The sequence below is a fragment of the Bombina bombina genome, unplaced genomic scaffold, assembly GCF_027579735.1.
Source record: "Bombina bombina isolate aBomBom1 unplaced genomic scaffold, aBomBom1.pri scaffold_1452, whole genome shotgun sequence".
Taxonomy (NCBI): domain Eukaryota; kingdom Metazoa; phylum Chordata; class Amphibia; order Anura; family Bombinatoridae; genus Bombina; species Bombina bombina.
This window is the reverse complement of record NW_026511366.1, coordinates 1-60,227: the sequence shown is the minus strand read 5'-3', so window position 1 is coordinate 60,227 and position 60,227 is coordinate 1. Positions and strand designations below refer to the sequence as shown.

Genomic DNA, 60,227 nt, shown 5'->3' with positions numbered 1-60,227 from the left:
GATTTTTAACTGCCTCCTATCCGATAGCTTTCCAATGTCACACTGACCTCCGTGAGAGCAGCTTTCTCATAGCATATTGCGTTGTGCGGTATTGCGACCGAGTGCCCGATATTTCATCTCGCTCTTCTCCTCAGATGTGATCTTAGCCTCCTAAAAGTTATAGGTCTGTGTCTGAACCTTCCAGACTTGTATTTTGTCGCATTGGGCCGATGCTCCGGAGCTCACTTAATGTGCGGCCATCTCCTGTGAGTGCCGGCTCCGCTCCCAGAAGAATGATTTTTTTTATGTACATTTTATTTAAAATACAATCAATTTTAATACTATTGACATTGATGTATTTTAGATTATTACCACTATTAATAATATTGGTTGTCCATCTTATATTTTTGGGTGCCATTTATGGATTGCCATATGACTAGACCTGAGAAAATGTTTAAAGGGACACTGAATTCAATTTTTTTCTACCATGATTCAGATAGAGCATGCAATTTTAAGCAACTTTCTAATTTACTCCTATTATCAAATTATTTTCATTCTCTTGGTATCTTTATTTGAAATGCAAGAATGTAAGTTTAGATGCCGGCCCATTTTTGGTGAACACACTGTGTTGTTCTTGCTGATTGGTGTGTTAATTCACCTACCAATAAACAAGTGCTTTCCATGGTTCTGAACCAAAAAAATAGCTTAGATGTCTTATTTTTCAAATAAAGAAAGCAAGAGAACGAAGAAAAATTGATAATAGGAGTAAATTAGAAAGTTGTTTAAAATTGCATGCTCTATCTGAATCACAAAATATTTTTTTTTGGGTTAGTGTCCCTTTAATAAAGTTTTTTAACAAAGTGATCCCCTAAATAGAAAGGGCCTCTTCATATCTAAAACTAGAGGAACTAATAAAGGACAAGTTTTATCAAATTTGTCAAATTGTAAAAAAAAGTTTGCCATTATTATGTATGAAATCAATTAAGGGATTGAATGTAGTGAAGGTTGTCATTTTGTTTATTACAAAAAATCTTACTTTGAGATACATGGTTTCCCCTAGTATACTACCTTAACTAATTCATGGCTTATATTTAGTGGAACTTTTAAATATGGCAATAAACCTTGTAGGGCATGTGAATTTCTATGGGTCAGAATCAGTTTTCATCCCATGTGACTGGTGAAGGTTCCCAGACCAAGCGTTGTGTTAACTGTTTCATGTGGTTTGTAACATATTTGATAGAATGTACCCTCTGTTTGAAACAGTATGTATGTATGGCCACAAGGGATATATGCACACATATATGCAAGCATTTGGGATATATTACTGCCAATAAACCTTGCTCTGCACTTTTTCAACATATGAATGCTCATGAACAAAAGTTGGACACGTTCAGGTGGAATGTAATAGAAGTGGTCCTGTGTCCCCTAGGGGGGGCAGAAGTCAAAGTATCAGATAATTTTTAGCATTTTTGTTATCACAAAAATCTAAATAGAAATAGAGCCTTGTTTTTTTTTTATTGTTTTTTTTTTTTAACTACATATATTTTGAAGGTAGACAACCCAAGGTATTGATCTAGGCCCATTTTGGTATATTTGATGCCACTATTTGGCTGGCAAATACAATCATACGAATAAAAAAAAAGTTAAGTGTGGGTTTCTCACTGAAAAGATTTACACGCCGCATATGCAGTCATAACACAAAAGGTTGTAAAAGCTTTTCTGGAGTCCCCTTTGCTCAGGAACAGCAGACATACATGGCTTTGCAATTAGTTTTTGCAGCTGTGCACCACACTTGAAAGGTTATTTTTTGCTGTAGTGTAGAGATTACCCTCCCACCTGATACCTCCCACTCCCTGATCCCTTTCTAATCCCTTCCAAACAGCTCTCTTCCCTCCTCTCCCCCACTGGTCACCACCATCTTAGGTACTAGCAGACAGTCAACCAGTATGCAGTTTAGGGCTTTTTTATTTTTTATATGTACATTTATGTATTTCTGAAGTGTAGGTGTCCCTCTTCAAGCATCCCACCTCCCTGATCCCCAAAATAGCTCTCTTCCCCTCCCCCTCTCGCTGCCTGCAGCCATATTTGTTACTGGCAGCTAGTCCGCAACTTGACAGCTGGGCCGCAACTTGTACTACATCAAAACAGTATGCTGGGCAAAATACTGTGTGACATAGTACCTACGTCCATTTGGTTTAAGAGGTTTAAACAGAAGACCCTCAGATATTTAAGTCTACATATGACATTACTCATTGTGAGTAATTACTATATAATCAATTGATCTTTAATGGTATTTTGTAACATTTGTCTTCAGGAAAGCATAGGAGCAGTTGGACAACAGATTAAAATTAAATAAACATATTTATCTTTAAATTATACATATCATATTATATATATATATTATTTTTTTTTTTAAAAAAGGCTTTATTGAAATAAATTCAAACATTTACAAGCAGAGAATCAAAACATTCACAGTGTGTCTCTTTTGATGATAAATTATATTTTTTATTGGTGACAGGACTGGTTAAGAACAAGTGAATCTTACATATTGGCTGACACCAGAATCAATCAACTGACAATGACATGGTAAATTGTCTTACATAGTGTAAAATTGTATCTTGTTCAAACCTTTCCTAACTTTAAAATAATGGTTTTAACCATGTGAACAAGTCATTTTATTTTTCGTATACATTCATTTGTTTGTCTTTTGTTTAAGGACCATTCATTTATCATTTTTTTTAGCGGAAATCAATGAACAATACAAATTCAGTGTTCAAATCCAAATAAACAACTTAAAGGCAAAAATGAAAGCTTTATGAACTGGTGTATATTATCCATAAGCTAGGAGTATAAGTTGTACTATATTGACGTAAGTGCCGGTACTTGCAATGATGTCTTTTCTGTAGTCAGTAAATAGATCATTGTGAACAGATGGTTAAAGTGATTCTAAACCCAATTTTTTTATTTTATGATTCGATTGGAGCATGCAATTTTAAGCCACTTTCTAATTTACTACTATTATGATTTTTTTCTTTGTTCTTTTGGTATCAGAAATGAAAGCTTAGTAGCCGGCCCATTTTGGGTTCAGAACCCTGGATAGTGCATGCTGATTGGTGGCTACTTTTAGCATTATTTATTTTGTCAACTTTTCCAGTTGTTTTTCTTCGAAAATGATGTATTTTGCAAGAATTAGAATATGACCCTGCAACAACACATAATAGTAATTGCTTAATAAGATCAGGAGCCCGGTTATGTCTCTCCCTAATTGTAATATACGTAAATGGCCACAACAAAGGAGATATGATTACCATACTCATAAAGCTACAAAGCAATGTAAACTGTATTAAAAATTACAGTAATAAATGCTTTTAAATAATTTATTTTGTATGCACTTTATGATATCTTTAAGGGATATGAAAGTACAAAAATGCAGAGCCCTTTCTCAAGACAAGTATAAATGCATGTGTGTGTGTGTGTATGTAATGTTCTTGCCAGACTAAAATTGTTAAAAACATTTATCAGACTTTAAAGATGGTATCTATTGATAAAAGTGACCTTTACATCAAGCAACTGAATACTTTATCAACAGATGACATCAGCTCCATTTGTGTCATATCAATAAACTTTATTGAGCAATGACCAGTTGTTTGCTTAAGTGATTTTAACAAGCAAACTGATGAGAAAAAGAACACATACTGATTTAGGGCTAGATTATAGGTTGAGCGCAAAATATTTTTTTCTACAAAAGCGATATTTGTACTCCACTTAGTGACCTTGCGTTTGCATTGCACGGAAGCTTTGCGCTCACAAGAGCACACTATTATAGGCTCCAATGGGAGCCTTGTTCTCATGCCGTCAGGCATGGCATGAGAACTAGCACAACAAAGGGGGTAAGTTGCTTATATACATATACAGTGTATTTATGTGCTATCATGTGTATATACACATATTAACACATAAATATATACAGTATGTATATAGCATATACATATATATTTACAGGGAACACACAGTTCCCATAGACCGCTATGTAAAGGAACTTTTCAGTGCCGTTTTTTTCCTGACACCCGCCAACTTTAACCCATCATATAACAACTTTTTGCAGTTTTTTTAATTAAAAAAAAAAAAAAAAAAAAAGCTACATCTTTTTAATAAAAAAAATAATATTCTTTATTTTGGGGGCAATTGGGGGTTATTTTAAAAAATAACCAGAGGTCTGGTTATTTATCGTGCGCCCGTAATTTACGGACGCACCATAATTTAGGGCACCACTTGTAATCTAGCCCTTAATTTGTAATATTTATAGAGTGAGTTTACTTCCAATGTATTTTGTTATTTTGTAGCTCCGTGTGTTGCAGGCCTTAATCACAGCTCATGATTATAAACTAAAGGAAGTTCTTGGCATGGTCTGTTCACTGTTAGCGCCTGTAAACAGCCTGGTTAAAAACAAAAAACGCTGGCATTTCTGCAGACAGGAGAGTCAATGATGTAATTTACTGGTAGTACTTTTTCTTTTGGTCATTACAGAAGAAAGGGAAGAGAATAACAAACTGCCATCACCCTTTTTAACTACTGTCCAATCCTTTAGATTGCTCTTGCTGAGTTATATCTGTGAGTCGCACAATTAACCAATTGGGGCAGCTGCCAGAGTCCATCTCTACAGTAGCGGTGCCTAAAACTGATCTCAGGGAGAGCTCAGCCATTGGATGGAGGTGAAACAGTAGCAAAACTGTCTGGGAGAAACTTTTAATAGTATTTCTTTTTTTATTTGTAGGGTGAACTTATCCTGAGGTGACTCCAGCACTATTCACAAGTTTGGCTTTTAACTTGGGAGTCAAATTTATGACTTCCTTAGCTTTCTTGTTTTTAATAGCGTTAGCCACACTCTTAATCGGGCAAAGCTTTGTAAGACCTAAGTTTAGTACGACCAGAAATCTGCCCTCTATTGAATAATGTGATTAGCAACCTTAGATCAACTCTGCCCTGTGACTTCAGACTTCCATTTATTCCCCATCCTTCTATTAGCTTTTTTACTTTTTCTTCCTCCCTCCACTCTCCTCACTGTCCCTCTATTTCTCTGCTTTCTAATTTAAAGACTTTAAAAATATATATATATAGTCCTACTGTAATAAAATGGGATAACATTCAGTGTTTCTAATGTTTTGGAAAGTTGTCCTGAAAATCTGACAATTAATGCAGCTTACAAATATGAAACCAGTTAGGTACTACTGGCTATTATACTATGAGGAAAGACACAGATTCAGTGCATACTGGGTAAAAATCCTTATATTAAATATAATTATACAGTCGTTCTCAAAAAGTAACTTAAAGGTACATATGTTTTATAATTGTACAAAGGTTTGCATGTAGCTATATGTTACACTTAAGCCCGGCAAAGCTATTAAACACATAGTTGATGGGACTGTCTACTTGAAAATTGTTATTGTTTAAAAAGATAGATAATCCTTTTATTACCCATTCCTCAGTTTTGCATAACCAACACGATTATATTAATACACGTATTACCTCTGTTATTATCTTGTATCTAAGCCTCTGCAGACTGCCCCCTTATCTCAGTTCTTATGACAGGCTTGCATTTTAGCCAATCAGTGCTGACTCATAAATAACTTCACGGGAGTGAGCACAATGGTTTCTATATGGCACACATGAACTAGCTGTGAAATGCTAATAAAATGCACTGAGATAAGAGGTGGACTTCAAGTGCTTAAAACATAGCAGTTTAAAAGAGCAGAAATGCACTACTGTGAGCTAGCTAAGCACATCTTTTAAGCCAATGACATAAGGCATATGTGTGTAGCCACCAATCACCAGCAAGCTCCCAGTTGTACATTGCTACTGCAAAGCTTACCTTACCTATCTATGCTTTTAAACTATGGATACCAAGAATACAATCCAAATTTGATAATAGACATCAATTGTAAATTATTTTAAAGAATAATGCTCCATTTGAATCATTAAAGTTGAATCTTTACTTTCATGTCCCTACTGATTTGAGTGACTCACTAGTATGTTTGGGAGCTGCAATGCTTGCAGATTCTGGGCTGTACTTTACCTATGTGTTTAACAACTCTGAATGGGATAATTAAACACATATTCAACTTGCATCATTAATGTAAAAATAAGATGCTCTAATGCTCTAACGAATTAGATCATGTTATTTTTAAATGGAAAAAGATCAATCTTCCAGGTCTAACACACATTACAAAGCACATTTGCCTCTAGTTAGCGGCAGAAAAGTGTGTGAAAACCATTTCTAACTAGGTGTGTGTACGCTACACAGCAAATTACTGCTACATAACTGCTAATTTACTATCCAGACATTATAATTAGTGGTCACGCAGTAATATATTGTTTTAGCAGACTTTTTACAATTATAGTGTTGATCAGAATCTTTTAGAGAAATCAAATGATTTATCTATAAAAAAGAAAAAAAAATAGCTGTTACAGTCACATAGGCCTAGATTTGGAGTTTGGCGGTAGCCGTGAAAACCAGCGTTAGAGGCTCCTAACGCTGGTTTTAGGCTACCTCCGGTATTTGGAGTCACTCAAAAAAGGGTCTAACGCTCACTTTTCAGCCGTGACTTTTCCATACCGCAGATCCCCTTACGTAAATTGCGTATCCTATCTTTTCAATGGGATTTTTCTAACTCCGGTATTTAGAGTCGTGTCTGAAGTGAGCGTTAGAAATCTAACGACAAAAGTCCAGCCGCAGAAAAAAGTCAGTAGTTAAGAGCTTTCTGGGCTAACACCGGTTCATAAAGCTCTTAACTACTGTATTCTAAAGTACACTAACACCCATAAACTACCTATGTACCCCTAAACCGAGGTCCCCCCACATCGCCGCAACTCGATTAAATTTTTTTTAACCCCTAATCTGCCGACCGCCACCTACGTTATCCTTATGTACCCCTAATCTGCTGCCCCTAACACCGCCGACCCCTATATTATATTTATTAACCCCTAATCTGCCCCCCACAACATCGCCGCCAGCTACCTACACTTATTAACCCCTAATCTGCCGTCCGCACGCCGCCGCCAGCTACATTATCCCTATGTACCCCTAATCTGCTGCCCTAACATCGCCGACCCCTATATTATATTTATTAACCCCTAACCTGCCCCCCACAACGTTGCCGCCACCTACCTACAATAATTAACCCCTAATCTGCCGACCGCAAAGAGCCGCCAGCTACATTATAGCTATGTACCCCTAATCTGCTGCCCCTAACACCGCCGACCCCTATATTATATTTATTAACCCCTAACCTGCCCTCCCTAACATCGCCGACACCTAACTTCAATTATTAACCCCTAATCTGCTGACCAAATCTCGCAGCTATTCTAATAAATGTATTAACCCCTAAAGCTAAGTCTAACCCTAACACTAACACCCCCCTAAGTTAAATATAATTTTAATCTAACGAAATTAATTAACTCTTATTAAATAAATTATTCCTATTTAAAGCTAAATACTTACCTGTAAAATAAATCCTAATATAGCTACAACATAAATTATAATTATATTATAGCTATTTTAGGATTTATATTTATTTTACAGGTAACTTTGTATTTATTTTAACCGGGTACAATAGCTATTAAATAGTTAAGAACTATTTAATAGCTAAAATAGTTAAAATAATTACAAATTTACCTGTAAAATAAATCCTAACCTAAGTTACAATTAAACCTAACACTACACTATCAATAAATTAATTAAATAAAATACCTACAATTACCTACAATTAAACCTAACACTACACTATCAATAAATAAATTAAATACAATACCTACAAATAACTACAATGAAATAAACTAACTAAAGTACAAAAAATAAAAAAGAACTAAGTTACAAAAAATAAAAAAATATTTACAAACATAAGAAAAATATTACAACAATTTTAAACTAATTACACCTACTCTAAGCCCCCTAATAAAATAACAAAGCCCCCCAAAATAAAAAAATGCCCTACCCTATTCTAAATTACTAAAGTTCAAAGCTCTTTTACCTTACCAGCCCTGAACAGGGCCCTTTGCGGGGCATGCCCCAAGAAGTTCAGCTCTTTTGCTTGTAAAAAAAAACATACAATACCCCCCCAACATTACAACCCACCACCCACATACCCCTAATCTAACCCAAACCCCCCTTAAATAAACCTAACACTAAGCCCCTGAAGATCATCCTACCTTGTCTTCACCATACCAGGTTCACCGATCCGTCCTGGCTCCAAAATCTTCATCCAACCCAAGCGGGGGCTGGCGATCCATCTTCCGGCGGCTGAAGAGGTCCAGAAGAGGCTCCAAAGTCTTCATCCTATCCGGGAAGAAGAGTAGATCTGGACCGGCAACCATCATCTTCCAAGTGGCATCTTCTATCTTCATCCGATGAGGACCGGCTCCATCCTGAAGACCTCCACCGCGGACCCATCTTCATCCGGCGACGTCCAACTGAAGAATGACGGTTCCTTTAAGGGACGTCATCCAAGATGGCGTTCCTCGAATTCCGATTGGCTGATAGGATTCTATCATCCAATCGGAATTAAGGTAGGAATATTATGATTGGCTGATGGAATCTGCCAATCAAAATCAAGATCAATCCGATTGGCTGATCCAATCAGCCAATCAGATTGAGCTTGCATTCTATTGGCTGATCGGAACAGCCAATAGAATGCAAGCTCAATCTGATTGGCTGATTGGATCAGCCAATCGGATTGAACTTGATTCTGATTGGCTGATTCCATAGATAGAATCCTAATCAGCCAATCGGAATTCGAGGGACGCCATCTTGGATGACGTCCCTTAAAGGAACCGTCATTCTTCAGTTGGACGTCGCCGGATGAAGATGGGTCCGCGGTGGAGGTCTTCAGGATGGAGCCGGTCCTCATCGGATGAAGATAGAAGATGCCGCTTGGAAGATGATGGTTGCCGGTCCAGGTCTACTCTTCTTCCCGGATAGGATGAAGACTTTGGAGCCTCTTCTGGACCTCTTCAGCCACCGGAAGATGGATCGCCAGCCCCCGCTTGGGTTGGATGAAGATTTTGGAGCCAGGACGGATCGGTGAACCTGGTATGGTGAAGACAAGGTAGGATGATCTTCAGGGGCTTAGTGTTAGGTTTATTTAAGGGGGTTTTTGGTTAGATCAGGGGTATGTGGGTGGTGGGTTGTAATGTTGGGGGGGGGTATTGTATGTTTTTTTTTACAGGCAAAAGAGCTGAACTTCTTGGGGCATGCCCCGCAAAGGGCCCTGTTCAGGGCTGGTAAGGTAAAAGAGCTTTGAACTTTAGTAATTTAGAAAAGGGTAGGGCATTTTTTATTTTGGGGGGCTTTGTTATTTTATTAGGGGGCTTAGAGTAGGTGTAATTAGTTTAAAATTGTTGTAAGATTTTCCTTATGTTTGTAAATATTTTTTTATTTTTTGTAACTTAGTTCTTTTTTATTTTTTGTACTTTAGTTAGTTTATTTCATTGTAGTTATTTGTAGATATTGTATTTAATTAATGTATTGATAGTGTAGTGTTAGGTTTAATTGTAGGTAATTGTAGATATTTTATTTAATTAATTTAATGATAGTGTAGTGTTAGGTTTAATTGTAACTTAGGTTAGGATTTATTTTACAGGTAATTTTGTTATTATTTTAACTAGGTAACTATTAAATAGTTATTAACTATTTAATAGCTATTGTACCTGGTTAAAATAATTACAAAGTAACCTGTAAAATAAATATTAATCCTAAAATAGCTATAATATAATTATAATTTATAGTGTAGCTATATTAGGATTTATTTTACAGGTAAGTATTTAGCTTTAAATAGGAATAATTTATTTAATAAGAGATAATTAATTTCGTTAGATGTAAATTATATTTAACTTAGGGGGGTGTTAGTGTTAGGGTTAGACTTAGCTTTAGGGGTTAATACATTTATTAGAATAGCGGTGAGCTCCAGTCGGCAGATTAGGGGTTAATAATTGAAGTTAGGTGTCGGCGATGTTAGGGAGGGCAGATTAGGGGTTAATACTATTTATTATAGGGTTAGTGAGGCGGATTAGGGGTTAATAACTTTATAATAATAGCGGTGCGGTCCGCTCGGCAGATTAGGTGTTAATAAGTGTAGGCAGGTGGAGGCGACGTTGTGGGGGGCAGATTAGGGGTTAATAAATATAATATAGGGGTCGGCGATGTTAGGGCAGCAGATTAGGGGTACATAGGGATAATGTAAGTAGCGGCGGTTTACGGAGCGGCAGATTAGGGGTTAATAATAATATGCAGGGGTCAGCGATAGCGGGGGCGGCAGATTAGGGGTTAATAAGTGTAAGGTTAGGGGTGTTTAGACTCTGGGTTCATGTTAGAGTGTTAGGTGCAGACGTAGGAAGTGTTTCCGCATAGCAAACAATGGGGCTGCGTTAGGAGCTGAACGCGGCTTTTTTGCTCAACTCAAACAGCCCCATTGTTTCCAATGGGGGAATCGTGCACAAGCACGTTTTTGAGGCTGGCCGCGTCCGTAAGCAACTCTGGTATCGAGAGTTGAAGCTACGTTAAATATGCTCTACGCTCCTTTTTTGGAGCCTAACGCAGCCTTTATGTGGACTCTCAATACCAGAGTTATTTTTATGGTGCGGCCAGAAAAAAGCCGGCGTTAGCTACGCGGGTCCTTACCGACAAAACTCTAAATCTAGCCGATAGAGACCCCATTACTACAAATTGTGTGTGTGTTTTTTATATATATATATATATATATATATATATATATATATATATATATATTTATTTCTCTTACTTGGTGTATTCAGTCCACGGATTCATCCTTACTTGTGGGATATTCTCAATCCCTACAGGAAGTGGCAAAGAGAGCACACAGCAAAGCTGTCCATATAGCTCCCCTCAGGCTCCGCCCCCCCCGTCATTCTCTTTGCCGCTCTAACAAGTAGCATCTCCACGGGAGGGTAAAGAGTATGTGGTGTTAGATTTGTAGTTTTTATTTCTTCAATCAGGAGTCTGTTATTTTAAAATAGTGCCGGTTTGTACTATTTACTCTGAGGCAGAAAGTGATGAAGAGGAAAAAGATTTTAGCATGTTGTAACTAAAATCCATTGCTGTTCCCACACAGGACTGTTGAGTACAGGAGAACTTCAGTTGGGGGGAACAGTTTGCAGGCTTATACTGCTTAAGGTATGTTCATCATTTTTTCTAACAAGACCTGGTAGTGCTAGAAGACTGACAGATATCCCATGAGGGACACAGTATAGAATGATGGCTTCAGTTAAGGGCTTTAATACTGACAGACACTGTGATGGGCCTGGCATTTAATAAGACAGCTAATCTGACTCAGAAAGGCCCCATAACTCTGGAGTAAGGAAGGAGGGGGCCTCATTTTCGCGCCTCAATTGCGCAGTTGATTTGCAGCACAGCTCCACGCAGCTTCATGTGCAGAGCCTTTAGAGTTCAGGAGGACTTCAGGGAGGCTTCATTTACACCTGCAAATAACCCAAAAGGAAGGTAAAGCCACAGCAAATACTGTGGCATAGTACTGTAGTGGGTTAAACCGGGTATTTACTTCATTTTGCTCCGGTTTGGGCATTAAGGGGTTAAACCATTTGAAAACTTGTGTGCAATCATTTCAAGGCATTAGGATCATGTGGTGAAAATTTCATTAAGATCGGATGTTTTTTTTGATGATTTGGTAAAAAGTGTGTGCCTTTTTATTATTTAAAGAGACAGTAACGTTTTTTCAAAAAGTATTTTTTTCAATATTTTAGTGTTGTCTGAGTCTGTCAAACATGTCTGAGCCTTCAGATAGACCTTGTTCTTTATGTTCAAAAGCCATGGCAGTACCCCCATTGCATTTATGTTTAAAGTGTGCAAAAACATCTAAGCATTTTAAAGATCATCCAGTGACAACTAAAAATGCTGCCCAAGATGATTCCTTAACGGAGGGTAATGAGGATAGTCCTTCTTCCTCCCCCCATGTGTCTACACCAGTTACGCCCGCGGAAGCGATGCCTAGTACCTCTAGCGCATTGGCCCCTATTACTTTACAGCAATTAGCAGCAGTAATGGATAATTCCCTTGCAGCATTTTTATCCAAACTGCCAGTTTTTCCAAGAAAGCGCGATAGCTCAGTTTTAAATACAGAGGATGAGCAATCTGAAGCTTTGGATAATTTATCTGTAGTACCCTCACAAAACTCAGAGGAAGCAGTGAGGGAAGGGCTGTCTGAGGGAGAAATTTCTGACACAGGAAAAGTTTCTCAGCAGGCAGATTCAGATTCCTTAGCGTTTAAATTTAAGCTGGAACACCTCCGTGTCCTGCTTAAGGAGGTTTTAGCTATGCTGGATGATTGTGACCCCATGGTGGTCCCTGAAAAATTGTGTAAAATGGACAGATATTTAGAGGTCCCTGTATACACTGAGGCATTTCCGATCCCAAAGAGGGTGGCGGATATTGTGACTAGGGAGTGGGAGAGACCAGGTGTAGCCTTTGTTCCCCCACCTATCTTTAAGAAAATGTTCCCCATAAACGACCCTAGGCGGGACGCGTGGCAGACGGTCCCTAAGGTAGAGGGGGCTGTTTCAACACTGGCTAAGCGTACAACTATACCAATAGAGGACAGTTGTGCTTTCAAACATCCTATGGATAAAAAATTGGAAGGATTGCTGAAGAAAATTTTTGTTCAGCAAGGTTTTCTGCTTCAACCAATTGCCTGCATTATCCCGGTAACTGCTGCAGCGGCTTTTTGGTTCGAGGCCCTGGAGGAGTCGCTCCAGAGGGAGACTTCATACGATGAGGTCATGGATAGAATTCATGCTTTAAAGCTGGCTAATTCTTTTATCACTGATGCCACTTTCCAATTAGCTAAACTAGCAGCGAAAAACTCAGGTTTTGCCATCATGGCGCGACGAGCGATTTGGCTCAAATCGTGGTCGACGGATGTGTTGTCCAAAACAAAACTGTTAAATATTCCCTTCAAGGGGAATACCCTTTTCGGCCCAGAGCTGAAAGAAATTATTTCAGATATCACTGGAAGCAAGGGCCATGCCCTTCCACAAGATAGGCCGTTTAAGGCCAAGAACAAGGCTAATTTTCGCTCCTTTCGCAAATTCAGGAGCGGACCTGCTGCAACCTCTGCTGCCGCAAAGCAAGATAACGCTTCCCAGCCCAAGGCAACCTGGAAACCCTTGCAGGGCTGGAATAAGGGTAAACAGGCCAAGAAGCCTGCTCCTGCTACCAAGACAGCATGAAGAGGTAGCACTCGATCCGGGATCGGATCTGGTAGGGGGCAGACTTTCTCTCTTTGCTCAGGCTTGGGCAAGAGATGTTCCGGACCCCTGGGCATTAGAAATAGTTGCTCAGGGGTATCTTCTAGAATTCAAGGACTCTCCCCCAAGGGGAAGGTTCCACATTTCTCGTTTGTCTTCAGACCAAAGAAACAGGCGTTCTTACTCTGTGTAGAAGATCTACTAAAAATGGGAGTGATACACCCAGTTCCAATTGCAGAACAAGGACTGGGCTTTTACTCAAACCTATTCGTTGTTCCCAAAAAGGAAGGAACTTTCAGGCCAATCCTGGATCTAAAAATTCTAAACAAATTCCTCAGAGTTCCGTCTTTCAAGATGGAAACCATTCGGACAATCTTGCCGATGATCCAGGAAGGTCAATATATGACTACCGTGGATCTAAAGGATGCGTACCTACATATACCTATCCACAAAGATCACCATCAGTTCCTAAGGTTCGCCTTTCTGGACAAACATTACCAGTTCGTGGCCCTTCCTTTCGGGTTGGCCACCGCTCCCAGAATTTTCACAAAGGTGCTAGGGTCCCTTCTGGCGGTACTAAGACCGCGGGGCATTGCAGTAGCACCTTACCTAGACGACATATTAATACAGGCGTCGTCCTTTCACAGAGCCAGGGCTCATACGGACATCGTTCTGGCCTTTCTAAGGTCTCATGGGTGGAAGGTGAACGTAGAAAAGAGTTCTCTGTCCCCGCTCACAAGGGTTCCCTTTCTGGGAACATTAATAGACTCGGTAGAAATGAAAATCTTTCTGACAGAGGTCAGAAAGTCAAAACTGTTGATTACTTGCAGAGTTCTTCATTCCATTCCTCGGCCTTCCGTGGCTCAGTGCATGGAAGTAATTGGTTTAATGGTTGCGGCAATGGACGTAGTCCCTTTCACCCGAATCCATCTCAGACCACTGCAACTGTGCATGCTCAAACAGTGGAATGGAGATTACGCAGATTTATCTCCTCAAATTCAAATGGACCAAAAAACCAGAGACTCTCTTCTCTGGTGGTTGTCTCAAGATCACCTGTCTCAGGGAATGAGTTTCCGCAGACCGGAGTGGATCATTGTCACGACCGATGCCAGTCTGGTAGGCTGGGGTGCGGTCTGGAACTCCCTGAAGGCTCAGGGACTATGGTCTCGGGAAGAATCTCTTCTCCCGATAAACATTTTAGAGCTGAGAGCGATATTCAACACGCTCCAGGCGTGGCCTCAACTAGCAGAGGCCAAATTCATCAGATTTCAGTCGGACAACATCACGACTGTAGCGTACATCAATCATCAGCGGGGAACAAAGAGTTCCCTAGCGATGAAGGAAGTATCCAAGATTATCAAATGGGCGGAGGATCACTCCTGCCATCTATCTGCAATTCACATCCCAGGAGTAGACAACTGGGAGGCGGATTTTCTAAGTCGTCAGACTTTCATTCCGGGGGAGTGGGAACTCCATCCGGAGGTTTTTGCCCAGCTAACTCAGCTTTGGGGCATTCCAGAGTTGGATCTGATGGCGTCCCGTCAGAACACCAAACTTCCCCTTTACGGATCCAGATCCAGGGATCCCAAGGCGGCATTGATAGATGCATTAATAGCGCCTTGGTCATTCAGTCTAGCTTATGTCTTTCCACTGTTTCCTCTTCTCCCTCGGCTAATAGCCAGAATCAAACAGGAGAAGGCTTCGGTAATTCTGATAGCGCCTGCGTGGCCACGCAGGACTTGGTATGCAGACCTAGTGGGCATGTCATCTGTCCCACCATGGAAACTGCCATCGAGACAGGATCTTCTAATCCAAGGTCCTTTCAAGCATCCAAATCTAGTTTCTCTGCAACTGACTGCTTGGAGATTGAACGCTTAATCCTAGCTAAGCGGGGGTTCTCTGAATCAGTTATAGATACTCTGATACAGGCCAGAAAGCCTGTCACCAGGAAAATTTACCATAAGATATGGCGGAAATATCTTTGTTGGTGTCAATCCAAGGGTTACTCGTGGAGTAAAGTTAGGATTCCAAGGATATTGTCTTTTCTCCAAGAAGGTTTGGAGAAAGGTCTGTCAGCTAGTTCCTTAAAGGGACAGATATCTGCTCTGTCTATTCTGTTACACAAGCGTCTGGCAGCTGTACCAGACGTTCAGGCATTTGCACAGGCCTTAGTTAGAATCAAGCCTGTCTACAGACCTGTGACTCCTCCATGGAGTCTAAATTTAGTTCTTTCAGTTCTTCAAGGGGTTCCGTTTGAACCTTTGCATTCCATAGATATCAAGTTATTATCTTGGAAAGTTTTGTTTTTAGTAGCTATTTCTTCTGCTCGAAGAGTTTCAGAATTATCTGTTTTACAGTGTGATTCACCCTATCTGGTGTTCCATGCAGATAAGGTTGTTTTACGTACTAAACCTGGTTTCCTTCAAAAGGTGGTTTCTAATAAGAATATTAACCAGGAAATCATTGTTCCTTCTCTGTGCCCTAATCCAGTTTCTAAGACGGAACGACTGTTGCACAATCTTGATGTGGTTCGTGCTTTAAAGTTCTATTTAAAAGCAACTAAAGATTTCAGACAAACATCATCCTTGTTTGTTGTGTATTCTGGTAAGAGGAGAGGTCAGAAAGCGACTGCTACCTCTCTTTCATTCTGGCTGAAAAGCATCATCCGATTGGCTTATGAGACTGCTGGTAAGCAGCCTCCTGAACGAATTACAGCTCATTCCACCAGAGCTGTGGCTTCCACATGGGCTTTCAAGAATGAAGCTTCTGTTGAACAGATTTGTAAGGCAGCGACTTGGTCTTCACTGCATACATTCACCAAATTTTACAAATTCGATACTTTTGCTTCTTCGGAGGCTATTTTTGGGAGAAAGGTTTTGCAAGCAGTGGTGCCTTCTGTTTAGGTTACCTGACTTGTTTCCTCCCTTCATCCGTGTCCTATTGCTTTGGTATTGGTATGCCACAAGTAAGGATGAATCCGTGGACTGAATACACCAAGTAAGAGAAAACAGAATTTATGCTTACCTGATAAATTACTTTCTCTTACAGGTGTATTCAGTCCACTGCCCGCCCTGATATTTAAGTCAGGTTCAAATTTAATTTCTATAACTACAGTCACCACTGCACCCTATGGTTCTCCTTTTTCTCCTAACCATCGGTCGAATGACTGGGGGGCGGAGCCTGAGGGGAGCTATATGGACAGCTTTGCTGTGTGCTCTCTTTGCCACTTCCTGTAGGGATTGAGAATATCCCACAAGTAAGGATGAATCCATGGACTGAATACACCTGTAAGAGAAAGTAATTTATCAGGTAAGCATAAATTCTGTTTTTTTTTAATAAAATTGTGCCTAAACAATATGCCCTCAAGACACACTGTTGAAATAGCAGGTGATTGCCTTTCAAATGGGAGTTTCTAGGGCTTCATGGAGCTGTAATTAGGGGTTTGAATACTTAACGACCATCCAGCTCGCTTAAGCTCAGTTTAGCTGCCTGGCACTTCCGGGTTACCAGGGCTTGGCGACTTCACCATGCCAAACCACTTGGCCACCAGGGATGCAGGGCTTAGTGCAGGGGGCATGCAAACAGGTGTATAATATGTGTTAATACTTTCCCCTTCTGGTGAACCGCAGCCTTCTCACAGTCTCTCCCAAGGTCTGTGTGAATAGATCAGGTGTGCTAGCTGGAGGCGCTGGTTCAGCTTAGTGCAAACTTGTATCAGTCGTTGGTGTCTTCCTTTCCTTCCTCGGTTGTATAACTCTAGGTGCAAAATAGTGGTGCTGAAATATCAGGCAATACACCATACAAAGGTGAATATCTACTCACAGTGTATATTGCAGGTTACCGGCTCCTTCCCAATATGAAAAGACAATATCACAGATTCAGTAAAAAAGTGTGTCTTTATTTGGCTCAACGCGTTTCAACGGTCCCAGCCGTCTTTCTCAAGAGCAATAAAAGTGCTTTACAAACCAAAGCATACCTTTCCGCTGCACAGGCGCCCTTTAAATACATATCAGTAACGCTACCTGCTTCCCCATTGGAGGAGAGCAGGTTTACACCCGATTCAATTGTAAGTTTAAAATAAACATCTAAAAGAACATAAAAAACAATATTAATTATATTAGAAACTATAGGTTTGTTTTACAATATAAAATTTCTGTAGATATCATCAGCTCGCTTAAGCTCAGTTTAGCTGCCTGGCACTTCCGGGTTACCAGGGCTTGGCGACTTCCCCATGCCAAACCACTTGGCCACCAGGGATGCAGGGCTGAAGACACGTGGTTATCATCACCTGCACTAAATACATTGGGGCCGAATTATCAAGCCCCTTGTTTCCGGTGAGTGAAACAGAGGTTATGAAGCAGCGGTCTAAAGACCGCAGCTCCATAACTTGTCCGCCTGCTCTGAGGCGGCGGACACAAATCAACCATATTGAATACGATTGGGTTGATTGAAACCCCCTGCTAGCGAATCTGCAGGGGGCGGTATTGCACAAGCAGTTCTAATGAACTGCTTCTGCAATGATAAATGTAGACAGCGTATGCTGTCGGCATTTATCGATGTGCAGCGGACATGATACGCTACATCGTATCATGTCCGCTCGCACTTTGATAAATATGCCCCATTGTACGGATGCAATGGGTTAACTATTAAGGGGTACTGGAGGGGAACTCATTTTATACTACCTATTTCTAACTTTATTTATTTATTTATTTTAACTCCCTCCCTGAACATGTGAAAAAATAATTGCGCTGTAAATTTAGGCCAGTTGTCGCATTTGAAGTTAGTGAGTGCTAAAGTATTGAATGGGTGCCTAGCACCTACAAGCACCCTCTCTAGAATCACCACTAATCCAAGAAAAATATTAATCAACAGTATTTATTCTTTTAGGTACCAAACATATAAACCTCCCCATCCAACTACCGCCCTATTTCGCTACTCCCTCTTGCTTCAAAGCTTCTTGACCCACTGCAATTTGGATTTTGTCCCTCCACTCCACAGCAACTGTTAAGGTTACCAACTACCTACTTACAGTAAAATTCAAAGGCCACTTCTCTCTACTTATCCTCCTTGATCTATCTGCAGCCTTTGATACTGTCGACCACCCTCTTTTGCTCCAAACCCTCCATTCCTTCGACATCTGCGACACAGCCCTCTCATGGTTCTCTTCCTATCTGTCTAACCGTACCTTTAGTGCAGCCTTCTCTGGGGTATCCTCTGCCCCATTACCTCTTTCTGTTGGGGTACCGCAAGGCTCTGTCCTCTGCCCTCTCCTCTTCTCAATCTACACGTCCTCATTAGGTTCCTTAATAAAGTCCCACAAGTTTCATTATCATTTGTATGCCCATGACACCCAAATCTACCTCTCTGCACCAGAACTATCTCCTTCCTTGCTAACCCGTGACACTGTCTCTCTCATATCTCATCTTGGATGTCCTCTCACTACCTCAAGCTAAATCTCTCCAAAACTGAGCTCCTTATTTCCCCCCCCTTCTTCCAAAATATCCACCCCCCATTTCTCTATAACTGTTGATAACTCCATCATTACCCCAACCCTACATGCTCAATGTCTTGGGGTCACACTTGACTCAGATCTATCTTTCACTCCTCATATTCAGTCCTTGGCTAAATTATGTTGCTTCCACCTTAAAAACATCTCTAAAATTAGACATTTCCTTACACAAGACACAACTAAAATTTTAATCCACTCTCTCATCCTTTCCTGCCTCAACTACTGCAACTCCATCCTCTCTGGTCTCCCTAGTTGCCTCCTAGCTCCTTTGCAATCCATAATGAACGCCTCTACTCCCACCTACATCTTAAACCTTGTCTCCAGATACTCTCCCTCGTGTCCCCTTTGCTCCACTCATGATCTCCTACTATCCTCCTCTCTTGTTACCTCCTCACATTCCCATTTACAAGATTTTTCCAGACTGGCTCCCATCTTATGGAACTCTCTGCCTCGCTCCACAAGACTCTCCCCTAGTTTTGAAAGCTTCAAGCGCTCCCTGAAGACTCTACTATTCAGGGATGCATACAACCTACACTAACCTTCCTATCTCCACTGCTATCCCCTTAAACCCCATAGCATGTAAGCCTACGAGCCCAGCTGTTTGTAGTTCACATTCATAAGAGCCGACTACAACAGCGCAACTCTCGGCAGGGCCTTGTACCCACTTGACCCCTGTAAATATTATTTTGTATACCACCAATGTTCATAGCGCTGAAGAATCTGTTGGCCCTCTACAAATACCTGATGATAATAATAATCTAAACTAATAATATCTAAGTGTATTTATGTTTAATGTTTGCTTTCTGCCCAAATGAGTAAACCTATTTTTTACTCTATAACTAATATTATTTGCAATTATTTACCTTGGCAGATTACAGGGATATGAAACACATTTTTTTTAATAGTTTGCAAGATTCTAATGGGCCAGATTACGAGTGGTGCGCTAACAGTTATGGACGAGCTATATTGGGCAAAATGCGACTGTTTGATCGCGTTGGATGTAGCGCTCGTATTACAAGTTGAAAGTAAATGCAAACGCATCGCGATTTATACTAGATTGATTACCCTATCCTTAGAGCTCTGGTTAACGGTTTCACAAAACAAAAATGTGTCACAAAACACATCAAAAATATACGACAAAGCATAGTTACACTCATAATAACACTATCTAATAAAAACTATTAAAAAATAAATATTGCACAAAAAAAGTTGTAAGAGTTCAAAGATATAAGATCTAAAAAAAAAAAAGGCAGGCAAAGGGCTTTAACATACATACAGTATACGTGTCTAAAAATGTATATGTATGTACAGTATCTCACAAAAGTGAGTACACGCCTCACATTTTTGGAAATATTTTATTATATCTTTTCATGTGACAAGACTAAAGAAATTACACTTTGCTACAATGTAAAGTAGTGAGTGTACAGTCTGTATAACAGTGTACATTTTCTGTCCCCTCAAAATAACTCAACACACAGCCATTAATGTCTAAACCGTTGGCAAACAAAAGTGAGTACACCCCTAAGTGGAAATGTCCTAATTGGGCCCAAAGTGTCAATATTTTGTGTGTCCACCATTATTTTCCAGCACTGCCTTAACCCTCTTGGGCATGGAGTTCACCGGAGATTCACAGGTTGCCACTGGAGTCCTCTTCCACTCCTCCATGACAACATTACAGAGCTGGTGGATGTAAGAGACCTTGCGCTCCCCTACCTTCCATTTGAGGATGCCCCACAGATGCTCAATAGGGTTTAGGTCTGGATACATACTTGGCCAGTCCATCACCTTTACCCTCAGCTTCTTTAGCAAGGCAGTGGTCGTCTTTGAGGTGTGTTTGGGTCATTATCATGTTGGAATACTGCCCTGCAGCCCAGTCTCCGAAAGGGAGGGTATCATGCTCTGCTTCAATATGTCACAGTACATGTTGGCATTCATGGTTCCCTCAATGAACTGTACCTCCCAAGTGCCAGCAGCACTCATGCAGGCCCAGACCATGACACTCCCACCACCATACTTGACTGTAGGTAAGACACACTTGTCTTTGTAATCCTCACCTGGTTACCACAACACACGCGTGACACCATCTGAACCAAATAATTTATCTTGGTCTCATCAGACCACAGGACATGGTTCCAGTAATCCATGTCTTAGTCTGCTTGTCTTCAAAAAACTGTTTGCAGGCTTTCTTGGGCATCATCTTTAGAAGAGGCTTCCTTCTGGGACGACAGCCATGCAGACCAGTTTTATGCAGTGTGCGGCGTATGGTCTGAGCACTGACAGGCCGACCGCCCAGCCCTTAAACCTCTGCAGCAATGCTGGCAGCACTCATACGTCTATTTCCCAAAGACAACGTCTAGATATGACGCTGAGCATGTGCCCTCAACTTCTTTGGTCGACCATGAAGAGGCCTATTCTGAGTGGAACCTGTCCTGTGAAACTGTTGTATGGTCTTGCCCACCGTGCTGCAGCTCAGTTTCAGGGTCTTGGCAATCTTCTTATAGCCTAGACTATCTTTATGTAGAGCAACAATTCTTTTTTTCAGATCCTCAGAGAGTTTTTTGCCATGAGGTGCCATGTTGAACTTCCAGTAACCAGTATGAGAGAGTGTGAGAGCGATAACACCAAATTTAACACACCCATTCACACCTGAGACCTTGTAACACTAACGAGTCACATGACACCGGGGAGGGAATATGGCTAATTGGGCCCAATTTAGACATTTTCACTTAGGGGTGTACTCACTTTTGTTGCCAACGGTTTAGACATTAAAGGCTGTGTTTTGAGTTATTTTGAGAGTACAGCAAATTTACCCTGTTATACAGGCTGTACGCTCACTACTTTACATTGTAGCAAAGTGTAATTTCTTAAGTGTTGTCACATGAAAAGATATAATCAAATATTTACAAAAATGTGAGGGGTGTACTTACTTTTGTGAGATACTGTATATAGTTTCTATTTGTGTGTATTTACAGACATATATACACATATAAGCACATAAATACATATGTATACATATATAGACATTTATATAAGTGCATGGGAGCCCTTTGTAATTAAGTAGATGAAAACATGTAAAATCATATTTATACAATATTCATATCTAATAGTCCCATACCGGCACCAGAGCATAGATTAAAATCTGGCCATGCAGTCATTCTTTATTGGGTCTTTTCATGTAATACAATTTTTGTATGTTTTTCAAAATACTTAACCGTGCTAATGCATCTGCATATTGCTATATCTGAGGTTCAGTGCATTGGTTGCTGCCAATTTTTCTAATATCTGATTTGCTGTCTTTAGCACTATATGCCTGTAACAATGGTTGTAGCGATGTTATACATGGTTGTAGGCACTGCTGCCATAGTCTGATTTGGGTTTGAAGATAATTTTAGCCAGTACAATACTACTTGAATTTGACAATCTTCCCTTCTCTAGTTTGTGAATTACATTAGTTCACAAATTTCTATTGATTGCTTTCCTTTATAGTCCTAAATGGATGAGAAACTTCAATTTGTTGTGTGATTCAGATAGCTAATACAATTTCAATCAACTTTCCAATTTACTTCTATTATCAAATTGGCTTTATTCCTTTGTTATCATTTGCTGAAGGAGCAGCATTGCACTACTGGCAGCTAGCTGAGCACATCCAGTCAGCCAATCACAAAAGACAAATATGTGCAGGCACCAATCAGCAGCTAGCCCTTACTAGTGTAGGATATGTATTATTTTTCAACAAGGGATACAAAGAGAACAAAGCACATTTAAAAATAGAAGTGAATTAAAAGTGTCTTAAAATGACATGCTCTATCTAAATTGTGCAAGTTTAATTTTGACTTTCCTATCCCTTTAAGTATATGAGAGATGGTATATACAGTCATTTATTTTGGCTGTTCATTGGTGGGGAAAATAAAAGCCATAAATTAAAAAGCCATAAATGATGTTTTAGGTAACTAATCCATATACTTAAGTAAATTATGGCTTTTTTAAAGGGACACTGAACCCAAATTTTTTCTTTCGTGATTCAGATAGAGCAATTTTAAGCAACTTTCTAATTTCCTCCTATTATCCATTTTTATTCATTCTCTTGGTATCTTTATTTGAAAAGCAAGAATGTGAATTTAGAAGCCGGCCCATATTTGGTGAACAACCTGGGTTGTTCTTGCTGATTGGTGGATAAATTCACCCACCAATAAACAAGTGCTGTCCAGGGGCTGAACCAAACATTGTCTGACTCCTTAGCTTAGAGGCCTTCTTTTTCAAATAAAGATAGCAAAAGAACGAAGAAAAATTAATAATAGGGGTAAATTAGAAAGTTGCTTAAAATTGTATGCTCTATCTGAATCACAAAAGAAAAAATGTGGGTTCAGTGTCGCTTTAAGGCTATTATTTAATATTTTTAATGTAAAAATGAGAACTGTCTCATTCAGTTGTACTGCAACTGATATTCTGTTTAATCCCCCTACCTACTTGCATTTGTTGATTCCATTAACGCATTGTTAGTTCTGTCTCCGAGGGACAAGTAGATTGGGCTCCCACTTTAGTCCCTTGGACAAGTAGTTTTTTTTCTTCAATTTTCACACCCCTTTTATATATATATATATATATATATATATATATATATATATATATATATATATATATACAGGTAGCCCTCAGTTTACGCCTGGGTTAGGTTCCAGAAGGAATGGTTGTAAATCTAAACAGTTGTAAATTGAAACTCAATTTATAATGTAAGTCAATGAGAAGTGAGAGAGTTAGGTTCCAGGCCCCTCTCAAAATTGTCATAAGTAACACCTAATACATTATTTTTAAACTTTTGAAATGAAGACTTTAAATGCTAAACAGCATTATAAACCTAATAAAATAATCACACAACACAGACATTACTTGCATTTTTCTGCAAACAGTTCTTTATTTGCATTCCAATATGGACTGATTTATAAACAGGAAGATCTTGTTCCTTTGGAAGCTGCTCAATCTGGTTAAACTGATTAATTTCAGCTTGCTTGGCTTGCATATCTTTGCTACAACACAAGCGGACAGCTCCACCTACTGGCTTTTTTATTCAATGCACTGCTTCTCAATCCTTTTCAATAGCAGTCACATGACTGAAAAAAAGGTTGTTATTCTGAAACGGCACAAATTGAACCGTCGTAAAGCGAGGGCCACCTGTACATATATATATATATATATATTTTTATATATATATATATATATATATATATATATATATATATATATATATATATACTGTATCAAAATTCCATCAGATATATGTAAAAATATGTATTTATGAATAAACAGAATATATGCTGCCATGTGAAGTACATTGGTATGTGAAATATTCATATTTTCATGTCAGGTTTTCTCGTAAGTAGGGTATTAGAGTTTTTTTACACTTTATCTGATCCGTTGACTTTGAAGGGGGAATATGTTAATGCAATCGCAATATTCAAACTTCGGCTTTTTGCGCGTGGACAAAAACTTTTTGCCTTTTTTGTATCATATAAAAAGCACAGTAAGCAGTGGAAGTGAAGAGTAATGTCGCACAGCGACAGGATCATCAGCTGTAATTGTGGATGTGGAGCGCACTATGGCTTCATGAATATTATAATTAGCTTTAGAATACGGCTTCAGGGTTGGTTGATGGTTATTAAAGGGATAGAAAAGTCAAAATTAAACTTGTATGATTCACATAGAGCATGCACTTTTAAGACATTTTTAAATTCACTTCTATTTTCATATGTGCTTCGTTCTCTTAGTATCCCTTGTTAAAAATGAATATGCACATATCCTACACTAGTGGGAGCTGCTGGTGATTGGTGCCTGTACACATTTGTCTACCTGCCAGTAGTGCAATGCTGTCCCTTCAGCAATGGATAACAAGAGAATTAAGCAAATTTGATAATAGAAGTAAATTGGAAAGTTCTTTAAAATTGTATGTTCTATGTTAATTATAAAATATTTTTTGGGGGGTTTACTATCCCTTTAAGGATGTTCTGCCTACTTTTCTGGGCAGTCATTGACACAATTTTATGAGAAATAAATATTATGTTTTTCTAATATTTAGAAACTTCATTTTTAAGCTCAAGTAAGTTAAATTAGCATTATTTTTTTCAATGATTTTCAACATGGTCTTATAACTATAAAATTGTTTGTATATTAAAGGGACAGTAAAGTCAAAATTAAATGTTCATGATTCAGATAGAGCATGCAATTAAAAAAAAAACTGTGAGCTAGCTGGTATTTTGGAGGTTAAAATAATTTCAGGAAAATGTTAATACTTTTTTAGAAGATAACTTTTAATTCCATTCTAGTTTTAGAACGCCTACTCTTTAAATATTATTAAATTATTGTGAAAATTGAAATTCATTTGGTATGTTGGAAAAACTATTTTGAATTTGAATATTTATTATTTCGACAACACTAACAGGCCCCTTTAACAAAGGGCTCTCCGCATTTAACATTGCACCAGCAGCTCACAAGAGCTGCTGGTGCAACGCCGCCCCCTGCTGACTCGCGGCCAATCGGCCGCCAGCAGGGAGGTGTCAATCAACCCGATCGTATTCGATCGGGTTGATTTCCGGCGATTCCTGTCCGCCTGCTCAGAGCAGGTGGACAGGGTTATGGAGCAGCAGTCTTTGTGACCGCTGCTTCATAAGTTGTGTTTCTGGCGAGTCTGAAGACTCTCCAGCAACACGGCCCTTCAAGCTCTGTACGGAGCTTGATAAATGGGCCTGTAAGAATTACCTTTAGGAAATTTAAGCTTGTTGTTGAAGTATGAGCCTGGGGATAGGGTTGCCTGGTGTCCAGTATTCAACGGGACAGTCCAGTATTTTAGCAGACTGCCCAGTAAACTCTTCACAAAGATACAGAACACTTAAATGTCCATTTTTAAAAAACAAAATTTAGAGTCCTTGAATGTTAACTAAATATAAAAAGCCTCCTATGCCTCAAAACATTAAAAATATGTAGCAGAAAGAAGTGAAGGCCAGTCAAGGGGGCCACATCACTTCTGTTTACATGTAGCTAAAGAGGTACAATGATATTTGATTTGTATGTTACTGGCAGCCAAGAGGTAAAATTACTGTTCAATTGTGAAAGATATACATGTAGGGCCAAGAATGGGGACTAAGATAGAGCTTTAGGGCTCATTGTGTGTCCAGTAACCTACCATCATGCCCACTGACAGATTGTACAATATTTTTGTGGAGAACAGCTGGCAACCCTAACTGGGGATCACACAAGAAGTAACTATATTTTTTATTATTTTAGTGTGATTTTACTGATCAGTTGTGAGATCTGGAGAACATACCTCAGGTAGCGTGTCACACAGTAGAGGACCTACTCAAAAGAGAACTACTCAACATAGGGCCCTGGTGCAAAATTATTTTGGGCCTCCTAAAAGGTATCTTTAAAGAAGTAAGCAATAGTAATAGTATATATGCTGCTCTCTATAATGATTTTTAGGATAGATAGATGTACCTGCAACCTGTACTAATACTCCCCTGCATTAGTATTGTACACATTCTGCACACACCTATGTATAGACTGGCTGCTGTTGGTCCCCCCAAGCACTTGGGTCTGGTACCACCGCCACTGCTTCATCCCCGGTGTCACATCATCTTATACTGTGACTTGACAACTCTGTAGAAACCAGGTGGCCCGTGTAATTTTCCCATTATCTAAAACATAGGTTTAGTCAATCCCTAGAAAAGATTATGGATATATTATGGGTATAATCTGAAATTCCTTTACTGTATTTGTACTTAGTATTCAGCTATAATGATAATCCCTGTATCTAGTAAAAGGGACATTGTACACTAGATTTTTTTTTTCATAAATATTTTGTAGATGATCCATTTATTTAGCCCATCTGGGAGTGTTTTTGTAACAATGTATAGTTTTGCTTATTTTTAGACTCCTAACTAAGCCCCACAGTGTCAGATGTATAAACGCATTTACAGACTCCTGCTGGCTCCTGTTTATGTTATGTCTTTTCATATGCAGGGGAGGGGGGGTGTGTCTGCTCTTCTTGTTTTCCTAGCCCCTTTCACTGGGTGTCCCAGTCTAAACTCATCACAGTGCTAAACTGTGAGCTTCTAAGTGAGGTTTTTTTTTTACTGGATTTTTAGATCAGCTTCTGTGCAAATTCTTCTTTATAGTATTGTCTATTACATGCAGTTATATGAAAATTGGTGTATACTGCCCCTTAGACACTGCTGAAACCTTTTAGCACGCCCTGTAGTTTTAAAGGCACATTAAACACGTTGAAATTGTAATATAAAATAATAAATCAGATATATTAAAAAAAACTGTAATATACTTTCATTATCTATTTTGTCCCCTTTTCCTATAATTCCATTCTGAAATTGTGAGCTTTTCAGTTCCTGTTAGAAATGGAAGTGCAGAACACTGTTAAATTCCACACAGCCATTGGCTGCACACTCTAGTGACCTATTTATAACTATCTCTAATTGGCCGCAGCAGAGAAGGTAATATAAGTTACAACATGGCAGCTCCCATTGTTTTATAGACTAAAACTTTACACTTATTTTGTCACTATACAAACAACTGATGGAACTTTAAAAAAATACATCTAGATGTTATTCTCAGACTAATCTTTTCTTCAAATGCATCATTCTATCTAGCATTTATTTAGTGTTTAGTGTCCCTTTAATGAATAGTGCAGGGAGCGCTATTATTACACATATAATACGTGGTAAATCAAATGTTACATTTAAGCACAATCCAAAATACCACTGTAAAACTGAGCAATACTTAACTATTAATAATAATAGTATAGTACAGTACTACACGACAAATTCCACTACTGTGCGCCCCCACAAAAGTCTAATAGCTGTGGAATTTAGCGCACCCACGCTATCCTACATACAGATGTTATAGCACCCTAGGCTATCGCTTGAACAATAAAAAATAACTTTGGACTCGAGCGATGCGCTAATATGTTTGCACTCCACTTGTAATCTAGGCCATACTTATTTTTTATTAGACTATTATATGTACAAATATATTTTAACATTCAATATTAACAAGATTTACTAGTTAGTGAAAGCAGATATAAGTAATCCCTAATTAGAAACCTATGGCAAGAGCAAATTGTATGTTCTCTAACAGGAGACTAATATGTAAAATGTTTAATGACTCCAAATAATTAAAGAAATGTAATTGCAGTGCAAATTACCTTGGTTAGATGTTATCATAGTGGGGATATTCTTTGTTTTCATTTGCATTTAGGAGATTATAGTTCATGTAGGGATTAAAGGGAAAGTCAACACCAGAAGAAAGATAATCCCTTTATTACCCATTCCCCAGTTTTGCATAACCAACACAGTTATAATAATACACGTTTTACCTCTGTAATTACCTTGTATCTAAGCCTCTGTTGACTGCCCCTTTATTTCAGTTCTTTTGACAGACTTGCATTTAAGCCAATCAGTGCTCACTCCTAGGTCACTTCACGTACATGAGCACAATGTTATCTATATGAAACACATGAACTAATGCCCTCTAGTGGTCAACATGCATTCAGATTAGAGGCAGACTTCAAAGTCTAGCTTTCAACTAAGAATACCAAGGGAACAAAGCAAAATTAGTGATAAAAGTAAATTGGGAAGTTGTTTAAAATTACATTCTTTATTTAAATCATGAATTTTTTTTTGGACTTGACTGTCCCTTTAAGGTTGTGGTTTCTGCAAATTGCTTTTCTTGTTTGGGGGGGGGGAAATGTCGTCTGATGTAGTTGTTATTGTACTTCTATAATGGTGGCTATAAAAGTAAAAGTTTTTAGTATTGTCTTATAAGAGCATAGACTCTGCAGAGTTTGTTTGTTTAAGTGTCTGCGTTTATGATTTAGCTAGAAGATTGCTTAAGCAGGGACATCATAAACTCTTGTTCAGCTTGTGTATGTTAACCTTATTTGTAATGCCTTTGTTAGCTAGCTGTAGAACATAAAGGGACAGTCAACTCCAAATGTTTTATTGTTTAAAGAAGATAGATAGTCCCTTTATTACCCATTCCTCAGTTTTGCACAACCAACAAGACTACCTTGTATTACCTTGTATCTAAGGGGCCGATTTATCATATGTCTGTCCGACATGATCCGCTCATAGGATCATGTCCGACAGACATCGCTGAATGCCGATAGCATACACTGTTGGCATTTAACATTGCACAAGCATTTCTGGTGAACTGCTTGTGCAATGCCACCCCCTGCAGATTCGCGTCCAGGGGGAGTAAATCAACTGATCGTATGAGATTGGGTGGATTGATGTCCGCAGCATCAGAGGAGGCGGACTAGTTACGGAGCAGCGGTCTTAAGACCACTGCTTCATAACTGCTGTTTCCGGCGAGCCTGAAGGCTTGCGTAGAAACAGGGGCCATTCGGCCCTTGATATATCGGCCCCTAAGCCTCTTCTGACAGCCATCTTATCACATGGCTATTTATTTATTATCTATTAACTTGCATTTTAGCCAGTTAGTGCATTTATCATTGCACCAGCAGTTCTTGTGAACTGCTTGTGCAATGCCGCCCCCTGCAGATTTGCAGCCCCTAGCAGGGGGTGTCAATCAGCTTGATCATATAGGATTGGGCGGATTGATGTCCGCAGCCTCAGAGCAGGTGGACAAGTTATGGAGCAGCGGTCTTTAGACCGCTGCTTCATAACTGCTGTTTCCGGCGAGCCTGAAGGCTCGCACGGAAACAGGGACATCAAGCTCCATTCGGAGCTTGATAATTCGGCCCCGCTGTCTGTAGTGGCTTAGAAACAGGCAGAAATTTAGAGGTTTGAATGTTATAAAGTATATTAATATAACATTTTTTGTTGTGCAAAGCTAGGGAATGGGTAGTAAAAAATCTATCTTTTTAAACAATAACAATTTTGTTGTTGTCTGTCCCTTATTATTATTGGTTATTTGTAGAGCGCCAACAGATTCCGCAGCGCTAACCTTTAAGAATTGAGGTACAGAATAAATAATCAATAAGGAAAGGTCCTGAGGAGGACACTGGTGTGTATATATATATATATATACATACACATACAACAGAAGTAAGTACACCCCCCAGGTACATATATATACAACAGAAGTGAGTAAACCCTTGTGCAATATCACTTAAATGTCAAATGATTCAAAATTGTATCACCTTACTTCTATGTTTTACAGTAGGGTATTTACTCTTATGCAATATTAAAAAAACTAACAGGTTAGATTTACTATATTAAAAACACAGTAGGAACTCAATGCAACAAAAGTCAGTACATCTTTCATTACTGAGATTCCTTTTATTTTTTTCAATACTTCGTATGTCCACCTTTATTTTTGGTGACAGATTCAATCCTCCTCGGCATGGAGGATACCAGCGTTGCACACATTTCTCGAGAGATGTTCTGCCATTCTTCCGAGACAATTATTTTTCAGCTGCTCTTGTCTGCAGGGGTTGTGTTGCTCTACCTTTCTCTTTAAAATAGCCCAAAGGTGTTCTATTGGATTCAAGTCAGGTAACATACTTAGCCAGGTCCTAGTTTATTACTTTATTCTTCTTTGGAAACTCTTTTGTGATTTTTGCAGTGCTCTTTGAATTGTTTTCATGCTGTAGTATTCCTCTTCTGATAAACTTCTGGGAGTTATGTTGTCAGACAGTATGTTGGTGATATTCATCACGCTTAATTTCATGCTGTTTAGCAAAGTTTAATCTTGCAGTTTTGTGCTGAAGAGCAAGCTGTCCTTAGAGGGTTGACATTATGCAATATCCTTCACACTGACTTCAAGGAATTTGTTCCCATGGCCATGCAGCTGTACCTAAGAGTGACATCAACAATGTCAACTGGGGTGGCGTAAAGCATTATACGTTCTCTGGAGTGATGAATCATGCTTCTCTATCTGGCAGTTTAATGGAAGAATTTGGTTGTGGCAGATGCCAGGAGAACGCTACCTAGTCGAATGTATAGTGCCTACTGGAAAGTTTGGTGGAGGAGGGATAATAGTCTGGGTCTGTCCTAATGCTATAGGATGCTAAGACATTTTAGAAAATTGGGTGCTTCCAACTCTATCAAAAGGCCCTTTCCAGTTCCAGTATGACATATATATCTCAATTCCTGTTATATGTTCTCACCACCTAATGTAACTTTTCTCCACTTTCCCAGGTGTTCCGTTAAATGCATATATATTTATGTATGAAAACACATCAAGTTAATTGCTCAATCGGGAATAAACAATGCTTCTATAGGTTGATTCCCCCTAACCACCTAAGAATAGTCTCTTTTTGCCCAGTTATATATGCCAGACCCTGCCTATTTATTTATATATATATATATATATATATATATATATATATATATATATATATATATATATATATATATATATATATATATATATATATATATATATATACTGTATGTATATATATATATATATATATATATATATATATGCTGGTACTTCCTTTTATATATATATATATATATATATATATATATATATATATATATATATACGCACACATATATATATATATATGTGTGCGTATATATATATATATATATGCTGGTACTTCCTTTTATATATATATATATATATATATATATATACGCACATATATATATATATATATATATATATATATATATATATACATATACACACACACACATATATATATATATATATATATATATACACACACACATACATACATATACACACACACACACATTATATATAGTTTATTCCTGAATATCAAGGTATCCTCCTCTGAAAAAGAGACATGGCAACTTCAGACGATTGCTTCAGCCTTGGGCCTGTTGTCAACAGGGTGCAGCCATTTCCCTCTAGGCTTACTGGATATGAGTAGTCCATGTCTGGTTTTTACTATTACCTTCCCCAAGGGTCATAATTAACATATTTAGAGAGAAGAGTTAGTAGAGTAAACTCCCTCACAAAACATAGACACACAATACATATACTTGAACTCCAGAGTGTACATAGATGCAGACATTTGCATTACACTTTCTTCTATATCATATGCACATGCACAGTACATTAAGAATCTATTGTGAAAGAAATTTGGGATTGATGGCACCACTCAATTGCAATATAGGGGTCTATTACCATTCATATAAGGCTACGTTAGGCCTTGTAATATAATATACAGTGTGGTGTAGGTGCTAAGTATCAAAACAACAACATTTACTCATTGTCAGTTAAAGAAACTAGACCAAAGTAGTGATACTATGTAAGCACTCAAATAAGACCCAAAAGATAGTTTGAGACTGGAAAAATGTCAAACAATATTAAAACATAAAACTTTATTAGAATGTGATCAAAACAATGGGACAAGTTAAAAGTAAAATGCTTTGCCTTTTTATTTTTGTACAATATTTTTTTCTCTGTGTTTGGCTTTGTTTATGCTACAGTTGCTGTAACCTCTTATTTTGTTGACAGCAGTGTCGCTATTCAATGAGCAAATATTGTCATTAATGAATGCTCATTTATAGATCGTTTATAACCAATAGCAATATAAGAATTACTTTATGAGCAGTAACAGTGAACATATTGTGTGAACAGGGTGATTTTTATGGAAAATGACTATTCTTTATCTGAGTTATAGCACTATAGCAAGCAAGTGGGCAGTAGTAATTTATTAGTTGATATCATTAATTTATCGAAATTTAGCGATCAGCAGTACTATATGGATTAATTTTATAATATTTCCTTACAGTGGGTAAGGGTATGATGGTACAACCTAACTTTTTCCCCAAATGGAATATAAATATAAATCACCCTAGGATAGTGTATAGTACCTTGGTTTCGCTACATACATCTAATTATGTTTTTGGAATCAATTCCATATAAACCTATACCACTCATTAGCTGTTTGTATGGTGGTTCCACAAGAGGTAATAAATCTGCAAACTCAAGTATAAATCACACCACTACAAACAGCCTGTCCTTACTCAGCAATATTACCAACAATGAGTGGTGTAAACCTTTTTTTCTAAATAAGTTGGGAGGTACTTTTATTCAGGGCCACACTCCTGAATATATTCCAACTAATATTTAGTAATTTTATCATTACTACCATTGTCTCTTGTACATAATTTTAGCCCAGCTCCTTATTTAACTGATTGACACTATAGTAGTTACCTGTGACTTTCCGAATATAACCGGTATCTACAACCACATTTTTTGCTGCTAGCATTTTAGTTTTAACTCGTCCCATTGTTTTAATCACGTTCTAATAAAGTTTTATGTTTTAATATTGTTTTAAATTTTTCCAGTAACTGACAATGAGTAAACATTAAGAATCTACTCTACTGCCAGGTTTACCTTCTCATCTACTCCAGAAACAGTCTATGGGGTACATTTATTAAAGGGACATAATACTCATATGCTAAATCACTTAAAACTGATGCAGTATAACTGTAAAAACCTGACAGGAAAATGTCACCTGAGCATCTCTATGTAAAGAAGGAAGATATTTTACCTCACAATTTCCTCAGCTCAGCAGAGTAAGTTCTGTGTAAAAAGTTATACTCAGTTGCTCCCAGCTGCAGGTAAAAAAAAAATAAAAAAAAAATGAAGAAATGAACAGCAGCCAATCAGCATCAACAGTGCTGAGGTCATGAACTCTTTTACTGTGATCTCATGAAATTTCACTTAACTCTCATAAGATTTCATTGTAAACTTCCTTACACTGAATAGGGAAATAAGATGAGAGTGCAAGAGGCTCAATCTTTCCGCTGTCCTGGGACAGACATAATTATTTGCTGCTTTAGTCCTTTACAATGGGATGTGTACTCCTTTACAATGGGATGTGGCTACTGAGAAACTTTTGAGGTAAAATATCTTTCTTTTTTACATAGATATGTTCAGGTGATATTTTCTAGTCAGCTTTTTACAGCTATACTGCATCACTTTCAAGTGTTTAAATATTTGGGTATTATGGCCCTTTAAGCAGTGGATGCTGCTTATTCCGTGCAAGCCTTCTGGCTCGCCGGAAACAGGAGTTAAGAAGCAACGGTCTTAAGAACGCTGCTCCTTCACTCATCCGCCACCTCTGAGGTGGCAGACTGCAATCATCGCGATCAGATACGATTGGGATGATTGACAATGTGCAGGGGGCGGCAGCATATGCTGTCGGCATTTAGCAATGCAGGGTGGACATGATTCGCTATAGTGAATCATGTCCGCCTGGGGTATGATAAATCTACCCCTATGGTTTCTTCACTCAACATACTAAAAAATATAATTTAATATTTCTTTATATTCTGCATCATATTCTCTGCTAAGTTTATCATTCATCATACGAAGAGCATGTTTGTACACAACTCAATCAAAAAGAGGGATTGCTCATTGACTAAGGACACTTATTAGCCAAAAAAACAAACAAATATAATTTTCTCTTTTAAATGCACCAAAGCAAAATAGACTTCAGCATTCAATTAATTTACAAAGGTCGTACAATAATTGTATGCTCATTAATCTAATTTACCTTTTAAGCAAGTGTGTTAGGAAACTGACTTTCATTTTCCATCACTTAATTCCGCTCTTAATTGCAGGAAATACCATTAAATACAGTAGAATTACATAATTAACAAATACATAAAAGAAGCAATACAATTTTTTTTTTTGAATTTCAAAGGTGTAGTAGTTTTTTTTTTTTAACCAATTTCTAATTTCCTTTAATTTCACTTCATCATGTGACAGTTATCAGCCAATCACAGTATATGCTCTGAACCCTTGCACATGCCCAGTAGAAGAAGGTGCCTCAGAAAGTGAGGATATTAAAAGACTGTGCGCTATTTTGATAATGGAAATATATTGGAATTTTTTTTCTTAAATTGCATGTTCTGTATGAATCATTAAAAAAATATTTTTTTGACTTTAGTGTCCATTTAACTACAAGCTTCATAATATTTCATATCTTATTTGCTACTCTGCTTGTTTCAATAACTAAGACACTTTTGAAAAACTGGTTTGACATGAGTTTTACCCTTGGCTACAGTGTTACCCATGACATTGAAGAGTCAAAGGGGATTGTGGAGAAGTGGGAGTTAGGAAGGTGGGTAAAAGGTGAACTTATGGGCATTAGGATATGAAGGGCAGTACTTAGGGTATTTGGGCGGACCAGTGAACATGTAGGAATGAGGAAAGATATGAGGTTTGAAGTGATGGAAGTGAGGGCATTCTGTTGCCCAGGGTGAAGGCAGTAGGTAGAATACAAGGTGTTGGGGTGGAATAGCTGTAGGTAAGGATATTAGGATAGAAAGAGTGCAGGAGAGGGCATGAGGAAGGAGGACAGATGTGATGTCATTAGGTAGTCTGTGGGTCCCAAATGGTACTTCTACTGTGTGTTTAACCCACTTGCGGGTCAATAGAGTATGTCATATTTTGACTGTTATGGCCCTTTAATAATCTCAAATTGCAGGGTAGTAAACTACTTTACCCATGAAAAGATATTTCATTTTTCAAAAGATTTAAGGGACACTGAACCCAAATTTTTTCTTTCGTGATTCATATAGAGCATGCAATTTTAAACAACTTTCTAATTTACTCCTATTATCAATTTTTCTTCGTTCTCTTGCTTTCTTTATTTGAAAAAGAAGGCATCTAAGCTATTTTTTTGGTTCAGAACCATGGAATTTACCCACCAATCAGCAAGAACAACACAGTGTGTTCACCAAAAATGGGCCGGCATCTAAACTTACATTCTTGCATTTCAAATAAAGATACCAAGAGAATGAAAATAATTTGATAGTAGGAGTAAATTAGAAAGTTGCTTAAAATTGCATGTTCTATCTGAATCACAATAGAAAATTTTTGGGTTCAGTGTCACTTTAAATAAATACATTATGATGCTGCATAGGAATGTATTAACCATCTTACCAATTTTATTGTCAAATTTACAATATTTTTTATTCTTTACACTCCCTCACAGTGGCTCATTATACAAAGCCAACCATGGAGGTCTCTACATATAGACCTTGTGTTTTTCCCACAATTCTTTGCCCAACTGACTTCACCTCTCTGGGTACGACAATTGGGTACACGTTGTCTTCACACAGAGCGGTTCCCTTTGGTATCCTTATGTGCATGCGTTGACAGTTTCTGGCATTGCGCATGCGTTCGAGTGTGCATTGTTCTATTAATTATACATTTAGCTCATTAATATATGTGCTAGGATTGGTGAATTTGTCTTCCTCATTATAAGAACTACAGGAAGAGGCTGTCTAGCTGAATAACACGGCTAGGTGAAATGGAATAAAAGTTAAGTATTTTTTCTATAAGGAGTAACTGTTTAAAAAAAAATAAAACATGTAAAGGTTTTTTACATTAAAATAAGCGATTTACCCAAATCTAATTACAGTTAGTTGTATGACCCTTTAATTTACAGAAAGGATGTTGATTCAAAGAATAAACTTCCAATAGAAAGGGAATGCAAGAATACCTCGGTAATGCATAAAGCTGTCCTGATGCTGTTGTTTCAGATGAAAATATTGGCATACTAGAAAAGCCTTATAGTTCTTATTTGCAATCAAAATCTGTTTCTATGCTTGCTATCTTGTATAAGCCTCATGTTACAGTTAATATTAACTATAACAATAAAAAAATGATGCAGATTTAACAAATTTTACTTTCATGGTTCAGCTAGAGCGTGGAATTTTAAGACTTTTGTTTGACTAGTATCGCATTTTCTTTGTTCTCTTGGTATCCATTGTTGAAAAAAATAGTCTCAAAAGCAGCAATGCACTACTGGATATGTTCAGCTAGTTCCAAGTAGTGCATTATTACTCTGGACCTGACTTTAACTATGTGTTAAAACCTATATCTGGGGTTAAGCACGTGGATATATGCAAACAATACTGCAATAATAAAATGCTTGAACCAAATAGAGTATTTTGTTTTGCACATTTATGTCCCTTTTAATAACAATATTTTTAGGTTAAAGGGATAGAAAGGGCAAAATTTAAATGTGCATGGTGTGGCGCATGTGCACTCGCAGCATATGTGCATATGCCTCTGAAAAACAGCAATAACTTTTACTAGAAGCATTTTTGCTAATAGAAGTACATTGCCAAACTGCTTCTATTTCAAATTGAAAGGCACAGTTCAGTATTAAACTTTCTATCCCTTTAAGGAGAATATTAGTCTAAAGAATATATAATACCAACATTTAAAGCTATCTGAAAGAAAAAACAATTGTAGAATGCTTTTATTTTTGTGTCCACATTTATTGCAAATTACCTCTGAAACTTGAGGGGTTTTTTTTATACTGGTGCAGGAGTTGATTTATTTCTTTACCTGACGGTCAACAAACGACAGATAAGATAAATGGGCAGTCTGCAAAACAATGCAACATTTGACAAATTTTTTTTTTTTTTTTTAAATGTTTTAAAATCTTCATTTTGAATGCAGGTCAAATCCCTGTAAAATGACTTTAAACTGATCATGTTGGGTCTAAGAACAGAAAAAAAAAGTCAAGTGATAATGCCTGGAGAATATCACAGATAAAAAATAAATAATCAAAAGTCTGATAACACCTGTCAGGTAAAAGAAAATACATAAATACTTGTCATGAAACAACATGACTAGGTATGTAAGACTATGAAAGAAAGAAGAGGTTAATTATAGTTCAAAATGTTTACATAGTTTATCCTCTTGGCTATCATTATTATCATCATTTATTTGTAAAATTCTACTGTATTCTGTGGTGCTGAATACGTAATCATTAGTGTACAGTACATTTGAAGTTTACCTGAAAAAGCAAATTGATACAGGAGAAGGGTCCTTTTCTGAAGTGCTTACAGTCTGTATTTATAAAATAAAATAATTTAAATGCATTTACAACATTCTACTTAGGTTGAGATATTTTTTTAAGGCAGTGATTAATTCCAGTTGAATACATAAAAATACTTTAAATGGACATAGTAGTGCAAGAAAATACATGACTGGATTTGTTAGAGCATGTCATTTTAGCACTACTGACCTTGCAAGTCGATGTGTTGAATTGTGTTGAAGTTAAACACATAGTTAAAGTCCTGCTCAGAAGAGAACTGCTGATTCCAAGCAAAAAGGGCCAGCAGTGAGCCACTCAAAAGTGACAGCCACATGATCCCACCAATCACTGGCTGTGCCTGCTTGGGACCTGCAACTCTTGAATGTGATTTTAACTGTGTGTTTAACCATTTTGCAAGCATTAAAGGGACAGGCTACCATAGAATTGTTATTGTTTTAAAAAAATAGATAATCCCTTTATTACCCATTCCCCAGTTTTGCATAACCAACATCGTTATATTAATGTACTTTTTACCTCTGTGATTACCTTGTATCTAAGAACCTTCTTCCACCTCCCTGATCACATGACTGTGACTGTTTATTATCTATTGTCTTAAATTTAGCATTGTTTTGTGCTAAATCTTAAATAACCCCCCAGTGCCTGAACACACTGTTATCTATATGGCCCACGTGTACTTTCTGTCTCTTTGTGTTGAAAAGAGATTTAAAAGCATGTGATAAGAGGCAGCCCTCATATGCTTAGAAATTAGCATTTGAGCCTACCTATGTTTAGTTTAATCCAAGAATACCAAGAGAAAAGAGCACATTTGATGATAAAAGTAAATTGGAAAGTTGATTAAAATTAAAAGTCCTATCTGAATAATGAAAGTTTAATTTATATTAGACTGTCCCTTTAAACTCCTAGACTTGCTAGTCAGTGGTGTTAAAGTTAAATGCTATAATGATTTAGAGCATGTCAATTTTGATCTAAAGTGTCCATATAATGTCCTTTTAAAATTAATAGAAATTAATTTACAGTACACACCAAAACATTGTTATTATTTATGATACAATTATAGTACTTGCTGGTCCCCACAATATTCAATATTCAAATACCTGTACATTTAGATATATCATTATTTTTATCTATGATGGAGGATTTATTTAGTTTTAACAAGTGTGCATCATGCAGAAATATAAAAATTGAGCTATCTGCAGTTTTAGTGTTACATAGTACATTTGATCCTACTGCATTATTTTGCAGGAATAAATATAAAGGAACTGTTTGCTAGTTCCTTGAACATAGCAAATAATAAACCAGCGTCTTACTGCAATGACAAGCTAAATAAAAAAAATACTTCTCATCAGTTTAACACCAAAGTCTCCCACACTGTAACCTGATCTGTTAAATCTATTTGTATTGGAGCCTCTATGAGCCCCCATTGTTTATTTTTCTTCTTAACTTGTGAACATCTTGATATGAACTTTTTACCTCCCAGATTCATAGAAGCAACTAGAAAGCTGCAGATGTACAGTAAATTACAATTTCCTAGAGATTATGATTTTTGTTGTTGTTGTTATATAACAGTAGTAATCCATCAGGGTTTTGCTGCTATGTTTCTGGATGAAAATAATGTGTATAATGAGGAGGAAAGGGGGAGGGAAATCCTTGACTTTTGAGAGCCAGAATCCATTTTCAAACTTTGTAGGGCCTGCATCTCCATTGTAATGTAAATGTGGTTTTCTGAGACTCACAACCAATGAGGGAGACGCTTGCTTGTGGGATTACCTGGGTTTGGTAAAATGATGTGGTAAAGGAGGAGGGGGAAGGAGGAGGAGAGATCACTCACTTGTGACACAGTTCTGTGTTTTACTGTGCAGTTAGCAATGTAAGAGCAGAGTTTAGAGGCGGCTGCTTGTGAAATGCATGCCCAGGCTCACTGTACAAGCCTGCCAGATAGTCCAGGTTAGTGGCCGCTTTGGAAAAAAACGCTTCTGCTGTAGCAAGTTTAACAAATGTACTGTGCACAGAATCCTTCCTGCTTCACTGCTATCGATTACAAACTCGTGGGCTTTTGAATGGAATATTTTGTACAGTGGAATGTGTCCTTAATTTCTTCATATACATTTAATGTGAGAACGGTAAGATGCATTTTTTTGTACTTTTTTTTTCATATGAAGAGCGACTTCATGCAATTTGATCAGTGAAGTTATATGAGACATCTGTCTAATGTCTTGTCATATATTATGACAGCAAAATAACACTGTGCAGGATACTTGCCTCTGGCCAGTGTGTTTATATTGAGCTTTATGATGAATACTTTTAAATATAAAGTAGTACACATCAATCAGTAAGCAGCTAAATGAGCTGTAATGAAATAGGGTGCTTGAAAAAGTATATATGTGGTTTTTTTCTATTATTGTTAGGTAGAGGGATTATTAGTACATGCATTGTAGTTGCATAATTATTTTGGGGATTTAGTATGCATTTATGTTGTTCTATAAAAGGGACATACATGTATTAATATAAATTAGGTTGTTTGACCTTAGTGTAGTAGGTATTAAAAAAAATTAAAACCATATAATTGACCTAAATATTGGCAACATTTACATGTTTCTGACATGCTGACTTGTGCACATGCACTGTGCATGCGCTTGATTGATAGTCAAGTATGAGCATGGCACCTCTCTATTCTCTGTATGCTCCAAGGGTGCACAAAAGGAGCAATCTTGGAGCTAATGAATACATTTCAAAGATGTAAAAATCATTACTCTGGGCCAAGTGTTTAATTTATGCTGACTATATCCCTTTAAAATTTAGTTTAAAAACGAAATCCCGTTTTTAAGTGGAATAGATGGTCATGATTGCTCTTTTTCAGTTTTTTTGTAAGGTACATGGCTGAAGTGACTTGCCTGGTTAAAGGGATAGGAAACCCCAAAATGTTCTTTCATGATTTGGATAGAACATACAATTTTAAACAACTTTCCAATTTACTTCTATTATCAAATTTGCTTCATTCTCTTGTTATCCTTTGCTGAAGGGACAGCATTGTACTACTGACAGCAAGCTGAACACATCTAGTTATCCAATCACAAGAGACAAATGTGTGCAGGCACCAATTAGCAGCTAGCTCCCACTAGTGTAGGATATGTGGGTATTCTTTTTCAACAATGGATACCAAGAGAATGAAGCACATTTGAAAATAGAAGTTAATTTAAAAGTGTCTTAAAATGACATGCTCTATCTGAATCATGCATGTTTAATTCTGACTTTCCTATCCCTTTAAATACAATAAGAAATGAGAATTATCCATGTTAGTTACTCAATCCTATGTTGTATTATTCTGGAAAATGTATGGTACATAACTTTTCATCTATATCTATCTATCTATCTATCTATCTATCTATCTATCTATCTATCTAGTGAATTAACCACTTGATTGTCACGCACAAATATTCAAAGTATCTAACTCTTGATTGCATAAACACGAGGCAGTGAATTAACCACTTGATTGTCACACACACGCACTGTAAGTTTTTTATTTCTATCTACACACACAAATATTCAAAGTATCTAACTCTTGATTGCATAAACACGAGGCAGTGAATTAACCACTTGATTGTCACGCACACACACTAAGTTTTAATTCCCTGACTCATAACACACACCAGTGTTTTAACCCCTTTATGTCCTAAAACACACATGGAGCAGTACATTGACTCACAGATTGCCAAAGACGCACAAAGCTAATCAAGCTTTTTTTAGTTCACTGATGCATAACACACACACTGCAGGGATTTAACCCCTTGATTGCCATAAGCACTCATGGAATAGTGAATTGACTCTTTAGTTGCAATGGGCACATATAAGCAATCAAGGGATTAAATGCGGTCCCCTAATATACTCATTTAACTACCTTAGATGTAATGTGGTGCAGCGGCCCCACAATCCTTATCATGCTTTTGCAGAATTTAAAGGGCCACCAAAGAGTAACCCACATTTTTCTATCCATTATAAGTTTCCTATTGTTTGGAATCAAACCGAATATTTAAAGGAATACGAAACCTATTTTTTTTTCTTTCAGGATTCAGAGAGAGCATGCAGTTTTAAGCAACTTTCTAATTTACTTCTATTATCAATTTTTCTTCGTTCTTTATTTGAAAAGCAGGAATTTAAGCTTAGGAGCCGGCCCATTTTTGGTTCAACACCCTGGGCAGCGCTTGTTGGTTGGTGGCGTGCTACCCAGGCGCTGAACCAAAAAATAGGCAGGATTCTAAACTTTACATTCCTGCTTTTCAAATAAAGATACCAAGAGAACGAAAAAATTGATAATAGCAGTAAATTAGAGCATGCAATTTTAAGCAACTTTCTATCTGAATCCTGAAAGAACAAAATTGGGTTTCATATCCCTTTAACACGCGAGTTCACAAATGTGCTACAAAAATAAATATAAATGGAAGCATAACCAAATACTGTGTGCTATTGCTACTTCCTAGTTCATTGCTCTCAGAATCAAAGGAATTTCAGTTTGGTCAAACATTGGTGTTAGAACAACTTACTTTCTATTGCTTCGCTGTCTCGCAGAGATAACAGGTGGAGAGCTCTCTGCTTGCCGCTGCTTATAACTCCTCGAGAGAATTAGCCCCAAGTGCTATTGATTGAGATGCAAAAATAGTCTTTTCTAGAATGACACATCGTAAATTTATTCTGTGATGCTGTCAACCCCAGTGGGGCTTGGATAAGTGACGATGTTGGTGAAATTTAATTTTGTCTTTCAGAAATACTTTCATGAAATTAACTTTTTTTATTTATTTATTGCTAAGTTAAGGTTTTTAAAAGTGAAGCTGAATATAAAATAGTTTAGGTGAAAATTCTTTTTTACTTTTTTAATCAAATTAAAGGGAAATAAAAGTCTAGTAATACAATGCTCTAGTCTAATGTGTTATAGCATTTTATTATTGCACCATTGTTTGCATGTAACTATGTGTTTAACAACTGCAATGGATTAAACAGTTACTGAACTGGGAGCTAGCTAACCTCATCTGGTGAACCAATTACAAGAGACATATGTGTTTAGCTAGCTCCCTATAGTGCATTGCTGCGTCTGAGCCTACCTATGTTTTTCAACAAAGGATACCAAGAGGAAAAGTACATTTGATAATAGAAGAACATTTAATATAAAGATTCTGTGTGGGGAGTGAGGGTGCTAAGAGAAGCTGAAGGAATCTTTAGTGAAATATTATTTTCCAACTGGAAATGGTGTATACCAAAGATCTATTAAAAATGTTTATAGGTGCTATAGAAATAACTACTGAGATATTAAATAATTGACTCAAAGAATTCCAAAGAAGTGCAGTAAGTGTTGGAGATATATACAAGTGTAATAAAGGACTAATTTGATTATTTTTTATTACACTTGTATATATCTCCAACACTTACGGCACTTCTTTGGAATTCTTTGAGTCAATTATTTAATATCTCAGTAGTTAAATACTAATTTGACATATAACTGAATATTCTATAGCACCTATATTCATTTTTAATAGATCTTTGGTATACACCATTTCCAGTTGGAAAATAAATATTTCACTAAAGATTCCTTCAGCTTCTCTTAGCGCCCTCACTCCCCACACAGAATCTTTATCCTAAACTGAAAAGATTGAAGGATCTTTTTTCCCTAAGTGAGGTGTTTGGAATCCTTTTTCCAGCGCTCTACTTATCCGCACACATATCAAAGAACATTCAATACTCTTGTTGAACCCCTTTAATGAATGAACATAACTTCCTCTCTTCTGACTCACATTTCCGATAGCACCTATGCCAATCTTAAAGGGACATGAATGTCAAAATTAAACTTTCATGGTCAGACAGAGCATACAATTTTATGTTTACTTGTTATCAAATGTACTTATTTGTTGAAAAGCATACCCAGGTAGGTTAAGGGGAGCAGCAATGCAGTACTGGGAGCTAGCTGGTGATTGGTAGCTACACACACAAAGCATCTTGATATTGACTCCCCAGCTCTTTTCAGCTAGATCCTAGAAGTGCATTGATGCTCTTTTGAACTGACTTTATGTGTTTAACCTATTTGCAGGGTTTAAAGACATAGTGATATATGCAAGCAATAATAAAATGCTCTTACTAGTGTATTTTGTTTCTGCTTATATGTCCCTTTAAATGGATATGAAACCCAAAAAAACTATTTTGTGACTCAGACAGAGTATACCATTTAAAAAAAAAATCCAATTTACTTCTATTACAAAATTTGCTTAGTTCCGATGATATGCTGTGTTGAAGAGATATCTAGGTAGGTAAAGGGCAAGGAGGATCCGATGACTCCAGCACACGATCTCCCTCAATCCGGTGTGAACCGGAAGTAGAACCACAGCTGATCCTGGAGTGCCGTAGCCGTGGGTAGTGAATCAAACTACCGTGATACACAAGAGTAGAAAATAATGGCAGGCGCTTCACACATAGTTTGGTTGCAAATAAAATCCCAAGTTTATTGGAAAGAATGCACGGTAAATACCAATCCAAGGTAGCAGGGACTGTGCATCAAACAAATCACTATCAGTTAGGCTATAGGTGTGGAACAGGTAACAGATTGACGCGTTTCGTGCCCCCTACAGGTGCTTACTCATAGAAACGCGTCAGACTGTTACCTGTTCCACACCTATAGCCTGACTGATAGTGATTTTTTGATGCACAGTCCCTGCTACCTTGGATTGGTATTTACCGTGTATTCATTCCAATAAACTTGGGATTTTATTTGCAACCAAACTATGTGTGAAGCGCCTGCCATTACTTTCTACGCTTGTATATCTAGGTAGGCACCTGTAGCATTACATGGCAGGAAATAGTTCTGCCATCTAGTGCTCTTACAAATGGATAACATTCTTGCAAAACTGCTGCCATATAATGCTCTAGAAATGAGCTGGCTTCTAAGCATACGTCCCTGTTTTTTAACAAAAGATGCCAAAAGACTAAAGAAAAATTGATAATTGAAGTAAATTAGAAAGTTGTTTTTTTTTAAATTGCATGCTGTATCTGAATCATGAAAGATACATTTTGGGTTTCATATTCCTTTATAGTGAAAGTCAACCCTAGTGTTTTACAAACGCTATGATTGTCTATTGAAACAAATAAAGGGAACTTCCATTCATGAAGCATAAAATACTTTGTGCAGAAAGCTCCTTTATTTGTTTCAAGCGATCGCCGATCTGAGCTGCTGAGAACGCTGTTTTGCTAGAGAGGTGAAATTTTCACCTCTTTAGCCAATAACCGTGCGGGAAATCCAGCTTGGCGCCCTTGGGAGATGGATTTACCGTACGGCTATTGTCGAAGAGGTGAAAACGTCACCTCTTAGCAAAACAGCGCTCTGCCGTGTGCTGCTGTAGAAGCTCAGATCGGCGATCGCTTGAAACAAATAAAGGAGCTTTCTGCATGAAGTATTTTATATTTCATGAATTAAAGTCCCCTTTATTTGTTTCAATGGTCAATCGTTTGTGAAATGCTAGAGTTGACTTTCACTTTAATGATCAAATTTTTAGTGCATACTAACAAATAGCCTTGCTTGAGATGCAACTTTTCTTATAGTATGAGGTTTAGGTAAGGCTCTCGAAGCGTATAACAAATACTAGAATTTACCATCACTACAAATCAAGTGAAGATCCAATGATCATATATGTAAAAAAGGGTACTCACCCTTTCTGTGCCAATGCACATAGCTAAACTCAACAGCTCCGGCCCCCCATGGCACACCGGTCTTCTACCAATGAAGTGTTGTTTGCGCCTCTAAACCAATAGCCGTGTGTGCATACAGAAACCTGTCAGTGATGGTAAATCGGAGCGTTTGTTAAACGCTCGGATTTACCATCACTTTAAATTCAAAATTAAACATTTCAAATTTGAATAGCTTTTTAACAAATTGGGAGGGTCATACATTTTGAGATTACCTGTAGATGCAAAACAGTGAGAGGTTGTTGGATTGAAGCTACTTTATCATTCCTGTTTTGGGGAATTATCTTCCAGGATTTTTGTGATGAATGCAGTAAAAATACAATTTGTCTTGGTAGTTATTTAGGAGGAAGCCGATCTTGCTTGATCTGTCAGCCCCCTAAATAACTCCTAATTATGTTTAGATGTTCCTAAATGGTGCCTTGTAAAACATGATGACATTTGATTTAATCTTTTTCATAGCTTGGAAAAGATACTCAAGGAATATGCATTTAAAGGGATACATACATATATACATAAATTTTCATATAATTGCATGTAATAGACACTACTATCTATCTATCTATCTATCTATCTATCTATCTATCTATCTATCTATCTATCTATCTATCTATCTATCTACTGTTTATATATATATATATATATATATATATATATATATATATATATATATATATATATATATATATATATATATATATGAGCTACTACAGTGATCAAACAACTATTTTACAGGAAATTGAAAGAAAGAAATAACCAAACTATATTGCTAAGTTGTTTGTTTATACTATTCATAAGTGTGCATGTGTATATATATATATATATATATGTCTATATAATGTATTATTTTGGCTTTTGTATTGTGTTTTTGTATTTTATTTTTTTACTTGTGTTACAAGTTTGTAAATATGGTTCAAAACCAGAAAAAAACTAAAAGCATAAACACATTTTTTTTATTAGCTCACAGACACCCATATTACAAAATGATTATTGATCTATTTATTTAAAGGACCACTAAATATAGTAGTATTGTAAAATCAATATATGCATAATATTATGCAATTCTGCTTACTCAGAATTTCAAATGAGCAGTAGATTTATTTATTTTTCTGGCAAATTTTAAAATTAACTTCAATTTGACCAGCCTCCGATATCATGTGTCAGTCATCAGCCAATCACAGACTCATATACATTACATATCCTGTGAATTCTTGCACATACTCAAGTAGGAGCTGGTGACTCAAATTGTGCATACAATTTGATAATATAAGTAAATTGGAAAGTCTCTTAAAACTGCATGCTGTATCTGAATCATGCAAGTATAATTTTGACTTTAGTGTCCCTTTAACCATACATCATGAATGAATAGCTATTGGTCATTCATAGAAGAACAACCAGTAGTCAAACTTGACTGGATAGGTCAGGTGTGTTTCCCATGCTTTGGTGAGATAGGATCTATTTTGTTTGTGAAGTTTATCAGTGTGAACTAAACAGTGCAGGAAACCTGAGCTTGCATATATTACTGAATGATCTGACTTTTCTTGTGCTGAATCAGGACTAACTCCTGTAAATACCTGTTTTTTTTTTTTTTTACTTGACAGAGCTATTATTGTGCAGCATATACTTATGCATTTTAAAGTGAAATTAAACTCAAAATGTATTTACTATAAAATGTTTAAAGGGACAGTCAAGTAAAAAAATCTTTTTTTGATTTAAATAGGGCATGCATTTTTTAAACAACTGTCCAATTTACTTTTATTACCAATTTGGCTTTGTTCTCTTGGTATTCTTAGTTGAAAGCTAAACCTGGGAGGTACATATGTTAATTTCTTAGACCTTGAAGGCCGCCTCTAATCTGAAAGCATTTTGACAGCTTTTCACCACTAGAGGGTGTTAGTTCATGTGTGTCATATAGATAACGTTGAGCTCAGGCACGTGAAGCTCCTAGGAGTGAGCACGGATTGGCTAAAAATGCAAGTCTTTCAAAAGAACTGAAATAAGAGGGCAGTTTGTAGAGGCTTAGATACAAGGTAATGACAGAGGTAAAACGTATTATTATAACTGTGTTGGTTATGCAAAACTGGGGAATGGGTAATAAAGGGATTGTCTACCTTATTAAACAACAAAAATTCTGGTGTTGACTGTCCCTTTTAACTATGCGCTATAAAAAAAACAAAAAAATGCACTTTCATAATTTATTTTGTTTGCATTTCCTGTGGTTTAAATGACTAGTACATTTAGTAGATTTGCATAATCAACAAATACATGATAAAAATACAATGCAATAGCTGCAAATGAGTTGTAGATTTTTTTTTCTGACAAGTTATGTCTATTTCCACTCTCCCTGTATCATGTGACAGCTATCAGCCAATCACAAATGCATATACGTATATTCTGTGAATTCTTGCACATGCTCAGTAGGAGCTGGTGACTCAAAAAGTGTAAATATAAAAATACTGTGCACATTTTGTTAGAAAGTTGTTTAAAATTGCTGCTCTATCTGAATCATGAAAGTTTAAAGTGATGGTAAACTTGATCATTGCGGAAAATCAATTGCCCGGATGAAGAAACGTCACAAAATAAAGTGTAGATCGGTGCCGGGAGTAGGAGCGGTAGGAGTAAATCAGAGCGATTAGCAGCAAGAACACTTTTATTTAGAAAAAAAAAAATCATGAATGAAAGTGAGGTTGGATTTATATCATAGTTACACTATGTAAAGTTTACCATTACTTTAATTTTGACTTGAGTGTCCCTTTAACTCTAAATATTATTTGGTTTTTACTCCCCAAATGCTTATTGGTTGTTAGCTGCAGGGGATCATTTATACCTGTCCCTAATTGGCCACAGCTAAGGAAGAAAATTTAAACAGCATTCTGTTTTTTTGTCCCAAACTTGCAAAACAAGGCAAATTTTACTAACAAAATTATAGTTTGCTGCGAACAACTTCTTATACATAAATATAAAAAAATACTTTAATGTCCGTTAACCCATCACCTGTATATCAATTGCTGACTTAAAAAATCAAGAATCCTATAACAATGTTGAGTTCTAATATTGGCCAGCACTTAGAGATCTGATAGATCCCAATTTACACTGGCTTAGGTGTGTTACAGGTGCAGTTGTGCCCAGTATGTATTGTGTAATACACAGTGAAATGTCATCCATAATTTGTAAAAAAAATATAGATCTGGTGCTTATATTTAAAGGTACGAGATGTCTGCAGCCCACAGAAAGACTTGCACATTTTTTTGTTTTTAAAGAGCTCAGGCTTCCTGACAGAGGCCTCTATTTATCAAGGTCTGGCGGACCTGATCCGACAGTGCGGATCAGGTCCGCCAGACCTCGCTGAATACGGCGAGCAATACGCTCTCCGTATTCAGCATTGCACCAGCAGCTCACAAGAGCTGCTGATGCAACGCCGCCCCCTGCAGACTTGCGGCCAATGGGCTGCCAGCAGGGGGGTGTCAATCAACCCGATCGTACTCGATCGGGTTGATTTCCGGCGATGTCTGTCCGCCTGCTCAGAGCAGGCGGACAGGTTATGGAGCAGCGGTCTTTGTGACCGCTGCTTCATAACTGCTGTTTCTGGCGAGTCTGCAGGCTCGCCAGAAACACCGGGCATCAAGCTCGAAAGTGCTAATTGCAGCAGGTATTGCAGTGAAGAGAGAGATATCAAATATGATTTCCTGTAAATCTCCCAATTTAATAGTAAACTTAGTTCCTTAAACTGAGTGGACCTGAAATAACAAAACTACACATAGCAAATGCCATTCCCTGCAATCTGATGGCTACTGATTACATTTTGAGGCAAAATATATTCCTTTTTTTTACATAGAGATGTTAAGGTGATAATGTCTAGTCAGCTTTTTGACACCTATGTTGTATCTCTTTCAAGTGTTTTAACGTTTGGGTATCATGTCCCTTTAATTATGAACCTTTAAAATGTCTCCAAATATATGTACAAGTTTTCTACGGAACTAAACAATCTCTAACAGTCTACAATTGCCACTGAAAATGGTAGAATTGCCTTCACAACATTTCAGTATCATTTATTTGCAGAACAGGTTGGGAACTGCTGCATTATTCCTGAGAGAAACAATCAATACATAATCTTACATAGTATACAAAAAGCCATTATGCACCACATTGTAGTAGATACAGTACAAAGGAAATGCAAAATAAATGGTTTCAAATGATTTGCTAGATGTGCTTTTCAACAGAGGATACCAATAGAACAGAGTACATTAGATAAAAGAAGTAATTTTAAAAGGCTATTAAAATTGCATTCTCCCTCTGAACAATAAAACTTCAATTTTAACTTTCCCTTTAAAGGACCAGTCAACACAGTAGATTTGCATAATCAACAAATGCAAGATAACGAGACAATGCAATAGCACTTTGTCTGAACTTCAAATGAGTAGTAGATTTTTTTTCTGACAATTTAAAAAGTTATGTCTTTTTCCACTCCCCCTGTACCATGTGACAGCCATCAGCCAATCACAAATGCATACACGTACCATGTGACAGCCATCAGCCATTCACAAATGCATACACACTTATTCTTGCACATGCTCAGTAGGAGCTGGTGACTCAAAAAGTTTAAATATAAAAAGACTGTGCACATTTAGTTAATGGAAGTAAATTGGAAAGTTGTTTAAAATGGCATGCTCTATCTGAATAATGAAAGTTTAATTTTGATTGAGTGTCCCTTTAAATCTATAATTTTGTTAGCAACATGTGCATTTGTTTTGTAATTCAGGTGTACGACCCTCAAATTATTGTTTTTCTTATCTGTTTTGCCACAGCCAATGAAGGACAGATATAAATGAGCATATGCACTGTGCATGTAATCACTGTGTAGAGGAATTCTGCAGTATTAGGGTTATGGATTTTTAAAGGGACATTATACACTCATTTTTTCTTTGCATAAATGGTTTGTAGATGATCTATTTATATGGCCCACAATTTTTTTTTTAAATTGATAGTTTTGCTCATTTTAAAACAACATTGCTCTGATTTTCAGACTCCTAACCAAGTCCCAAAGTTTTAGGAGAATACCGACAGATACCTACTCCAGCTTGCTCCTGTTTGTGTAAAGGGTCTTTTCATATGCAAAGGAAGGGGGGGGTTCTGTTATTTCCCACTTGTAGTGGGTGTTCCAGTAACCTTTTAAACAGAGCTAAACTGGAAGCTTCCAAGTAAGTTTTTTCAAACGGTTTTATACTGGATTTTTATATCAGTATCTGTGCATATTATTCTTTATAGTAGTGTCTATTACATGCAGTTATATGAAAATTGGTCTATACTGTCCCTTTAAGGGGTTCTTGAGCCTTTTTGTGGCTAGTAAAAACAATTTGATTGTCAGAGTTAAAGGGACACTTACAAATCTACTTGAAAATTGTAATTGTTTAAAAAGATAGATAATAAATCCCTTTATTACCCATTCCCCAGTTATGCATAACCAACACTGTTATATTAATACTTTTTTCCATTATTACCTTTTATCTAAGCCTCTGCAGACTGCCCCCTTATCTCAGTGCTTTTTACAATCTTGCATAACAGCCAATTGGTGCTGGTTCTTGTGAACCCATTATTATTCTCCACGGGAGTGAGCACAATATTATCTATATGTAGGGTGACCATATTGCCGATTTAAAAAGGGACACATATGAAAAATACATATGTCAGGGTTCTTATACAAAACATTTCTTTAAACATCAGTGACATATGTATTTTTCATATGTGTCCCCTTTTAAAGCGGTAATATGGTCACCCTATCTATATGACACACATGAACTAGCACTATCTGGCTGTAAAGGGCTTTAAAAAAGCACTGAGATAAGAGACGGCCTGCAGGATCTTAAAAATAGGCAATCTTAGAGGTTATAAAGTATATTAATATGACAATGTTGATAATTTAAAGCTGGGGAATGGGTAGTAAAGGTGTTAGGTATATTTTTAAACAATAACAAAATCAAGTAGACTATCCCTTTAAGTTGCAGGGAAAGAGGGCAAAATAAAAATTTGAGTAATGTTCCTTAAAAGGAATAAGCCCTAGGCTTAAAGTATAAACTGTGACAAAACCAGCTTTTTTAGCAGCCCACTTATGTCAATCATCTCCAAGCTTCTCTTAAACTGTCTAGCTACCTACAGAAACCTAAATGTGAGACTTGCATAAATAAACAAAACCAACATAACTTCTTAACTAAAAAAGAATGTAACCATTTAAAGAGACATAAAACCAAAATTCTTCTTTTATAATTCAGACAGAACATATGATTAAAACAGTTTACTTCTAGTATACAATTTACTTTGTTCTTTTGGTATTCTTTGTTGAAAAGCATGCCTAGGTAGTCTCAGTAGCAGTATGCACATCTAGGAACTAGCTACTGATTGGTGGCTGAACTTATATGGCTCTAGTCATTGATTCACCAAATGTGTTCAGGTAGTAGTGCATTGCTTCTCCTTCGACAAAAGATACCAAATATAAAGCAAATTTGATAATAGAAGTAAATAGGAAAGTTGTTAAAAATGACATGCTCCATTTGAATCATGAAAGAACAGTTTTGGGTTTGATGTCCCTTTTAAAGGGACAGTAAACACCAATGTTCATATAACTGCATGTAATAGACACTACTATAAAGAAGAATATGTACAGATACTGATCTAAAAATCCAGTATTAAACCTATTAAAAACCTATTAAAAAAAAGCTCCCAGTTTAGCTCTGTTGATGAGGTTAGGCTGGGACACTCAGTGAAAGGGACTGGAAAGCAGAAAGAGCAGACATTCCCCCCTCCCCTTCATATGAAAAGACCTATCACACAAACAGGAGTAAGGAGGAGTCTGTCATCTGGGTCTACATCTGAAAGTCTAGGGCTTAAAGGGACAGTCAACACTTGCGGTAACATTATTATTATTATTTTTTTTTAATTTTTATTGAGACAATCAAACATGAAAATAAACAACCGAAGAACAGGTGCAAGCCATTACCACAGTACAATCTTACATCATTACAAACATTTACGACTGTTAGCATTTGGCACATTCATAGATGGACCTATGCGTCCAATGATTATAGCAAAGTAATGTTACTTGCTTATAGGTATCATGTCTCTATTTTACAATATTAAAAGAAATAATAAATGAGATTTATATAATTCAATATGCAGCTCACAGGTAGTTTAGTATCAACAGGTTTATACAGAAGTATACAAGTACCCGTAAATATAAGCGGCAATATAGACATAAATATAAATATCAATACTTATATGAACATTCATAAATTTATATATATTTGTATATATATCCAGAGGCAAGGAAAAGGGGAGGGGAGAGGCAGTGGGATTCTCTGACCGAGGATTGGATTCTGGTTTGCTGATCATTTGAAGAAGAAGGTAGCTACGTAACGGTGGGGGGAGTTCGGCTGCCATATTTACCTGGTATTAGAGAAGTTATCGACGGTGATTAGTACAAGAAGCAAGGCGGCAAGGCAGCAGGGGTATAGTGCAGGCGGATCTTCGTTTTTTATTTTTCAATATCAAATAATGTTACCACAAGTGTTGACTGTCCCTTTAATAGGAGTCTGAAAATCAGCACAATGTTATTAAAAAAATAAGCAAAACTATACATTGTTATAAAAACACTCCTAGATCGGCTATATAAATGGATCATCTACAAACATTTATGCAAAGAAAAATCTAGTGTACAATGTCCCTTTAACTATTGCCCCTCCATCCACATCCCTATGCTTTTCACTACCACTCATTTATTTACCAAGCACATTATGTTAAATGCACCAAATAATACAGTTGGAATATTTAAAAACATTTGCCATATTTATATACTTCGTTTTTGTGGTTTATGCTCAATCCACATGTAAGAGTTAATGGAATGTAAAAATCCAGCTGTCGTTTTTTTTGTAATTCCAGAAGCCTTGGTCCTAGGGCAATCACATTATCAGTTTATTTTAAGGTCTTTATGCAAGAGATTTTAAGCCTTTCACTATAGAAAATCCCCTGCAATGCAGCACAGATCACACTGTACATGTTTTAAAAAGGAATTTAGCGTCCCCCATAATGGCTAGAAACCAAAGCTAACCAAAATGTGTTGCAGGTGGTATCTTTTTGTTAGAAAACGTTTGAACTGCTCCCAAGAAGTTAATTTCTAAAGATGCTAAGATACCAGTAAGAATTCATTCTGAGCTTATATGTATTTGTGTAACTGCAGAACACATACAGTCTTCCTGTATAACTGTACACTGCCCCAAATGTATTGCAAACACACACACAAATGCACTGCCTTATAGACATGCACTTACAAACATATGCATATAAAAACACACACATGCAAAATGCACTGCCTTATAGACATGCACTTACAAACATATGCATATACAAACACACACATGCAAAATGCACTGCCTTATAGACATGCACTTACAAACATATGCATATACAAACACACACATGCAAAATGCACTGCCTTATAGACATGCACTTACAAACATATGCATATATACACACACATGCAAAATGCACTGCCTTATAGACATGCACTTACAAACATATGCATATACAAACACGCACATGCAAAATGCACTGCCTTATAGACATGCACTTACAAACATATGCATATACAAACACACACATGCAAAATGCACTGCCTTATAGACATGCACTTACAAACATATGCATATACACACACACACATGCAAAATGCACTGCCTTATAGACATGCACTTACAAACATATGCATATACAAACACACACATGCAAAATGCACTGCCTTATAGACATGCACTTACAAACATATGCATATATACACACACATGCAAAATGCACTGCCTTATAGACATGCACTTACAAACATATGCATATACAAACACACACATGCAAAATGCACTGCCTTATAGACATGCACTTACAAACATATGCATATACAAACACGCACATGCAAAATGCACTGCCTTATAGACATGCACTTACAAACATATGCATATACAAACACGCACATGCAAAATGCACTGCCTTATAGACATGCACTTACAAACATATGCATATACAAACACGCACATGCAAAATGCACTGCCTTATAGACATGCACTTACAAACATATGCATATACAAACACACACATGCAAAATGCACTGCCTTATAGACATGCACTTATAAACATATGCATATACACACACACATACACACACACACACACACACACACCACATGCGAAATGCACTGCCTTATAGAAATGCACTTACAAACATATGCATATACACACACACACACATGCGAAATGCACTGCCTTATAGACATGCACTTGCAAACATATGCATATACAAACACACACATGCAAAATGCACTGCCTTATAGACATGCACTTACAAACATATGCATATACACGCACACACATGCGAAATGCACTGTCTTATAGACATGCACTTACAAACATATGCATATATACACACACACATGCAAAATGCACTGCCTTATAGACATGCACTTACAAACTATGCATATATACACACACACATGCAAAATGCACTGCCTTATAGACATTCACTTACAAACATATGCATATATACACACACATGCAAAATGCACTGCCTTATAGACATGCACTTACAAACATATGCATATACACACACACACATGCAAAATGCACTGCCTTATAGACATGCACTTACAAACATATGCATATACAAACACACACATGCAAAATGCACTGCCTTATAGACATGCACTTACAAACATATGCATATACAAAACACACACATGCAAAATGCACTGCCTTATAGACATGCACTTACAAACATATCATATATACACACACACATGCGAAATGCACTGCCTTATAGACATGCACTTACAAACATATGCATATACACACACACATGCAAAATGCACTGCCTTATAGACATGCACTTACAAACATATGCATATACACACACACATGCAAAATGCACTGCCTTATAGACATGCACTTACAAACATATGCATATACACACACACACATGCAAAATGCACTGCCTTATAGACATGCACTTACAAACATATGCATATACAAACACACACATGCAAAATGCACTGCCTTATAGGCATGCACTTACAAACATATGCATATATACACACACATGCGAAATGGCACTGCCTTATAGACATTCACTTACAAACATATGCATAATATACACACACATGCAAAATGCACTGCCTTATAGACATGCACTTACAAACATCTGCATATACACATGCACATACACAATCACACATATACACATGCACATACACAGTCACACATATACACACATACATACACACTACACATACTCATATACAAACACATACAAACTCTTAAAAAAACAGATACAAACATACACATACATGTAAACACATATATACACACACACACATACATTTATACTATACACATACATACAGTCACCCACACATACTCAGTACATACACACACTCATATATACATACACATATAAACACACATACACACAAGTGTTTTCCCCAGGACCTTTTTAGCGGGGTGCACAAATTAGCTGATTTTAATGACCACCCATCTAAAATTTTAGCCAATATTAAAAATGTTCAATTTTTATTGCACAAATGATCATTAAATTCATTTGTGTTAAATTATGCAATTAATTTGTGCTTTAGATAGCAGAAAATGATATAATATTAGAAAATATTATACTGCCCCCCACTCGGCTACTTCGTAATGATACACGGCTGGCTAAATTTCTAAAGAAAAGTGCACACACACATACACACATAAACTTATTATAAACACACATACACACATAAACTTATTATAAACACACATACACACATAAACTTATTATAAACACACATACACACATAAAATTATTATAAACACACATACACACATAAAATTATTATAAACACACATACACACATAAACTTATTAATAAACACACATACACACATAAACTTATTATTATAAACACACATAAACTTATTATAAACACACATACACACATAAACTTATTATAAACACACATACACACATAAAATTATTATAAACACACATACACACATAAAATTATTATAAACACACATACACACATAAACTTATTATAAACACACATACACACATAAACTTATTATTATAAACACACATACACACATAAACTTATTATTATAAACACACATACACACATAAACTTATTATTATAAACACACATACACACATAAACTTATTATAAACACACATACACACATAAACTTATTATAAACACACATACACACATAAACGTATTATAAACACACATACACATATAAACTTATTATAAACACACATACACACATACAATTATTATAAACACACATACACACATAAACTTATTATTATAAACACACATACACACATAAACTTATTATTATAAACACACATACACACATAAACTTATTATAAACACACATACACACATAAACTTATTATAAACACACATACACACATAAACTTATTATTATAAACACACATACACACATAAACTTATTATAAACACACATACACACATAAACTTATTATAAACACACATACACACATAAAATTATTATAAACACACATACACACATAAAATTACACAAACTGACAAACCTATCTCACTGAAAATCTCATGACATGTTTTCTGATTCAACTATAGGGATAGATTATATTCCTGCTAATGAATGCACCGTTTCTGTTATGGTCACCTGAAAGCACTTTATGTTACATATGTTAAATCCCTGTGTCTGCTCACCAATTCGGGGCTCCTAGTCTTCCGTAACCACTGACAATTTTTATCTCTTACGATCATTTAACATAGCAGCACCCCCCCCCCCTCGTCCCTGTTTAAAATGCATCAAAGAGTGAATGTCAGGTGAAGCTGCTCTATTCTGGGTACTGTGAATTGAGTTTTGCAAAATGGCTTCTGTCCTGTCCATACCACCCATCATGTTTTGTGTAAAATGTTCGTGTTTTAGGTCACAATAGGTCTTTGTGTAGAACATATGCACATTTTCCACAGAAAATGTCTGCTATCAGTGTTCCCGCCCGAGCAAGGGATTCTGGGTAAAGATGTGCAGAGGCAGAAAAGCTTGGTAGCAGAATTTGCTTTTTGGCCTCTCTAGAGAACATGGCACAAGCAAATTTTTTTTACATGAAAGCAAAAGGTGTTTAATGTCCCTAAAAAAATAAATAAATAAATCTTGAATTTAGTATCTCTTTAAAAATTCACCATGGTGATAGAAGGTAATATAAAGTATATAATACGTGCATATTATACTTAATTATTCACATTAGATAACACTTTCTACAAATGGTTTTTGAAAAATTCAATTTAGGACTAAGCCAAGATACTGAAATGTCAGCCGCATATTTTTTTAGGAGCAAGGGAAGTGTAGAACAATGTGTAAAATAATTCCAAAATTGTAAACCAGGAATAAAATTTTTAAAAGCTGCGGCTGCCATGCTCAAAGGAATTTGTCAAGAAAATGTATACAATATAATACTTTACCAAGTACACTATAAATATTACTAATAATAACTGTTTTGAGACAATGTTCAGAACACCCTCTAGAAATTCTTGAAATACTTTAGTGACCGGAGGATGGAGAGCGAGCTAATAATTTATTGTTCTGCGCCTTCCATGCCATGGCATTTGACAGGATCTTGTAAATCTAACTATTGTAACTCAAGATTCTCTCGTAAGTTGTTCATGTTGATGGCGTTATATGAACAATGGACCTAGCATTCTTCCTCCCACTCTGAGCAAAATCAGTGTTGTAAGCAGGAAGCTACTTTGTCAAAAGCATTGAAAATTCCAACGTTCGATATCTAGGCTGATGTGTTTCCCTTTTTATTATATACAAAGCGTTACCTTTCCCATGCAAATCCCCAACTGACATTAAGGCTTCATTCCTCTGGTTCATACCAAGAATTTGTGCCTAGCAATGTAGTTTCTATTATACCTGTTAAAGGGACATTTAACAGCTAAGTACAACTAGAGTAGGATGGTTACTACTCACCATGCTATTGTATTTCGTCCTGTACCTGCAGCTCTCTTTAAAGGGACATTAAACACTTTGAGATGGTAATATAAAATGATTAATTGTGTGTGTGTGTGTTGTGTGTATATATATATATATATATATATATTAGGGCTGCAACAACTAATCTGTAAGATTGATCATAAAACTAGTTGTCATAGAATCTCATTATCAATTAGGGATTAGTTGTTGCAGCCCTAATATATATATATATATATATATATATATATATATATATATATATATATATATATATATATATATATATATATATATATATATATATATATATATAAAAATTGCAATACACTTTCAATGTTTATTTTGTGCTGACAATCGTGTACTTTTCAGTTCCCGTTAAAAATGGAAGTTCAGAACTCTGTTATATTCCACACAGCCATTGGCTGCTCACTCTAAGTGACCGATTTATAACTGTCCTTAATTGGCCACAGCAGAGAAAGTAACCAACCTAAGTTACAACATGGCAGCTGTGTTTTTATAGACACTAAAATATTATACTTATTTTGTCAATATTTAAACAACCAATGAAACTTTAAAAAGTCCATCTATGTGTTATTCTCAGACTAATCTTTTCTTTGAATCTTCATTCTATCTAGTATTTATTTAGTGTTTAATGGTCCCTTAAAAGCCATTTTCTTATTGTAACTCATTGGAAAATCCAGCTGCTTAAAGGGACACTACTCAAGTCAAAATTGAACTTTCATGATTAAGATAGAACATGTGATTTTAAACTACTGGTGTGGCCTGTCTGTGTGGATTCAGGATCACTGGTGGTTGTGTATTCATTTTGGTTTATATTTTTTTTGTATCATATATCATTTTGTTTTGTTTTTTTTGTATCGTATATCATTTTGTTTTTTTTTGTATCATATATAATTTTTTTTTTTTTTGTATCATATATCATTTTGTTTGTTTTGTATCATATATCATTTTTTTTTTTTGTATCATATATCATTTTTTTTTTTTTGTTCAAATATCATTTTGTTTGTTTTGTATCATATATCATTTTTTTTTTTTTTGTATCATATATCATTTTGGGTTTTTTGTATCATATATAATTTTGTTTTTTTTTTGTATCATATATCATTTTTTGTTTTTGTTTCCATATATAATTTTTTTTTTTTTGTATCATATATCATTTTGTTTTTTTCTTGTATCATATATCATTTTGTTTTTTTGTCTCATATGTCATTTAGTTTTTTTTCGTATCATATATAATTTTTTTTTTTTTTTGTATCATATCATTTTGTTTTTTTTGTATCATATATCATTTTGTTTTTTAGAACTTGACTTTGCCCCTGACCTTTTTGTACAATAATTGTAGGTTTTACTCAGTGAAAGATATTTGTTAAAGGGGACATGAAACACAATTTTCTTTCTTTCATGATTTTAACAATTTTAAACAACTTTCCAATTTACTTCTATTATTTAATTTGCTTTCTTCTTTTGTTAGCCTTTGCTGAATTGTCTATCTATGAAAGATCCAGGCGCAGCAAATAACCTAGGTTCTAGCTGGCTGATTGGTGGATGCATATATATATATATATACCGGTTGTCATTGGCTCACGTATGTGTTCAGTTAGAAACCAGTAGTGCATTGCTGTTCATTCAACAAAGCATGCCAAGAGTACAAAGAAAATGTGTTAATAGGAGTAAATTAGAAAGTTGCTTCAAATTTCCTGCTCTATCTGAATCAATGAAAGAATAATTTTTGGGTTTCATATCCCTTTAAGCCCAATTATTACCCACCATTTATGGGGATCACCCAATCATAGTGTTACTTTTTTTGTTGATCTTTTTTTCTTGCTTAGTTTGCTACAAGTCTTTGCTGTTGAGTTTCATCTATAATTTTTTT

At 36.6% G+C, this 60,227-nt stretch overlaps 1 long non-coding RNA gene across 1 annotated transcript; it reads right to left on the bottom strand.

The window, feature by feature from the left end:
- Nucleotides 1–37,158: 37,158 nt before the first annotated feature.
- LOC128643715 (uncharacterized) lies at nt 37,159–42,188 on the bottom strand. The gene is made up of 3 exons (XR_008399869.1): nt 42,119–42,188; nt 37,539–37,591; nt 37,159–37,240 (listed from the first exon to the last, which is right to left on the bottom strand). It is a non-coding gene; the product is annotated as an uncharacterized LOC128643715 (long non-coding RNA).
- Nucleotides 42,189–60,227: the final 18,039 nt, after the last annotated feature.